This window comes from Cryptomeria japonica, chromosome 1 (assembly GCF_030272615.1).
Source record: "Cryptomeria japonica chromosome 1, Sugi_1.0, whole genome shotgun sequence".
In the NCBI taxonomy this organism is placed as follows: Eukaryota; Viridiplantae; Streptophyta; class Pinopsida; order Cupressales; family Cupressaceae; genus Cryptomeria; species Cryptomeria japonica.
Window position 1 is genome coordinate 449,446,002 of NC_081405.1, and position 72,089 is coordinate 449,518,090.

Sequence of the window (72,089 nt, forward strand, 5' to 3'; positions counted from 1 at the left end):
ATTGAATCTAGTGGAATTTCCTCTCCTCTTCCAATGTAGTTGGGTGAAAAGTGTTTGAAGGGAAGTCCGTAGTGAAACTCTCATCTCTCCTTGGAGGGAAAGGATAGTTTTCCTTGTGATCTCTCATTCACACATTTTTCACCTACCAATACACATTAACCACATTATAGTTCTTTTTAACTTGCAAATAAAGATTGATTGTGATTTTTACCTTTGCAAGAAAATGAAAAATTGTTGTTCTTTTTAGAGCCCAAAATTACAAATCAATTGTTGTTTTTAGCCCAAGATAGTAAAATGTGCAATTGTTCATTTTAGACCGCTATTTCTAGATGTGAATGTTCTTTTTAGATCATGTGCTTGCACAAAGAAACAATTTCGTATCCTACGATTGATCAATTTGCCCAATTAAAAACATGTTAATGAAAGTTTGCAAATTTTGACACTTTGAGCCACCTACAAACAATTTTGTTAGAAAACCCTCTTTGAGATCCTACAGCTGCACTTTGTTAGACAAATTTGTTAGCACATACCAAAAAAATGACTTTTCAAAATGATTGCAAGAGATAAAGTGTTGTTCTCAAATTCTGATTCCTCTCTTATCCCTTATAAGAAAAAAAATAATTGTCTGCAAATAAAGAAATCAAAGAAAAAGAACCTCAGAGCAAAATATGACAAGGTTTCAAGAACCTTCTGTTAGGTCCCGGAGACAACTGAGAGGGGGGGTGAATCAGTTGTCAACTAAATTCAAACCAAAAACAACTTAACCAACTTAATGCTTAATACTGGTAAACCAGTTAAGTATGCTGGTAGACAGTGTTAATAGTTAATTGCTATACCGGTAAAGATTAATGCATGAAACATAAACACAAAGTCATCCACAACACATAACACCAATATTTGTATGTGGAAGCCCTGTAAGGGGAAAAACCATGATGGGAAACCTTACCCACAATCAGATGATACTACTACAGATAGTAAGTGTACATAAATGGGGCCTGTACATGCAGAAAGGCCAACAGCCTAGACCTCACTGCTCAATCACAAAATGGGAGTCACACTAACTACAGTTCGATGGTTAAATCCAATAAGAATGTGCTGCACAAAATAGCATCTTCATATGTTGGATTTAGTACCAGTGTAATGCTGATATGCTTCCACAAAAACCTAGCTTCACCTTCAAATGATGTCTTCGTGTATAGCTCTACTTAATCTTGCATATACCTTCACACAATTCTTTTTCGCATTCCACATTCGATCTTACAAATAAGATCTTACATTTATACCATAACCTAAGACCAATTTAAGTAGGTCGGCTCTACAAGATATTACAATAAAAACATTTTACAAACAATATAATATCCGATGCAATAACCGATTGAACATGTCAGCTTAATGCATTTACAACAATAATTAATCATCTCCATAGCATGCCATGCTGATTTGGAAAAGATAAACCTACCGGTGTAACCCTAGGTAACCCTAGACCTATTTGCCAGTAAAAGAAAATATGCAAATATGAATATACAAATGATTAATTCTTCAAAACAAAGTGTCCACATGATGTCTTCGACATTACCAAGTGTCTTCCATATCATTCCAAGTGTCGGTGATCATTATATCCTGTCGGTGAACTATATACCAGTAACTGTGCAATAGTTACTTGCTTGCCGATGAATGTTGCTGGATCTCCAAAGTGCAAGTGTTTTAGTAGGTGTTGACATCAATGATAAAACCATACCAAAATACCAACACCTTCTACACTTTGAATGTATCCAAAGTTTAGGTGGGTATACCTTTTATGAATAATTTCACACTTTTAGAATAGATCCACAGTAAACCAGTCCAGAACCACTAAATCTTATTGCCTCAAACACAAACTGAAATAATGAAAGAAAGCTTATGCTGATGTTCAGTATTGACCTACAAGAAATCTAGCAAGAGAACTATAATTGATACCAGTGCCTAATCCAGGCCACAAAATCATCTAAATTAAACAAGGATTTCACAATTAAATATCTCCATACATATCATCACTTTGGCTTTTATCAACCCCATACATGCTTGACATATATAAGAGTCTTTCCTTATTAGACTAGACAGTGTTCATCAAATTCAAAGTCTCCAACAAAATAACATACTAACAGAGATATTCCTCACGTATTTAATTCCTCTCCTAAAGAAGAAAGCTAAGAAACATATCTATAAAGACTACATTACAATTCATGTTTAGTTGAATAACCCTAGATTACCCAAATGAAACCAGTAAATATGTGAAAGCACACCAGAAGACAACACAAATTCTAGGCTCAAAAGTTTATGGTCTGTATATTGATATTCATTATGAAAAAAACTTACAAAACTCAGAAATATTCTCTGTGATCTTAAACAAAATCTAGATAAATTTCTACAAAGTTTCTTTACAAATTCTTACGATCCCTTTTTTACTAGTCCTGGTATCCATTTATAATATTATGGATGCATACAAGCTTCGGACAATTTCAAAAGGTTTGTTACAACAAACTTCTTGTTTGAACAAGAAGTAGCAAATCTTTTCCACTTTCTAACAACCCCTTTCTCGTGGTTGTCATTTGGCAACTTCTTCTTGAACCTCTGCATCTAGCACAGTATACTTTATTGTCCACTCCTGGTACATGTCATCTGTAGGCCATGAGAAATAAAAAACTTTCCCTTTTGTCTTGGCTAATCTCTTCCAAAAGTTCCTCATTTTATTGACCTCTGAATTTAGGACACCATAGTGCGATTTAATTTTCTCTATCTCCTCAATCATTCTGACAAATAGGGAAGTATCATCTGTATTAATGATTCCCTTTATCCTTAATGATAGGTTGGCTCCTAATTCATTAAGCCATATTTGTTTGTCCTTCAATTGAGTTGGACTGGCAAAACCCCTTGCGAATAATTCAAATACTTGCTCAGTGTACTCTTTCTTATACAAGTTGATCTTCCTCTCTACATTATCTACTCCATCTGCTAACTTTTCCAGATCCTTTGTCATGTCACAAGTGGATTTGATAATGGGGTCAACCCCTACCTCATCATAAGATACACATATAAGTTCTAGGTCCTCCTCCCTAGGCTTCCACTTGTCCAAAATAGGCATTAGAACAACCTTGTCTCCATTGATCTCATTCCACATATCCAAAACTTTACTCATATTATTATACACCAATGATGATCCTATAGTGTCAGCAAAACTCAAAATTGTGGCCCTCACTCTCTCTTCATATTTATTTGCAAACAGGGTTTGAGCCTATTTTAGCTTCTCCAAATCCTGAGGAATGATCTCAACTGATTGGGAACTAGAAGGTGTAGGAGAAGGTGGGAATTCAATGATAGGGCTAGTAGAGGGAGGTTGTGCAGGAGAATAAGAAATCATCAATGTTGAGGACTCACCTTGATGGTATTGACCTGCCAATTGGCTTTTCAAATTAGAAATAATAGTGTCTCGGCTCATTACCTCTCCTTTGGCATCACTATAGGCTTTTAAAACTGTCTCCAACTTAGCTTGGAGGTCTACCCTTTCCTTTTCTTCCTTTTCTGCTATTGCAACACTGAACTTTACAGTTTCCAAGACTATGCTAGCAGCCTCCACCACTCTAGTATTTTGCACTCTCTTCACTATCATACCTCCAAGGTAGCTTGACTCTGGGGTATCCTTTTTCTTTTTATTTTCATCTCTTTTCAGAGACCACATGACCAAAGCAGCATTATCCTTGCTGAAGGTGACTCCTTCCATAGGCTTGGTTTCTTTCCTGATTGCCTCTAGAACCAAGGCATCTGCTATATCCAATTTAGGGAGGATGAGTACACCAACCTTTTCTACCATCTCCCTTCCTTGCTCAGGAGTGATGGTCTTAAATTCAGTGACCATTTCTTGCTTTATTTCTTCCTCCACCATAGTTGCATCCTTGTGGGGCTGCTCACTCTTCCTCTTTTCACATTTGGCATTAAACTTATCAATATTCTGCTTCCACACAAATTGCATGAAAGCTCCTGAGGTAACAAAGTTGCTATCAGCTAAGAATTCCTCACTGGCCTGTTTAATGGCAGGATCCAGTTCCTGGCCTTTGAACTCATTGGTGGTTATGTTCATCTCGACATCTTCTATTTCATCATAGGTATAGGCTATCTCCCCAGGACTCCCTAACTACAACATTTGCTCAGTTGTTGCCTGCTCATCGAGGCATTCCATCTTCTATTTCATCATAGGTATAGGCTATCTCCCCAAGACTCCCTAACTACAACATTTGCTTAGTTGTTGCCTGCTCATCTCCTATATGAATAGGGGATTGAGATGGGGAATACAAGGGCTCATTAGATTGCACTTCCTTTCCCACCCTTTACTTCTTTGGGGATTCCTGAATGTCAATGACATCTTATATTTTACTCTTTCCTTTTGAAGTAGAAGGTTCCCCTATTGTTGGCACCAACACACTGTACTTGGATTTTCTATATAGCACATAGTCACCAGGAGGGGTTGCCTTAGCAGATGTAGACCTAGCTAGAACTAGTCTTGCCTTCTCAGGGTTTTTTTTAATCACTACTTCCCTCTTCTCCTTCAATATTTGCATTACATCTTCAAAGCAAAGAATTAGGAATTTTTCTTTTTCCTCAAAGGGGTGAAAACTAGACAGAGGGTCATAGCTAGTGTCAAACTGGTGCACAAAATCTAGAGCCTTCTTGTATGCCACCCATTTTTCTTTCCTTAGCTCCTTCTCATCCAAATAAAACTCATTTCTGATGAGGTCTTCAGCGAATTGGAATTGGTGAGGTCTGCCTTTGCATACTACCCTCTTCCTAAACATACTGTTAAAGAAGTCTTCAAGGTTAGAAAACCTTGACACTGTAGTGGATAGCTGACATGGTTGAAAGAACTCTTCAAAACACTTCTACCCACCTTTAGTAATCACAAACTGATGTGCTATTGTTACTATAGGGAAAATGGTCCCTTTTCCTCTGTTAGATAGCTCTGCCTCTTGCACACTCCTAATCTGCCTGAGGACTTCTGCAATTCCTACTTTCAGTGGAACCTGATATGGCAACAAAAATGGAGTGCCTCTAAAACCATACACTTTGAAAACTATGGAAATAGGGTATAAGTACATGTCACCCCAATTGTGGACAATTTTGATTCCTTTAGCATACTCCTTTGGCCTAAGAAACTCCAAAAGAGCTTTAGGGACCCTTGGATTCTCTGAGCATAAAAGAATTTTGATCTTGGATGCAAAGCACTTATCAAACTTTAGGTAGCTAGCATCTTCCCCGTCCCATGACAACACTGTGCTCCATAATTGAACTGGCATTTTCTCCCCATCCTTTTCTTTCACTAGATCCATTTCATTGGCAAAGTAGTCACCACCCTAGAATAGAAACAGATGCATGAGAAGGGAGTACCATCCAAAATTCCTATCCACCTTACCATTCTTTATCCCTATCAAGCCTTCATGGATTGCATCAGTAATATAGGGGGCATAATCAAAAGTGACTGCCAGAGAAGGATTTAAAATTTGAGCTATCATTAACATGTAATGAGTTGGCATGTTCACTTTAGCATCCTCTCCAAAAATTTGGCAGATTGACCAGTATAATCCTTTGGCTCTAAGAGTGAACAAATTTAAGGAGAAAGGTTCCATGGTATTAGGTCCTACAACAGTCAATCCACCTATTTTAACAAATAATTCTTTCAGAGGCCCATTTCTAAGATGATTCCTCTGTGCATTGTAGACCTGAGCCAATGATTTAAAAGTAATGGGCTCCAAATTATTGGACACCTCACTGAGCCCAAATACATTTCTAAACTCATCATCATTTATTTCAATGAGGGTTTTTCCATTTATATCCCTAACACTTTTGGTAATAGGGTCATAGTTGTGTGCAATCTGAGTTAGGAGATCCACATCCATGAACACTCCAAGGACCACCAATTTACCTACATCCAACTCCCAAATACTGTTCATTGGGGCTGGGGAGTGTCTCATACTAAATCTAACCTTGAATAAACCCAAACCAGACAACCCTATCTATGGGTTTCTCATCCAATTACCCTTGTCATACAATCCTTCTCCTATTATCAAGCGAGGAGCCTTGGGCACTAATTCTTTAACCTTAGTTGCTACGTTTGTGGACATAGACAATTGTTCTAGGAAATCATCACAAATTTCTCTCTCCTGGTAATTGACTTTCCCTATGAAGTCCCTTCTAGGTGCCATCTCAATGATATGCAAGTAATTCAATTACTAATCACATCAATTCTTTAACAGAACAAAACCACAATTCAATCAAACTTTCAAGTAACTGGTAAGCAAGATACAAGAAAACCTGTTCTCGGCCTGAAGAACTCTACTCTACACCAACTTTTTCACAACAGCTCTTCGAAATGATGCCTACATTCAATTGATGTGAGTGTATATACGGCAATTGGGTTCTTAACTGCGACATTAACACCACATGCTTCGGCCATCACCTCAGAGTTGAATTCATGAATGAATTCAAAAATTTTGCCCCAATGGATCACAAAATGTCTGTGTTTCTATCACTTTCTTGTTTCGCTATTTTGCGAAGCCTAAAATCTATGCTTCTTCATTAAGCGAAATCATGCCAATCGTTAGATCCAATGAAACTTGCATGGCTTTTACTTTATTAACTATTCTTCATCCGGAGATGGGCTTAGATCTCTTTCACCATTTTGCAAAAGCTAAACATCGTGCACATTCACCCAGCAAAACCACGTGGGCCTTCCGATCAAAAGGAACTTGATCGGTCTTTATTCTATCATGTGACTAGCGGCTAACCCCACTAACTACACACCAAGCGCTTAAGGCTAGCAGTTTTCACTGTTTCGCAAATGGTAATTACCTTGCATCTTCGGGTTGCAAAAAAGCACCCACCATAGGATCCTTCTTGAGATACCCGCCCCTTAACAAGCTTAACTGGTAGAAGTGGGCCCTCTGACTCAGCATCATCCAGCCTGGCAACCGACTGGCAAAAGAAACCAACGTGTCAATATTTTATTCGTCGAACAACTTCACGGGATCCACTTCAGGTCCACCATGTGTATCTGAAAACTTGCCTTTTCATCAATGGTCTAATCCATCTATTCCACCATGACACTGACCAAGTGGCTGCCATGTCACTTCGCTATTTCACAAAGGTTAAATTTTGGTCACCTTAGGGCTGCGAAATGGCACTGACCGTCTGATCAAAAGGAACTTGATCGATCTTTACTTTCAATCCTTACCACCTCATGGAGAAACTTTCCCTTTTGACATTTTGTGAAGCATAAAACCTGTGCATCTTTGGCTTGCGAAATAGCATGAGTCATCTGATCAAAAGGAACTTGACCAATATTTACCATAGTCTTTGCTGGATGCCGGAGCCAATTTCCTTTTCTCCATTTTGCGAAGGTTAAACCTCAGTCACCTTTATCTTGTGAAACATCACGGGCCATCCAATCAAATAGAACTTGATTGGTCTTTATCTTTAGTGAAAACCTAGATGTCAGACCCACTTCCACCTTTTGCCACTTCGCAAATGGTAACTCACGGGCATCTTAGGGCTGCGAAATCACACGCGCCTTTAGATTTTCAGGAACTTGCTCACTGGTTAGGAGCCTAATTAAAAAATAAAACCTTAGGAAAAAATTAGAAAAATAATGCGTTGCTAGACCCACCTAGGAAGAAATAAGAAAGGGGGGGACACTTCTCATGGCAAACAAACCCTTCTTTAAGTGAATAAAGTAACATAGAAATAGAAGGAGAGGGTTTTTCTCAGACACTGGAGCGATTAAGAATTAAACCCTAAACCCTCTTTGGACCTAAAGCAATTAGAGGTAACAAGGCCATACCAGACTCAAAAATTTTATAGACTTAGCCAATTATGGGACAAGAATACCCATTTTTTAAACAGTGATAACATAAAGAAAACTTACAAAGGCACATGTGATCCACTCTTGCACCAACTTCCTTTCTTTTTCCACTTTTCACTTCCCTCATCCCATTCGAATGTGAGCAATCCAAAATGAAAGATGAGCTCAAAAAAAAATGTTCAAGGTATCACAATGCCAAGTCTCTTTTGAGTAGATTATGGTCTTTTATCCCCCTTTGTGATTTGGCACTTTATATTGAAGTGCATGTACAATTTTGAATGAAGAAGAGGCACTTTATAGTTCAATGCTATATCATTTCAAAATGATTAATCAATAATGCAATCGCTTGTTATTTTATCATCCCATAAGAAAACCCTTGCTCTCATCATCTCTAAAAATATACTTTATCATTCTAAAGGTTATCATTTTGTAACATGTTGTATTCAACATGAGATTTAACAATCTTTGGCTTGGTCAACAAAAATCTTATCTCAATGAAATAGAGAGGGCGCGATATGCATAAAATCATCTTGGTGAATAGGTATTAGAAACTTTCAAGAAAAGTGCAAGTTCATAGGTGTATTGGGAAACTCGACCACCTCTCCATGCTTGTGTTGAAATGATTTCACTTTGGACTAGTTATCAAAACATCAATGACAATGAATCATTTTATCAAATGTTGTACTTGCACCTTCACTGGTCTATATCGCTACAAAATGTGAAAGAATAGACAAGAGCATGATTTTGATAGAATGCCATTAAAGAGATGTTATTTCATACATTGGATATACATAAAATGGATTTGTCGATAAGACTTGAGAAAATTTTTAAACAATCACAAATTTGCAGGAGACTCTCGAAATGTATTTGTTGAGAGGCCTTAGAAACTTTCAAGAAAATGCCACTGGTAGGTGTAAAGGCAAAGTCGACGACCTCTATGTGACAGAATACCCCAGGGAAATGGTACCACATGAGTAGAAGAGATCGTGGGATGTATGTAATGGAGAAAAATAATAATTATAGGTCTACATAATGTAAGGTTATAGATAGTTTACTAGACCCTTGCTAACATCACCAAACCCACAAATGCCATGTGGAGGTGCATTGGGTAGCAAGAGAAATCAACATAGGAGGCAGTAATTTTAGTAGCAAGCTAGAATGAAGCACAATCCTAGCTCAAATAAATAAATCCAAAATTCTGCGAGCATTAATTGCATGAACTCATGGAATCTCATAGAGGCAATATCTCATGGAAAGCAATGATTGGCAGATATGCACCAAATGGATTGAGTGCAAGAGGCATTAAAAATGTTCAAGTAACGATATGCATGATATCATAATCATTCACAACCTTAAGCTTGGATCGATATCATAATCTAATGATATAGATGATAAGTAGTGATATACATGATGATTCGGAGATAATATGCATGATTGGAAGGTGTAAGATGAAATTCATGATCTTTAAGCTTGCATCTCCTCTGTCTATGTTGAGATGGGATCTTTTGTGAGAGTTTCCACTGCAACAACTCTCCTAGACATGTATGCAAAATGTGAAAGTAGAGCCCAATTATGTGGGTTACACAATAAAATGTCCATTAATCAAAATCCATGATGGATGGGATTAGACAAGGACTCCAAAAGACAGGGTCACTAGTATCATAGTTCACAACTAACTTGTTCAATAAAGATAATGTGCACCACGAATTGATTGATCGCAGGATTAAAACAAAATGTGACTGGATTTTGCTAGCATACGACCTGCCTGTGGCATATTGGGAGCTTTGGAAGTAGTAAGTGCATGATGCACTAAATGGATTCATCAAAAAGACTATGGAAACTCTCAAGAAAATGCAATATGCAAGCATAAAACAAAAGTCAACTTTTTTTTTGCTTTTGGCAAAATGCCTCAAAGAGACGTCATTTTACATGTTGTAGTAATTTGTAGGATATGCCCCATGGTGGGCACCAAAAATGTGTGCTAAGAAGTGTAGAATCTATAAAAGATAATCAAACAACATCAAACACACACATGAAACATTATGTTAGAGTTGGAAATCAAAAAAGAAACTAAACTAAGTTAGCTTCAAAATCAAGAACTTCAAGCATGTCTCAGGTTCCTCTATCTCCAAGGATCTTGAAGATTCAAGGTGGCTCTCACTTGGAAGAGCACTTGATGTTTTATATGTCAACCTAAAGAACAAGATTGAAGGATATGCCTAGATCAAAATGAATGCAATTAATATCCTAGCTAGATGATCAAATGATATGAAAGATGAAATGCAAGATATGAGACTGAGATTGATTCCAAATTGAAAGCTTAGGTGTGCTAGTTAAACTATCATGGAGATTGCTTTGAAATTAATATACAATGGCTATGAATTAAGATAGCATGAAAATGAGATTAGCATGATACTATCAACATGATGAAAGCTTATCTAGCATGCAACTAAGATGATCTAAGTGCTTGAAGATGACAAATTGAGATCCTTGATAACCTGCAAAATTACTACAAGTTTGATGCACAAGATGATGGATCTTGAAATAAAAAAGGCAATATAAGGATATGATCAAAGGTGATGTGGACATGTGAAGTGATTTGTGAGTCACATGTGGAGTCACATATGGGTTTGGGTAGATGTGTAGTATTTTTAATTTGAATAAATACTAACATTATTTAGGCTTTGGATTAATTAGGATAATGAGGGGTTCTAGAAGAATATTAGCATGCTAATGGAAAATGTAGGAGAATGCAAGTGGAGGGAAATAGGCATTTTTAGATAAAATAAAAGATTTATTTTAGCCAAAAGGGGTGCAACTTGCATTTGTAGGATTTTGCAAGTGGGGGGACTATTCACAAATAAATAATGATTTATTTAAATGCAAAGGGATTTAATCAAACATAAATTCAATTAAAAGGGAAAAAGGGGGTTTTAATTAAATAAATAAGATTTATTCAATTAAATGGCTAAAGGGTACTTAATCAAACCTTAGTTTAATTAATAGGTTAGGCTAGAACAAAAGGATTTTAATTGAATAAATTCATTTAATCAGTTGCACAAGTTTTAGGTGTCTACACAAATAATAAAATTAAAATTTCAGAAGATAGATTGAAGGACAATATGAAAATACAGTGAAGTATATAAAAGAAAACATTTGGGGCCAAATAATGCAGAGGAGTGGCAAGTTGTGTGAATGGTTGGAATTGAATGAAAGTCTAAGAGTATTTTTTTGGAAGCTCAAAGAGCACATTGAGAAGAACATAAATGTTAATTCAAAAGAGAATATTGCAAAATAGATTTTGCAAGAAGTCTACAGTAACAGTGATAGCTATTTGGCATCTAAGGGAATTAAGAGCCGCATTGATGCCTCAATTAAGGCATCATCTATCATTCAAAAATGTCATAAACTAAGGGAAGCATGAGAAATTTTGGATAAAGGTGGAAAAAATTTATTGAAGCTACAACAAAAGACAACCAATTTGTTAAATATTGGTTTGCCGAAGAGTGCTGACACATCAAATAAATTTATTGGAAAAGAAGATTTCAAAAAAAGGATGGAGGACAAAATGAAGTATGATTTAGACTTTCTTCCTAAGGACACAACTCTTCACAAATTTCTGGATTTCATCAAACCATTGACAACTTTGAATGTGGTAGTGGGTAAAACATTTGAGTCAAGTCACTCTTCCAATTATGGATTGCTGATGAAGTTTCAGTTGACTTACTATACTTTAAAAGAAATTGGACTTCCATCAGACAAAGATTGGAGCACCCTACAAAAAATGGCACAAAGATCTCATGAATCGTAGTATGTATTACATTGTTTTCTTCTTTTACTCTTAATTTCAAGGTTTTCTTCTTTTGACATCGCTTCAAATAAATTTTTTTTATGAATAGAAAAAATGCAGCACTCACTATTACTAATCCAGCCTATGATGCACACCTTTAGCCTTGTAAATTTGTATTCTCAATTTCTCTCAGGTTTTAACTTTTCTACATTTCTCTATTTCTGATTTCTAGGTTTTGTGCACCATTATTTTGTATATTTAATTTGTCATGTCTTGAATTAAGTTTTAAGTTTGAACTCTATTTTTTGAAAATGACTCAAGAGACATGTAGCAGTTGCTAAATTGCTAATCCGGCCTATGATGGTCATAGATACCTTCAGCCTTGTAAAGTTGTATTGAGTTTTTGATACTGATGGGACAATAGATTTAGTGCCTTGGTAATTGATTTTGATGTTGAGTCTTCACATGTTGCAAACTGACCTGAAGCTGTTGTTGCTCCCTTGTTTCTATAAAAGGGAATTCAAGGTCATTTGCAAAGGCTTCTGAAATTTGGTATTGACTTTAGCATAGAGAATCACACAGAGTTGTGTATTGAATAAATTATATCTTATGGCTATAGTTTGAAAGAATTAATGAAAATCTCAACATGTCTAAATAAACATCTCTCTATCAATAAATACATTACGCTCTTTTATTCAACTATTTTTTATCTAAAAATAGAAAGTTGAAAAATGCAATTGCAATTCAATATTAAATTTTAATTGAAAAAAGTTGACAGACACATAGAATATCATCGAGTTATCAACCACAATAATATGTTTTTTTAATATGAATGATGAGATACAGTCATAAGATTACTAAATACTTACGAACTGGTAGTCCTAAATCTCTTACAGTTTCCATTTCTCATTAAAATTAGAGCTTCCTTGATTCTTGTCTATGTTTTCTTCACTCCGAGTCTATATACCTCCACTAAACTACATCTCAATGCTACCAATAGGTCCAGTACATGAGCTAATTGTCCCACTGGCACTTTGGTTTAAAGTGTTTCCCAAACCTCTTCTTTCACATTTCGACCTCTAGATTTGTAGTGCCCTATCATAAGGAAAAGTGTGGACATCATACCTAGATGTATAGAGCCTCAAGCAATTTTCCAAATTCTTGTCTAGTTTGTTTCTTAGCTTTGATTTTAGGAAACCGAAAGCACTAGAAACTCTCTCATCCTCCAGTGAATCCAATATCATGGTAAGACATAAATCAACAAGCTTGAAATATTTTGATATTGAATCATACAACACTCTGTTCTTACCTAGATCTATCCAAAGCCTTATTATTGATCCCTCTTTGGGGGGTTCTCCATTCTATCATATTGTTCCCTCATAGTGTATGAAAAATGGGATGATTTCTCTCTAAGAAGAGTTTCGTTTAAAATTCCATTTATAGTTACTCCAATGAATTCTATGGATTTGCAAAATTGATTTATCAAAGTCAGTAGGTTAGCTTGAAAATCAACTACACTATTGAAGGTCCAATATTGAGGAAACACAATAGACATGGCTTCAAGTATTTTCTCAGGAGGGAATTTGGTTCTAATCTGTGAGGAAAGATCATAGGAAATTTTCTTCACAAAAGTAGTTACAGACTCAACAATCTTGCTAAAATCTTCCCTTGTAACTCTTGCTAGTTTCTTCTTGGCGTGCTTTATTGGTTCCTTGGGCTCGATCATGGAAAAGAAGTGTATTGGTATCTCAATTCCGCATACACTAGCACATATATTCCCATTTGCACCGATCTGTAAAATGTTATCATGATTGTTTAAATCTATGAGTGTCTGCCACTTAGCAAATTTTTCATCAGATAATGTTGGTTGAAATTGATAGAGATTATCAAGGGTGAGGCATGTCATCTTATGCAACTTAGCATATTTTGCAATATACATAGCTCTTTGCTAGGATTTTTTCATAATATTATTCATTTCCTCTAGCATGGGGAGAAGAGATTCTAAAGTTAAGAGTGTCTCTATATTACTTAACCTCTGAAGTAGGTTAGGAAATTTTGGTTGCTTTGATTTGTCATGATTTGTGTGAAATAGCCCAATCAAGGATAGATATTCTAAAAAAAATTGATGCGTTGGACCATCCAAAGAGATCCATCTGGTATCATTATCCTTAAGAAGCTTGTTCCCATCGGTTATTTCATCAGCAAAGTGTTGAAATTCCATAAATCGTTTGGGACTTCGAAAAAAGTGTGAGTAGAGTTCTCTAACTAAATGTTCAATTCTTTTTACTAGAGCATACTTGCTCACAATTCCAAAAGCTAGATTCATATTTTGAGCCATGCAGTGAATGCCAGTAATGTAGGGTGCACAAGAAGTTTCCATATTTTTTGCAAAGACCATTCCTGTAACCTTGCATTACTGAAGCTCCATCTGCTCCAACACACACCAACTTTTTGGAAATCGTCATGTCATCCATATCTCCATATTCAATTAAACAACTCTTTACTAGTTGAAATAAATTTTCTATTGTTGCACTATCCTTCATTTTAGCAATAGATAATAGATGAGGTTGGCAGGCATGATTTTGTACAGTATAAACATGCATGCATACCCACAAAGTATTATCTACTGTCGTAACTTCATCTAAAGACAATGTAGTAAAGTTTGACTCTCTTATTTTTTCCTTTACATCTTCTTTTTCAACCTCAACAAGACAAATTTCCCATTCCCATCCACTATTTACTGACCAGTGACTATCAGGATAGTCAAGAACTTTCAAAAAGTGTAATAAACCACTCATTGATGGGTAGTCTATCTTAGCACACCCTCTGCTCAAAATATAAAAAACAACACTTAACTGAACAATTTTTCCCAAGTGTTCTATTTGCATTGCTTTTCCAAGAATAGCTTCAATAGAACCTTTAAATTCAGTAGGCTTCATCTGTATTTTCTCATGAAAATAAAATTCTTCGACATTCCTCACATGCTTACATTCCTCCTTTGTTTTCCATCTTATCACTGATTTTTCAACTCCATCTATCATTTTTTTTCATAAACTTTACCAATATTCTTTTCTATGGTGTCAATTTTTTGCTGCAACCTCTTTTCCTTCTTTTGTTTCCAAGTGCAAATATTACACCTGCATTCTATTGGAGGCTCACCTTCAATTGGATTTTCCACTAGTTCAATGAATGGATACTTTGACACCCAATTAATTTGAAAATTCCTCACTGACATATCCCACTCCCGATCCTTTTTTTATTTTGGTTGATCCTTTTTTTATTTGGGTTGATCCTCTTTTGATATGTCTTTTCTTTTCCCCTTCCATGCATTATCATCTATGGCATTATCACCCAAGTCAATTATATCATTTCAGCTAACTTGGGTATCTACCAGAAAATCTTCTTCAAGTTCATCATGATCTAAGATATCAGGTTCTCCACCTTCTTCAATATGTGGTGAAGGTTGTGAATCTTGTACTTGTACTTGTGATGATGTACCTTCCTTATTTTCACCATGATCTTTGCCAATGCTAAAGTATGAAGACAACATTTTGTGTTATGTTGGCCTTTCTTGGCCTTCCCCACATTGAGGACTCCTACCCTTCTTCCTATTTGACATCTCTAATGAAATAAAGGCTGCAAAGAAATATCAAGTTGTTGAAGAAGTAATAATAGTAAATAGACTAGACTATATGATTCATCAGTCCTACAACCTACAATATAGATGTCTAAGGTCTCCCAAGTGACCACTAGTACTGATGGGTCCCCAATGCATAAGAATGAACTCAACAGTGCAAACTATTGGCAAATGCACACTCCAATGAGAAATTGCAGGTGATTGAAGGTATTGTCATTGATGGCAACCTTACAATCATGTGATACTGGCAGGCTGACACAGGCACCGACAGACTCTACACCGGCATATAGATCACCGACACCAAAAAGAAGATTACCGACACCATGGCCAATAAGAATTTTGTATAAATATATTTTTTAATTAATTGTAAAATCTTTTGTAAGCCAACATGGCAGATTGTAATATGACTCATATATGTATGAGATCATTGTAGAATATTTAGAATATATAGAAAAAAGAAAGCAAAGTATGAAAGGAATATAGCAGACCTAATGTGCAAATTATTAGGATAAGGGTTTATGTATATTGTAGAGCTTAAACCAATACTGAATCTGGCATAGAAGATGTTGATCTGAAGTAGTGCAAGACATTGGATTTGTATAATGCATTTTTGTAAGTCAGTGTGACTTCTTTTGTAACTAAACAGTGAGCTCTAGGCACTTGGCCTTCCTACATGTGCAAGCCCCTATTGTAAACAGTAATATTGACTTATTGGCCAGTAAGTGAATATTATGGGTCACAAATCCCACCAAGGTTTTTCCCACACCGGTTTTCCTGGTTAAAATATTGTGTTATGGTGTGCTTTTCATGTTGTGGTTGTTGTTCTTATTTGCTGCATTAATTCTGGTTTACCGATACATAGTTTTAATATCCAACCGGTCAGATACTGATTCACTCCCCCCTCTGAGTATCTTTAGGAATCCTAACAATTGGTATCAGAGCTTGGTCCTCTATTTTCAAAAGCCTAACAGATTGAGGAAGATCTTGACACCGATAGAGATGGAAAACTTGAGAAAGCAATTGGAACAGCTCTTTCAGACTATGATGCAGAAAAAGTAAAGGATATCAAACTTGAGGATGATCTGAAGGCTGCATAGGATATTATTCGAGGACTTCAAGAAAATTTTACTATAGCAAGGAAAAAAAGAAGAGAACTTTGTGAAAAGATGCAGAATGAGGAAGATGAAAAGGAAACTCTTAATGATCTGGTGAACCAACTGAGACAAGATAACTGTATAATGAAGAATGAGATGCAAGATATGACTATGCGATTTTGTATAGAAATTGAAGATAGAAAGAAGAATGAAGATGATTTGGCTAGAAGACTAAATGATGCTGGAAATGAAAACACAAGACTCAGTCATGAAAATGATATGTTGAAGACAGATTTGATGCATACACAAAATGACAGAATTGAACTCATGAGACAAAAAGGAATCTTGGAGAATGAACTGACTGCTGCAAATCACCACAAGGAGAAATTCAAGAAAAGTTCAAAGGAACTTATTGACATGCTAAAGAATCAGAAACCTAATGGTGATACAAATGACCTTGGCTTTGAAGTTGGTGAAAGCTCTGATACTGCAAACAATCATGATCATGATAAACTGGTAAGACAACCTAATTCTTACAAATTCAATGGGAAATACTTTAACTGTAACAAGTATGGTCATAGAGAAAATAAGTGTAGATCTAGAAATTATCAGAACACTAATACACCTAGCGGTCAATGTTCTAAATGCAACAAAGTTGGTCATAATTCAGAAAATTGCAAATTGAATGCAAGATGTTATGTCTGTGGAAGATTTGGACACCTATCTAATCAATGCAGAAAACATACTAGAATAGGATATGGGAAAACTATTCAAAAAAACAATGTGACTTGTTATGCTTGTAACAAGATTAGACATATTGCAAAATTTTGTAGAAGTAAAGCATCACTGACAAATAAAAAAGGTCCTAGTTTGAAAGGTAAAGAAATAATTCTCAAAACAATAGATCAGAAAGTCAAATCAAAATGTTGATGGGAATACTCCTCCATCGGTAGAATAGAGTAACAGTCCACCGCTAGGAGACTCTTCATCTAACTGAAGGAAAATCCCTTGAGGGTTTGGCAACTAATTGAAAAATATGCTATTATACCCTCGATTGATGGTGAGAAGTTGAAATACTCCTTTACCAGTAGATGAGTTTAGTTGTGACTTAATCGACAAGCATTAAATGCACTAGTTGGAGAAAATAAAATTATAAAGCAAGTGTTTTGGCTCCTTTTTATTCACCGACCATTCAAATCTTTGAGAGCGCAGAAATTCCTGAGTGAAGGCATCCTTAGCGAAAAAGAGAAGCAGTTCATCCAAGCACTCATCCCTAAGGTAGATTGAGGTATTTATAAACATGGCATCCTCCTCTATTCCTGAATTTATTGCAAACCCTATTGTGATTGAAGTAATCAAGTGCCCTAGACCCATATTCAAGCTTGTTCCCGAAATAGCTAAGAAAGATGATAACATAGGTGCATTCTCTCATATTCCTAAAGGAGTAGTATATGCTGAAGATCCTAGAATATACATACACTATCATATAGAGGAATTAGGATATGATGAAATCAAGAAAATGTATCAAACTGTGATTTGTGATGAAAATGGCAATATCAAACCGGAACACAAGGTAGTAGAAACCCTAGGTTTTGTGGATATTCTTGGCATTCCTAATTTTCCTGAAGATGTGATAAGAATAGTCCTAAGAAGAGTCCATGGTGAATTCTTTTGGTTGAGTTAAATTCATAAGATCACCAAAGAATCCGTTAAAGCGGTAATAGGGTTACCTTCCACCAGTAGCAGACCTGACAGAACTAAATGGGTCTCAAATGACACAGTGATGGATCTAACCAACACAACATTTGACAAAAAGGTCTCTAAGGGTAAATGATGTGAAGGACATCAATGTCAGATTTATCAGTATGATTTTAGGCTACAAAGCTACACATGCAAATAGGTTGAACTTAGTATCTAGCCTATGTATTAAAAGTGCATATGACATGGTTAATGATAATGCTAGAATAGATGTGTGTGAATGGCTCAAAGATGAATTGATAGACAATCTGAAAAAGATCAAAGGAGATTAAAAAAAGGAACCTTTATATTTGGAAATTTGCTTGTATGTTTAATGTTGTACATTACTAAGCAAGTACCCGGTATTGGTAGAAAAGATTTTGTCTTTGATATACCGGTAGGAAAGCAACTATTGGATCTATTAAACAACATGGGAGAAAACAAAGAGAAAAATATAAACAAACACTTTCAAGCACTGAAGGCTCGAATGAAGACAAGAATAAGACTATCATGAGCAATTGTAGATAAATATCAGAAGGAAATATGCTTTGTAATTAAAAAGGATGAAATCTAGATGGAGGCAGTTGTCCCTAGGACTATCTGGGTAACTGAAATGGGATATGAAACAGATGATAACATTATTGAAACTTATGCAAAATCCCTCCTTGAAGCACCAAAAGAACCCTCTAAGAAAGTCTTTGGTAGTGCTAAAACAATAGAAAGTGGTATTCAGTCTAGGAAAAGAGTTAAGAAAGTTGAACAAATAGTAAAGAAAGGCACTAGAAAAGAAAAAGCACTTAAGGAAGATGTATTGCAGCAAACTGGTATCAAAGAAAGTGAGTTGGAAGGACTTCAACCATAAACTCATCTTTCACTGGTTGCAACTTCCTCTGAGAGTGATATACTGGCAGTATTCAAAAGTGTAGAAAGGAAAAGAAAACCCTCACTGGTACCTTCACCCACTCCTAGAAAAACAAGACAAAAGCAACAGGAAGTGAGGCTTCCAGTTAAGAAGTTAACTCCTAAGAAGAAGAAGAAGGTAAAACAAGATATTGCTCCACTGGATAAACTCCTTAGTGAAATAACAGAAGATGGAAAGTTGTAAAACATTAGCAAACTATACAACACACTTTCCACTGATGATAAAGAAAGCATAGAAAATAGTGTAATTTTACACTTGGATATATACAAGAAATTTTTGATGGAAATTGTTGATGAAATACCCAATGATTTGTATAGAAGACTAGAAGCTAGAAAGGTAGCCATTGCTGAGCTGGACAAGAAGATAAAAATTGAAAAATTACTTGTAGTGCATCCAGTAAACTCACCTGATGAGATAGACAAATTAGTTAGTGAGGCCAACCGGACAATATTTTCAACTACTCACCGGCATGTAGCACTGATGGCAGGGAGAGTGAATGAGATAACAGAAGAAATTGCAGACCAATGTGACATATTCTTTGTTGAAAAAGAAAAACAAGAAGAGATACTAAGACCTAAGACCATCAGGGTATACCAAAAGGACAAGGATAAGGGGAAAGGTAAGGTAGGTGGACCTCCAAGCCTAAAGATAACTGATAACTTACCCCCACCTCCTTTTGATACTCCACCAATAGAAACTATAGACAATCAACCGGTTATAGTGAGTATGGAGACTCCTCAAGAGGATACAAATCTTGAGTCTGAAATTTTGTACACTATGAATATAGACACACAAGAAGTAAATGTTGTGGTTGACAGAGAAACCACTGAGGATAAAAGGAAAGATGTGGCTACTGAGCCATCGGCTGTAGATGTTGAGGTTGAGGTCAATGATATTGTAAACATAAACACAAAAAAACCTACTCAGATAGAGCAACCGACATAAGACACCACTGGTAAAACATTAGAAGAACCGGTAGATAAAACTGAAAAACAATTAGGAGAACCGACAATGGATAGTGTAGAGGTACAAACTGAGAAACCAGAAGTGCATACAGAGACTACATCTGAGAAACTGGCTATTGAGAGCTCAAAGAAACCTTCTGATTCATAGATGGAGAAACCAGAACATAAATAGGTTGAGACACACGTTCAGATCGAGACAGTGCCATCGGCTAAAATTGAAAAGCCTAAACCTTTTCTAATAGAAATGTAAACATAGACTGACCTACCAGAGGTTGAAACAAGCAAGGTTATCACTACAACTAGCAGCATGGATATTGTGAAAACAGTTGGGCAGACATCTGGTACTTCAATAGTAGAATTCCGGCCTACAAATGTGATAGAGGTCTTACAAGACTCTATAAAGAAAATCACAAAGTGTAATGCACAAGCCTATAAGGCTATTGATGACACAATTCCTATTCTCAAATTGGTAGCACCCAAGTGCATTGTGGATAATAAATATTCTTTAGGTCAACTAGACACATTGTCTAAATTCATCACGGGCAACATTTTGACAGTTGATCAAATAAATGAAGACACATTCAAAGAGAGGATGAATAAGGAGAAAGAGAAATTCTTTGAGGAAATAGTGAAGAAGAATAAGGAACAAACAGAAACCTTATTACTAGCACTAGGAGAAACAATTTTGGATTTCAAGAAACTATAAAGGGATACTTGCAAAATCAACATCTTGATACAAGACATAGATTCACAGATCAACAAAACACAAACTGAGATTAATCATATTGCTGACAATCTAATAGGAACATCAAATTTATTTTTGGAAATAGAAAAGAAAATTGCAGATCTTGAAGAGAAAATTGAGAAGTTAGAAAAGGATAAAGAGAGAATGAAGGATAAGGCAAAGAGCTTAAAATGTAAACTTGGTCCTAAACTAGATTACCTCATTTCTTTGAGAAAATAAATTTATGAGGCTCTTGTTCCCAGACTCAAAACACCGGAAGAGAAAATGCACATACTCACCGGTATAGTTTAGAGAACACAAGAGGAATTACAGGATAGCAAAAGATTCAGCGCCAGTTTAAATTTGGTTTTGGCAAATATTTTCTAGATTGTAACCCACCAGTTACAAAAATCTAGGCATGAACCACACTCCACTAACAGCGAATGACAACCTTTGTCATTGATGTCAAAGGGGGAGTAGTGCAATGAGAAAAGTGATCAGAATAGGACATCATCAGCTCAGGGGGAGCATACATTTTTTTGGGCACATAGTTTTGGTAAGACAATTTTGGCAGATTCTTTTTGGACATCATTTTGGACACTTTTGATTTTTCTCATGAGTGTTGCCATCAATGCCAAAGGGGGAGATTGTTGGAAGATGCACACTCCAATGAGAAATTGCAGGTGATTGAAGGTATTGTCATTGATGGCAACCTTACAATCATGTGATGCCGGCAGGCTGACACAGGCACCGGCACCAGAAGACTCTACACTGACATACAGATCACCGACACCAGAAAGAAGATTACCGGCACCATGGCCGACAGGAATTTTGTATAAATATATTTTGTAATTAATTGTAAAATCTTTTGTAAGCTGACATGGCAGATTGTAATATGAATCATATATGCATGAGATCATTGTAGAATATTTAGAATATTTAGAAAAAAGAAAGTGAAGTATGAAAGGAATATAGAAGACCTAATGTGCGAATTATTAGGATAAGGGTTTATGTATATTGCAGAGCTTAAACCGGTACTGAATCTGGCATAGAAGATGTTGATCTGAGGCAGTACAAGACATTGGATTTGTATAATCCAATTTTGTAAGTCAGTGTGACTTCTTTTATAACTGAATAATGAGCTCTAGGCACTTGGCCTTCTTGCATGTGCAGGCCCCTATTGTAAACAGTAATATTCCCTTATTGGCCAGTAAGCAAATATTGTGGGACAAATCCCACCAAGGTTTTTCCCACACCGGGTTTCCTCATTAAAATATTGTGTTATGGTGTGTTTTTCATGTTGTGGTTGTTGTTCTCATTTGCTGCATTATTTCGGGTTTACCGGTACACAGTTTTAATATGCTTTTCATGTTATAAGTTAAGAAAATTATCCAACCGGTCAGATACTGATTCACCTCCCCCTCTCAATATCTTTGTGAATCCTAACTTAGACATATAGAGATGAATTCAAAATAATATTATAACACTTCAAAAATATGATCACTCACCTAATAGGTCACTAGCAGTCGCCAATACAGTTAGCAACAATGGTTGTTCCTGGTTTGAAACTTCGCTATTGATCCAAATTAAGAGCCCAGAACTGACCAAATTATGTAGAGATAGATCTGATCTTTGAATGTATTTATACCAATCTTTATTTGGTAAATTTGGTAGGAATTTTATATGATATATAAATATTTGGTGAATTTTGCTTTACTATAACATGTCTTAGGCAATTTCCAAGGCGATTATGGGTTGACCAGTTAATTGGAAAATATAATAGAGTTGACAAAAATTGGGGTGAATGGAGACACACGTCCACAAAATGTCAGGTGAATTGGGTCCTCCTGGTGAATAAAACTTTATATGGCTATTGGCAAATTATGGCCATCTATTAAAGAAACCTCAGAGAGTGTAAGCGAAAAAATTAAATTTATCGTGTGGAAAACGTGGATTCTATTGGTGAAATATTCACATAGATACAATTAATTACATTAAACAATGGGTGATTAGGTCATGCATTTGATGAATGTTTATAAATTCTTGGCAACATGGCCACCCCCATCGATACAATATATTTGCCATTTTCCAAGTCGCCGATGTGAAATATTCGCCATTGGTGAATATTCGCCACTAAAGTAAACTCTAGAGAGGATACTTTTGAGTTATCACCTTTAGGGTTCTAATCTAAACACAATGTGCCAAGAGGTGCAAGACACTTCAAGCAAAGTCAATTAACCTTCAAGAAACAAAGAAAAAGACCAATAAAAATGTGTGAGCCTAATTAAGCTAGGAATTGAAATGCGAGGACACACGCTAAAATTACGCTTGCAAAAAATGTAGTATTTTTTGATAAATTACCTCCAACTACAAGCACACTCATTAGGTTAATTTTAGAAAATCCAAATCCAAATGTGAAAAAGGGGACCTTTGACAATACGTGTTTCTTTTTACCTCATGAACAAGATATTGATTTCTTTTTGCAATAATTTTTACCCCAAAAATTCAAATTCAAAGAACAAACCCCTACTAAAATTCTGAGAGCTTTTTGAAAATGTAATTTTTGTAGGAAAATACCTTGATTTGGGCTCTAGAAAGCAAATTTATTGAAAAACCCTAATTTCCAAAGATCTAATTTTTCATGAATTGTTTTGCATATAAATTAAAATCATAAAAAATAGAAGCCCTGTAGAATTTTGAGACCTTTCCAAAAATGTAAGAAAATTTGCAAATTTGCTAATTTACTCCCAAAATTAATTTTTTTATGAAAAATCATAAATAATTCAAACTTGATCCCAAAAATCTAAATTTTGGACTCAACACTCCTAATACAATTCCCAACTTGCAAAAAAAAATCTATGCAAAAATTCCCACCCGTTTGTGAGATATGATCAAATCATTATAAAACCCTAATTTCCAAAGATTTGATTTTTTGCAAATTATTTTTCTTCAAAATTAGAATCATAAAGAATATACCCCTTGTACAATCATGAGATATTTCCAGAAATGTAAAAAAATCCAAAACATTTGCTAATTTACTTTCAAAATTGAACTTTTATGAAAATCATAAATAATTCAAATTTGATCCAAAAAATTTGAATTTCGGATTGAACACTCCTGATACCATTCCCAACACGCAAAAAAAATTGGTGTAGAAATTCTCAACCATTTGTGAGATTTGATCAAATACTTCCAAATCCCTATTCTTGTGTCCAAAACGTTAGCTTCACAAGGTTAGTCTCCAAATTATTTTACAAAACAATATAGGGTTAGAAAAAGCTGCCAAAAAAAATAAAATGAAAATAAAAATAGATCTAATAGAAATCCATGTCCCACCGGGCGTGCCAAAATGTGTAAGGTGAAAAATGATGATGACTTTCTATTGCAAAATGACAAAGATCCAACCACAAACAATCGTAGTTCTACCAAAAAAAATTCACCATACACCAATGAAGAAACCTAAGAACATTCAAATTAATAAATTGAAATAATAATACCATTCACATGCCAAGTAGGGTTTGATCTCCATTGATCTTGTTTGATATATTTGCTCTTAGATTTTATATTATGCACAAGAGCTCAACAAAGAATGGATTGTGGTTGTACAGTCACTTGATTGAAAGAAAGCTTGATAAATGCATTAGCTAGGTGATTGATTAGATGCATTAAAATTAGAAGGATAAAAGAATCATCTTATTTCGAAGACACTTTAGAAAATGGAGGGATAAAATTAAGAGGTGAAAAGATAAATGGGACTGGCTAGGATTAAAGGGTAGGTAGAGAAAATGATAAAATGATAAAACGATAAGAGGGTAGTTAGGAAAAATGATAAAATAATGAAGGGGGTAGGTAGAGGAAAATTAAAAGATAAATGACATGCGTTGTAGAAGGGAAAAAGTTAATGAATTAATTAAATAATTAAAAATATATTTAATTAATAGAGGAAGTGGGACCAATTAAATAAATAAAATATTTATTTAATCTAGGAAAATGATAATTTAAATAAATAAAAATGTTTATTTAAATAAGGAAAGGCTAGAGGAGGATTAAGTGAATTTATTAAATAAATAAAAATTTATTTAATTAATAGAATACTTAGGATAAAATAATTAAATAAATAAAATATTTATTTAATTAAGCTAGGCTAATTTTAGGGGTCTACACCTTCTATCATGGTGATGCTATATCTGTTAAATATCTCCTCTTGGAGATAGATTTCTTTATGCAAATATCTCTTCCTCTTCTGTCAATCATGCATTCCTCAAAAGGATCCTTTTACACTTGTTGCAAGATATCTCTAGCTTTCACAGTGGTCTCTAATTCCTTGCCTCAAAGGAGCTATGCCCCCTTGGCTTGCATTGCATGAACATTGTTGCCTAAAGGATATCTCCTTGGTGTTGAAGGTGTTTATCCTTGATTTTTTTTACCTTAAGATATCAACACAATACTTTCAACATCTTAAGGGGGGGCATATATGTGGCCTCCTAATTTCATTTACAGTTATCTTTATCAACTACTATGTACAAGATTGTTGCATCCTCAAGTTTCATCCCTATTTTATCTATCATTTGTGAGATTTTTTCAATCCTGGTGTCTAATCCCCATTTTATCTTATTTTGACATAGGTTGTTGCATCTCATGTTCTATTCTCAAAACTTGACACCTCTATGGATCACCTAACAAAACACAATTTGTTATCTTGTGGAATCCATGTTCCTATGCTACTCAAGGATGTCCACAAGTGACTAGAGGAGCCATGATGGGCATTATCTTTTTCTTTGTTTGCTCCTTGCCTGCTATGTATTTGTTTCTTCAATGAGATATCTTTACATCCTGGTTCCTTATACCCTGATTTGCTAAGCTCCATTGTTCAATAATAAGGCTCAGTGATGAATATATTGTGCAATAAAATAAATAATGACACAGGTTCGTGATTCATTCAATTTCAATCTCATCTCATTTTCTTATTGCTAGTTTGCTGATTATTTTCTCATCATCTCTTTCTAAATCATTTTCTATCATCTAACATTATTCTAATTCATTCTAAGGTTAATTCTCTCATATTCTATCTCAATATCATCTTCACATCACCTATCTCTATCTCTAACCATTCTTCTATTCTTCTATCTCGCATTCTTTTTTTTTTGAGAGATCATTCATGTCTTTAATGCACAAACAATCTCTCAAGGGGGCATTAAACCCTAAGTATCACTGGGGCATACTGGGGCAGACTTTTTTTGTTTTCTTTGAAACAACATCATCCCGACATTGTCTCAAAGAGGGGCAAATGTGACACCTAAAAATGTCTCATTGATCATGTACTAATTATTCCTCTATTTGGTTAAATAATTCTTTAATTCTTTAATTCTTTAATTAAGTGAATTAATCTTATTCTTCTAATTTCATATTTCCTCATAATCTTACTAATCATTCTATTTTCTATTCGATCATCATTTTAATCATTTTTTAATATTAATTAAATATTTATTATTTAATTAATTCCGATTACTTTCATAATTTAAATAATCTTTATTATTTAAATAAATTACTAATTATTCAATTTATGTCTTTAATCATCTAATCATTTAACCATTTTCTAAATATTAATTATTTAATTAATTGTGATTTAATTCCTTTAAATTAAATAATCTTTATTATTTAATTAAAGTCCATTTCGAGCATAATTAAATAGTTTCTTTAAATTATTTAATTAAGTAATTAATTCTTCCATTTCCAAATCCCCAAATTTTAATTTCATTTAATTTCATATTCTTCTAATTTCTTCCAAATTCAATTACATGTGCATGATTTCAAAAACCAAATTGAAAATCAAAGTCAAGTTCTAAATATATTCAAATACTAAATTGAATTTAAATAAATTTCATGCAAAAATTAAATTTAAAATTTAAGTTAAAGTGCAAGCACATGCTAAATTAATTAATTAATTCATTTATCTTTCTAGTCTCTATTTCCATCTTCTAGTTCTCTTTGTCATCCTCTATATTTCTTCCAATCATTCTTTTTCTTCTTTAAGTTAGCTTTTTCTCAATCAGTTGACTCAATAATCTATTCAATCTATTCAGTTTCACCTCCAAGTCAGTAGTTCAACTATGAATTTTCATGTGAGCTCACTTGAGTTCCACCTCTTGATCATTCTGTTCCATCTTTCAATCAATCTCATCCAAAAATCTATAAATTGAGCATTCAATCCTCACAATTCCTCTAGATCACGAACTTTGAATCTTTGTGTAAATTGCAAGTTGCCACTGCAATATCTGAGAGCCATCATACCATAGAGAGAAGAAGAACAATGGAAGCCATGATGCATAATAGGGAGTTTCATATTGTTTAATTTAATTCCATTTTGCATCTATTTCATTGGTTTTATGTTTGAATTTCTTAGATAGTTAAAGAATTCATGATCATCCTTATTTCCTATTTAGCAATGGTGTATTTGAGCATGCTACAACTTGCATGGATTGATAGGAGCCTATTCTTGGGGGCTTGTTCACTCCTCTGTTGGCATTTCTGTAGAAAGAAAGATTGTTAGCATTTCATTAAGGATATTGAGAAGGTTGTTGAAGATTATTTGAAATAACTGATAAAGGATGATAACTATCTTTATAACATTATTCTGTCATTGATGTCAAGAAATTGATTTTTTGATTCAATATGATGTTGCCATATCTTGAGAAGATTGATTTGAAGAGAATTTAGATGTCGGTAAAAGACACAGAAAGAATGTGACAAGAAAGGGGAGAAATAAGTTATTCAATGGGCAACTATTACTGAGTTAGACAATGATGAGATCATGATGTTTAGATTGTTTTGATATCCTACATATGTTGTTGATTGTAAGGTTAATACTATACTATGTCACCGAGCAAAGAACCTAGTCGGTAAACCCTAAGGTTATCGAGATCGGTTAATGAAGGCGGAATGTCTACCGAGTAAAGTTTAGTATTTACCGAGTTGCAACCGAGTTATGATAGAGCGCATTGGATGGATAAAAGCATTATTTAATGAAGGACAATGATTAGCTTGAGATGTATAAATGATTGGTATGTCATGCATGAAGTTTGTTAAGGATCTATGGCAATGGAAAATCAAGAGGAAGATCTACAGCTCAGATTGAACCGCAATAACCTTGTGCAAGTTCCAAGAAAGGAATTCAAGTCCCAAGGCAAGGTAAAACATTTTCAGATTGAAGGATACATTGAACCTAGTCAAGATTGAAGATCTGATGGCTAAGATTGATCATGGGAAATGTGATCAAGGAGATTAAGCAGTTAGCAATTGTTTATAAATAATGAATTGTTGATAAACAATGTATGTGGGCAAGTGTAAGCACATGGATGCTACATAGTGATTACCGAGCATAGAAGCTTGAAGACCTATTTGAATAACAAAGTAAGGAGCCTAGGAGAGGGACAAGATAAGTCCTATGACAAGATTGTTTTGAGCAAATAAGAATCTACTTTAGCATTTTAGATGTGAAGTTGCAGATATATTTTTATTACTATTATTTCGTAAGTGACAGAAAATCTCTTAACCGAGTGGACTTAATAGTCTTATTTGTAAACCCTCTAGCAAGGTAACATTCTAAATGAGTGTTTGAAATCCTTTGACAAGGTCACTTCTAACAAAGTGAAGATCCTAATAGATTTGAGGGAAATCCCTTAACCGGGTCACATCTAGCAATGTAGTTGTAATCTTTAATAGGATTTGCTTTTAACCGAGCATACTCTAGAAGAGTATATTTCTTAGTGGGTCCAAAATCCCATAGTGGTTTTTCCCTATTTGGGTTTCCATGTTAAATCTGGTGTTATATGCATTATGATGATTATGTGTTTATGAGTTTGCATGTTTAGTAGTTTTTGGTTATATTGCTGAAGTTTAAGTTATCGAGGTTGAATCTGTTGATTTTATGGAAGATTAAGTTTGTATGATTCATCCCCCCCCTCTCATCTTGTTAGCTATTAGTATGAGTACTTTACATTTAGTATCAGAACTTACAATTGGTATCAGATCTTTGGACTCTGGAACAAAATTTTGAAGGTACTTGACGCAAAGATCTGAAGATGTATAAAAGAGATGCAACAAAGCTGAACAAGTCAAGTTTCTCCACATGGCAGAAAAGGATGAAGCTGCATTTATCAGGAATTGGAGAATATGCAACATACTATTTGGAGAATGATTACATACCACCAACCACAAACCCGATGACCTTGGAAGAGATAAAGGCAAAGCAAGAACATATTCAAGCTATGATTGAAATAACATCAGCATTGACCGACTCAGAGTTTAATGATCTAGAAGGCTATAATGATGCAAAAGCAATGTGGACTAAGCTCATATCTATGTATGGCAGTGATGAACATGTTCAAAGAGAAAAATTTGATAATCTAAGAGGACAACTTGAATCAATGAGAATGAATGAAGGTGAGAACATAACCCAATATAGTACAAGGTTAAAGGAGACTGTCAATTAAATTAAAGGAGCAGGAGGAACTATTGAAGAAAAGGATGTAACAAGTAAGTTGTTGAGAACCCTTCTACCTGCTTATGCTATTTGAGTCTCTGTAATCAATGAATTGAGGTTTGTGCCTAACATGCCAGTTTCTTTGGATGCTACTATTGGTAAGCTACATGCATTTGAGTTAAGTAATTTTGATAACAGTGGGTCTTCAGTAAATAAAGTAGAATCTGCATTTAGTTCTTTTCATATTGGTGAATCTGATGATTACAATGATAGAATGAGTAAGTACTCTGAAGGGAATCACAGTGGAGCAGGTGAAAGATTTCGCAAGAACATGGAAGAAGTACACAAACTATATGAGGAAATCAAGAAGCAAGAAGAGTTTGAAGCATTATTAGCCATAAGGTTACCAAGAGGCAAAGGTAAGTATAAAGGAAAGCTACCTTTAAAATGTTTCAATTGTGATAAAATAGGACATATGGCTTCTAACTGTCCTGACAAAGAATCTAGTGAAAAGAGAGAATACCGAGATAACAGGCAAAAAGACAACCGATACAGAGGACACCGAGACTTCAGAAGGAGAGACAAAAAGACAAGTCTAGTAGCTAATGAGGAATCCAACGATGATAAATCTGATGAAATTGATACCGAGGAAGTTGTTTATGTGGCTATTAAATATGGATCTGATGAAGAAAGGTATGAAGAAAAAGTCCTAATATCTCACATAAATAATAATGATTCTTGGATCATAGACAGTGGATGCTCACATCACATGACAGGTGATAAACACAAGTTTGTTAAATTAGAAGACTATGATGGAGGCTATGTAAGATTTGGTAATGATGCACCATGTCCGGTGAAAGGTAAAGGATCTATAACACTTCTTGACAATGCTAAATGTGATGATGTATACTGGGTTGAAGGTTTGAAATACAATTTGTTGAGTGTAGCATAGCTAAACAATACAAGATACCAAATAGAATTTCAGAAAGGAATTGTCAAAGTTCATGACAAGCATGGAAAGTTAGCTGCTACCAGGACACAAACAAGAGGTAATACATTTCATCTTGGCTCAACTCAGAACAAGTGTCTTTATGCTAAGATAGATGATACTTGGTTATGGCATAAAAGGTTTTGTCATATAAATTTTGATAATCTGATCAAAATAAGTAAGAAGCACCAAGTAAGAGGTCTACCGAGTCTTGAAAAACCTAAGAATACTATGTGTCGAGGATGCCAGATAGATAAGATGACAAGATCAAGCTTTACAAGTAAGTCCTACACTTCTAAAGGAATTTTAGATCTAGTACACACTGATCTTTGTGGTCCCATGAAAGTTCAAAGTTATTATGGTGATAAATATTTCATATTATTTGTGGATGATTACTCAAGGATGATGTCAGTTATGTTTTTAAAAGAAAAATTAGAAGCTTTTCAAATGTTTAAATGGTACAAGGCAAGAGTTGAAAATGAAACATGAAGACAACTGAAATGTCTTAGATCTGATAGAGGAGGAGAGTTCACTTCTGATTAATTTAACTTATTCTACAATGATCATGGTATACAAAGGCAAGTATGTGCACCAAGAACACCTCAGCAAAATGGGATAGCCGAGAGAAGAAACAGATTAATTGTAGATTGTGTCAGAACCCTGATGATAGAAAAGAGGGAACCTCAAACATTTTGGAGAGAAGCAATCAGCACTACAGTTTACACCCTGAACCGAGTTCAACTGAAGAAAGGAACTATGAAGACACCATATGAAATCTGGTATGACAAGAAACCTAATGTAAGTTATTTTAAAATCTTTGGAAGTAAAAACTATGTTCACAAAGATGACAGAAATGGAAAGTTTGATCAGAAAAGTGAGGAAGGAACATTTCTTGGTTATTCTTCTAGAAGTAAAGCATTTAAATGTCTGATCAAATCATCCAACAAAATAGTGGAAAGTGCAAATGTGAAAATTGATGAATTTGTAGAAAGAAATGATGAAGGAAATTCCAAAGAACCAGAAGATTATGAAGAATTCGTTTATGTTCAACCGAGAAGTCCTACTGAGAAATTTGCTGAAGAAAATGAAGATAATGTCCAGTTACCAAGTGATGAAGAAGATCATACAGAACCTACCGAGCCTATATTAGCCAAATATGTCAGAAGACATCATGCATCAAGTCAAATTATAGGAGATAAGGATGATCCAGTGATGACAAGGAACAAATTGAGACAGAACACATGTTTGATATCTAAATTTCAACCAGAAATAGTAAAAGAGGCATTTAGCAATGAAGATTGGGTAAATGCTATGACAGAAGAGATTGATCAAATCAAGAAGAATGACACATGGACACGGATCCCAAGACCAAAGGACAAAAATATAATCGGTACAAAGAGGATTTTCAGAAATAGGTTAAATGAAAAAGGTGAGGTCATTCAAAACAAAGCAAGACTAGTTCGCAAAGGTTATGCTCAAGAAGAAGGAATAGATTATGGTGAGACTTTTGCACCTATGGCTAGACTTGAGGGAGTAAGAACATTGTTGGCATATGCTACTTTCAAAAATTTCAGTATATCAAATGGATGTTAATCTATATTTTTGAATGGTATACTAGAAGAATAAGTTTACATTGAGCAACCTGAAGGATTTGTTGAAGACAAGAGTAAAGATCAGGTATGTAAACTAAACAAAGGTTTATATGGTCTGAAACAAGCACCTAGAGCATGGTATAAGAGACTGCACTCTTATTTGATCAAGATTGGTTTTATAAGGACAAGTGAAAACAACATGTACATGAAGAATGATGAGGACAATGGAATACTGATCTTAGCCATATTTGTTGATGATATTATTTTTTGTGGTAATGACTCCTTATGCAATAACTTTGGTAATGAAATGTGCAAAGAAATTGAGATGTCATTAATCGGTGAGATAAAGTATTTTATAGGTTTACAAATACTGCAAATGAAAGATGAGATTTTCATTACTCAATCCAAGTACATAAAGGAAATCTTGAAGAAATTTTGAATGGAGGACTCTAAACCAATAAGTACTCCTATGACTACTAACTGTAAACTATCAAAGAATGATGAATTTGCATCTGTTGATGAGATACTTTACCGATCTATGATTGGGAAGTTGCAATATGTTGTGCATAGTAGATCGGATATAGCACATGTAGTAGGTATTGTTGCAAGATTTTCTTTAGATCCCAAGGAAGCCCATATGACAGCAATTAAGAGAATTTTCAGACACCTGAGAGGCACTGAAGATTATGGCTTAGTATATGAAAAGAGAAATGATTTTGATTTAAAAGTTTATACTGATGTTGATTGGGCAGGCAACATAGATGATAGGAAAGCACAAGTGGTGGAGATTTCTTTTTAGGAGAAAGACTAGTGAGTTGGCCTAGTAAGAAACAAGGATGTATTTCACAGTCAACAGCAGAAGCTGGATATGTTGGTGCAGCATTGAATTGTACAAATATAGCATGGATCAAACAACTATTGGAAGGAATAAATGAGAAAGTTACCAAGCCAGTAACTATATTTTGTGATAATACTAGTGCCATTAACATTTCAAAGAATCTGGTATTGCACTCTAAGAAAAAGCATATATCTATAAAGTATCATTATCTCAGTGAAGAAGTTCAAGAGAAGAAAGTTGTGTTGGAATATATCAGTTCAAAGGAGAAATTAGTAGACATCTTCACAAAGCCACTGCCAAGGGACACTTTTAAGTATCTCAGAAGCAAGTTAGGGGTCCTACCCCTATCTTCTACTCACTGATAGAGTTCGATGAAAGCATCAATTTGATGAATCTATAAAATATTATGTGTGGATTGATGCTGATTTATGCTTTTTAGAAGGTTGTCTAAAGGTGTGAAGGAAATAGTGAATAGAGACAAGTTTCTCTGACTGAGACAGAGATGATACACAGCAAGGCAAATCACTTCACAGGGGAAGTAATCATGATTTAGTTCTTTTACTTTTTGGCATTATTGTCAAAGGGGGAGAAGACTAAATGGTTGACTGAATGAGACTAAATGGTTGAATGAATGGTAAAGCTCTAAATGAAGAAGATAACAGAAGACTAATGACAGGGGGAGAAGATTACTGAAAAAGGGAGCAGACTATATGCAAGACAACAACTCAGAAGCCTAATGAAAAAGGGAGAAGACTTCAGAAGCTTTTAACAGCTCAAGGATAATAGTAGAAGTCTAACAACAATCTGAATATGAATCAATTTGAATATCTTGTTGGTATTACCATTTAATTGTTGGTTTTGCCATCAATGCCAAAGGGGGAGATTATTGGCATTTTTGTAGAAAGAAAGATTGTTAGCATTTCATTAAGGATATTGAGAAGGTTGTTGAAGATTATTTGATATAAATGAAAAAGGATGATAACTATCTTTATAACATTATTTTGTCATTGATGTCAAGAAATTGATTTTTTGATTCAGTATGATGTTGCCATATCTTGAGAAGATTCATTTGAAGAGAATTTAGATGTCGGTAAAAGACACAGAAAGAATGTGATAAGAAAGGGGAGAAATAAGTTATTCAATGGGAAACTATTACCAAGTTAGACAATGATGAGATCATGATGTTTAGATTGTTTTGATATCCTACATATGTTGTTGATTGTAAGGTTAATACTATACTATGTCACCGAGCAAAGAACCTAGTGGGTAAACCCTAAGGAACCTAGTCGGTAAACCCTAAGGTTATCGAGATCAATTAATGAAGGCGGAATGTCTACTAAGTAAAGTTTAGTATTTATCGAGTTGCAACCAAGTTATGACAGAGCGCATTGGATGGATAAAAGCATTATTTAATGAAGGACAATGATTAGTTGGAGATGTATAAATGATTGGTATGCCATGCACGAAGTTTGTTAAGGATCTATGGCAATGGAAAATAAAGAGGAAGATCTACAGCTTAGATTGAACCACAATAACCTTGTGCAAGTTCCAAGAAAGGAATGCAAGTCCCAAGGCAAGGTAAAACATTTTCAGATCAAAGGATACATTGAACCTAGTCAAGATTGAAGATCTGATGGCTAAGATTGATCATGGGAAATGTGATCAAGGAGATTAAGCAGTTAGCAATTGTTTATAAATAAGGAATTGTTGATAAACAATGTATGCGGGCAAGTGTGAGCACAGGGATGCTACTTAGTGATTACTGAGTACAGAAGCTTGAAGACCTATTTGAATAACAGAGTAAGGAGCCCAGCTGAGGGACAAGATAAGTCCTATGACAAGATTGTTTTGAGCAAATAAGAATCTGCTTTAGCATTTTAGATGTGAAGTTGCAGGTATATTTTTATTACTATTATTTTGTAAGTGACAGAAAATCTCTTAACCGAGTGGACTTAACAGTCTTATTTGTAAACCCTCTAGCAAGGTAACATTCTAAATGAGTGTTTGAAATCCTTTGACAAGGTCACTTCTAACAAAGTGAAGATCCTAATAGATCTGAGGGAAATCCCTTAACCGGGTCACATCTAGAAATGTGTCTGTAATCTTTAACAAGATTTACTTTTAATCGGGCATACTCTAGAAAAGTATATTTCTGAGTGGGTCCGAAATCCCATAGTGGTTTTTCCCTATTTGGGTTTCCATATTAAATCTGGTGTTATATGTGTTATGATGATTATGTGTTTATGAGTTTGCATGTTTAGCAGTTTTTGGTTATATTGCTAAAGTTTAAGTTACTGAGGTTGAATCTGTTGATTTTATGGAAGATTAAGTTTGTATGATTCACCCTCCCCCCTCATCTTGTTAGCTATTGGCATCAGTACTTTACATTTAGTATCAGAACTTACACCGTCAAATTTAGTGTTCTCCTATCCTTAAATTTTCTTGTTCTCAGGTCCTCTATCTCTTCATTTTTATTTTACCAAGAGCATGACTGTAAGATCATACTCCATTATAGTGGGGGCTAAATGTAGTGTCATAAATTGTACACCTTTTATTATGGTGCCCAATTTCACACTCCTAGAACTCATTTTAGTATTTCCCATTCCTCTATGTATTGTAGGACCTTTATTGATTTATATTAATATTTAATTCAATATTATGAGTCCCATTTCACTTTAGTACATCATCATACTCTCATTCAGACCCTTACTTCTAGGTGTTCCCTAAATCTTTTATTATCCTAATTTATTATAAATATTTCCCTGTTTCAAATCTCAAGGCATGTTTCCCCCATATAGACATTATATATTTTCATATATATCTAAAATTGGCAATAGAACCCTATTATCTTGCATCCCTAAAAAGTTTAGCTAAAATTGTCAAGATCAAGATGCCTCAGGTATCCTGGTCCAATGCTTTTTTCCCTAAATTGCAGAAGGATAATAAGGAAGTCCTATCTTATTTGAATCTATCTCAATGGGAAAAATAATAATTATAATTCTACCTAAAGGTGATTTTATTATGAAATCCCTATGTAAGGCATCCCTCTCAATTCATTTCATCATCTCATTATTGCATCTCACAATTATGCTATCATTCCAATTCAAAAGAGACATTTCGATAGTATCTAATTTGAGGAATAGAAAGCTACATCAAGGCATCTTCATTTATGTTTCAATTATGACTTCATGATACATTTTATATGATTTATCATGTTATTGCATCAACACATGGAGGACTTATCCTAAGTACATTGCCTCAACAATTGAAGGTATAATAAATTCAGTCAATTATTTAAATTCATCAAACATTTCCAATTTAATTTTAATTCAATTCATGGATTATTTACAAACATATGGTTTGACCTAGGTGAACCCTTATAAACCACCCAAACAATTATTTTTTTGACTCTTGTGTGCAGTTATAGGTTTTTGGTAAAGACAAGAAGATGTGTAGATGTTCAAGGCACAAAGACATGTCATCACAAAAAATATGTACAAGAAACCCCTAGACTAGGGTGCTATGGGAAACCCTATTTGGACCCGAATGCCTTGGGTGCTCCCATCCTAAAAAAATTGCAACAAATTTGATAGGATTAGAATTCGGTGTCTCAGGAAGCTACATCTAAATCAGTATGTAGAAGTCATAAGATCAAGGCGCTCTAGGTGACATGCCTTATATTTTAGTAATAGGTGCACCTCTATATTTTTTTCTCACTTCTATAGCTATTGTGAAGTTTTTCTTTTTGCATCAATTATTTATAGTATTTTAATCTTTTATTTATGTCATGCTTAGATCTTAGTTTAATATAATTTCAAATCTATACACTTTCCAAAGTAGAAAAAGAATAAAAATCCTAAAGGTATCATTTGACTCTCTTTGATAAGAGTTAGTCAAATACTATCCCCCCTTTTTATGGTTTTTTATTCCAATGTTTGTGAGAAAGTGGTTCTTGGCTCTAATCTTACATTGCTCCATTTTCATCCAGAACACCATTATCCTAATTGTCACCTCTCCCTCACACCCTCTTTCTTTGTACCCTCTCTAGGTTTCTCCCTCCCTCCCTCCCTCTCCACCTCTCTACTTCTCCATCCATGTCTCATTACACACTTTTTGTCCCTCTTTATCTATCTCACTCCTGTCTCTCCCCATCTAGTTCTCTAACCTCTCTCCCCCTTTAGATATCTCACCCATCCCCCTTACCCTCTCCCTTTTAGAACTCTCTCCTCTTCTCACTCCCTCCCTTCTTTAGGTTATTACCTCTCCCTATACTTTATATGGTATATCACTAATTATATATTAACTATTTATGGTTTATGTTTTAGGGAATAGGGTGGAGGGAGTGAGAGACCTAGCGAAGGATGAGATTGAGAGAGATAAGGGGTAAGTGATGTGGGTAATGGGATAGGGATATAAAGGTACAATGGTAAAGAGGGGGAGGGGAGGAGGGAGGGAGAGACCTAGAGAGGTGGGAGAGAAAGGGTGGGAGGTAGAGGTAGTTATCAAGAGAAAGGAGAGAGAGGGGAGAGAATTAGTAAGAGAGGTAGGGATGTAGGGATAGAGATGGGAGAAAGGAGGAAACATAGGGTAGAGAGGGAGAGAGGGTGGGAGAGACCTAGAAAGAGAATAAAGAGAGGTGAAAGAGAGAATAGAGGGAGAGAGAAATGATACTATTAAAAGAAAGGGAAACAGGTAAGGAGGGATTGAAAGGTAAAACCTCAACTATCCATCATCAATTATAAACCCTAAAATCTAACCCTTAATCAAAGTGGGAGAGAGATAAATAGATATAGAATTGGTCCAATGTAGACAGTAACATGCTATCATTATTTGTGTTAGGAAAAATGGTGTCTCAACCTTGATTTACATGAGGTTACTATTTATCATAAGTTTTCATTTGGGTATGAAATGGTGTTAAATTCTTCCTGAATCTTCTGGTTGGCTAGATAATAATTCTGGTAAACTTACATCACAAGATCACAATTAGTTTTGAAGATATTAAATTTTTCGTTTTGGAGGGGTGCAATGAAAGGTTTAAATTTAATTTTCAGGACTTTAGAGGCCCCAAAATGTCTTTAAAAGTAAGAATAAGCAATGTAGTGGGAGCACTTTGTGATATTTCCAGTGCTTCAAATGGTTCATCAATAGGACACACAGTTCTCAAGTTATGGCCTCAAAAAGTTTGTACTGTTGAAATAGGAAATATAAAATACATTAGACACATAAATGAGCTATAAAAGGGAGGGAAATGTGTTGATGTGTCTTTTAACATATCATAGGGCATCTAGAAGGGAGATAAGGTCAGCTACACCTTATTGGGTTATTTAGCCCATGGTTTTGTAATACCATTTGATGATTTCTTGTATTGTATCTCCTATATATGAGGTGCGTGAGATAGAGGTTGTGTGTAAGAGTCTTATGGTCATTGAGCTACCTCTAAGTCTCTGATTAGTGGTACTCCTAGGGAGAGATTTCTCTGCAATTATATTGTAATATGTTATTGATTGTTGAATAAAATATTGGCCTTCTTTTGGAGTGTGGGGTATTTCTCTTGAATGGTTTTCCCCATGTATATAATTATGTTGATGTGTTGTCGTATGCATGATATTTTGATTATTTCTATTAAGTTTATGTACCTGCTGTAATGATCTATAAAAAAATTTGCATTATCCTCCTCTCAAGGTTAGTGTAGGAAGTTGTTCTGCTACTTAACTTCCTTACAAGTGGTATCAAAGCCTAATCACCTTTGGGTTCAGTTGTGGGTTGTTGGGGTTTTTGAAATAATCTAGATTTGAGTGGGAGCTTGTGTAGAAGACACTTTTTGATCTTGTTGTAGGAATTTTCAGATGGCAAGTTCGTCAGGGAGAATAGAGGTGGAGAGATTTAATGGTAGTAATTTTGAGATGTGGAAGATGAAGATGGAAGATCTTCTAATAGATCGAGATCTATGGGATGTTGTTGATGTGATTGTCTCAAGACCTAAAGATCCTACTATTGCTGCTTAGTATGATGTCATGGACCAAAAAGACAAGGGTCTAATCAGATTGTGCCTAGAAGAATCTATTCTAATCAATGTCCACAAAGAAAATACTGCAAAGAAGTTATGGACTAAGTTTGGTGAGATGTATCAAGCCAAATCTTTATTAAATCAAATTTTCTTGAGGAAGAAATTTTATTCCTTGAAGATGAAATAGGTTGGGTGAATTGCAGATCACCTAGAATCATTTAATATGTTGGTGGCTCAATTGGTATCTATTGGTGTTAAGATAGATGAAGAGGAGAAATATCAGATATTTCTTTGTTCTTTTCCTGATTCATGGGATTCTCTTGTTATGGCTATCGGTAGTACTTATGTTGTTTTGAAGTCTAAAGATGTGGCAGGTGACCTACTTGGTGAAGAGATGCGAAGGAAGGTATCCATTAGTTCAAAGGAAACCCTAACCATTTGTGGAATAACTAAGGAAAAAGGCAAGAAGAATGAGAAGTGCAATAAGTCCAAATCCAAAGGGATATCCAAATCTCTTGGAAAGTCTAGAGTCATATGCTGGAATTGTCGTAAACCAAGTCACATCCGTAAGGAATGCAAAGAAGAAAAGAAGAAGAAACTTAAGAAGTTTGATTTTGATTTTGAGTTTGAGAAGGAAGATGGTGATGCATTCATTGCAGCTTTGGCTACTCATGTAGGTAATGATGCATGGTTAATTGAATCAGGTGCATCTTTTCATATGACTTCCAATAAAGATTATTTTTTTGAATATGGAATTTAATGGAGGAAAGATGTACTTGGGTGACGATTCACATTTAGATATTGTTGGTCGAGGTAAAGTTAGGATCAGGTTTCCTGATGGTAGAATAAAAAAGATTAGTGGTGTGCTGCATATCCTTGGCTTAAAACTCAATTTATTATCTGTAAGAAAATTGCTAGATGCGGGTGTGTAGGTAGTCTTTTATGATGTAGGATGTAAGATTATTAAGGGTGCTATGGTGATTTCTAGAGGTGTCAATTTTGACACTTTGTATAAGCTAGAAGCATACACTATTTAGTGTACTAGCACTTCTATAAAAAGTAAATTTGTGGATACTTTGTTGGAAGATTTGAGGGTTTCACCTTTAGCAGATAGACATGTATTTTGGGTACCTAAGGATTCTCTTTCTTCTGAAGCAAAATTATCTATAGAGAAGACTATATTATGTCACCAAAGACTTGGCCACATTGGAGAAAAGGGTCTAAGGACCTTGAAAAATAAAAAACCTTGTTGAAGGTTTGAATGATTGTAATATTGACTTTGATTTCTATGAGCATTGGATTTATGGAAAACAAAACTGTGTTCAATTTTACTTGAGTTCTCATAAATCTTGTGGTGTTTTGGATCTTATTCATTATGATGTGTTTGGTCCTATAGATGTTCCTTCGATTGGAAAATACACATATTATGTTTCATTTATTGATGATTTTAGTAAAGGGCATGGGTATACTTTCTAAAGAGTAAATCTGAAGTTTTTAATCATTTTAAAGAGTTTAAAGCAATGGTTGAGTTGTAGAATGGAAAGAAAATTAAATATTTGAGGACTAATAATGGAAGAGAATTTTTCTCTAATGATTTTGATAGATTCTAAAAAGACTGTGGTATTAATATACAAAAGACAATTTTGTATTCTCCATAATAGAATGGAGTTACAGAAAGAATTAATAGGACACTAATGGAGAAGGCTAGGAGTATGTTGAGTGGTGCTAGTTTAGAACAAAATTTTTGGGATGAAGTTGATGCCACTGCTTGCTACCTGATTAACATGTCTCCTACATCAACTCTTGTTGCTAAAACCCCTATGGAAGCATGGTCAAGTCACAAGCCTTCATTGAGACATCTTAGAGTTTTTGGTTGCGATACATATGCATATGTGCCAAAGGTGAAGCAAACAAAGTTGGAGAACAAGGCTATGAAATGTATCTTCATCGGTTACAATTATGGTGTGAAAAGATGCAAGCTTTGGGATCCTATTTCACAAAAGGTAATTCATAGTAAAAGTGTTATTTTTAGAGAAATTAAGTCTCCTTTTGTTACATTGTAGCCAAAACAGACTAAACAAAAACATGTGATTAAATTCCCTTCTATGTAGGTGAAAGAGTTGAATTGAGACCACTTGATAGGCAAGAAGTTGAGGAGAGCTCATCTAGATCTGAATCTTTAGAAGAGGAGGAAGAACCTCCAACTCAACTTGTTTGAAGGTCTACAAGACATAGACAACCACCTGAAAGGTATTCACTTGATGATTGGAGACACATTTTTTCTTTGAATACTAATATGGATGAACCTAGATCTGTAGAAGAGGCATTAGGTGTGAATGATGTAGAATCCTAGTAGATTACTATGGAAGAAGCAATGGTAGCTTTGAAAAATAATAATACATGGGATCTTGTACCATTGCCTGAAGGATGAAAGCATCTTGGTTGTAAATGGGTGTTCAAGAGAAATATTAGTTTAGATGGAAGCATTGAGAAGTATAAAGCAAGGTTGGTTTCAAAAGGCTACTCTCAGGTTGAGGGTGTTGATTATGGTGAGATATTTTCTCTTGTTGCAAAAATGACATCCATTATATTTTTGCTTAGTTCTATTGTTGTTGCTTATGATCTAGAGGTTGGGAAAATGGATTTGAAAATTGTTCTCCTTCATGGTGATTTGGAGGAGGATATTTGTATGAAACAACTAGAGCACTATGTGGTGAAAGGTAAAAGTAATTTGGTCTATAAATTCAAGAAATCTTTATATGGCCTCAAACAATTTCCTAGGATGTGAAATGAAAACATATGCATTGAGTTTGGGATTTGAGAATTCTAAATTAGATGATAGTGTTTATTATAAATCCGATGGTGATTATTTCATGTACATTGCATTCTATGTTGATGATACGTTCCTCATTGGTAAAGGGAAAGGTATGATTTCAGAATGAAAGTCTCGGCTCTGTTGGGTCTCAAATCAACAGATTGGATAGGTTCTAAGGAAATGCCAACCCCTATGATCAAACCCTCTAGTTTACTTGGCCAACTTATAGAGTGAACCTATTTGGTTACTAACTCTCTCACTTTAGGCTCTGCAGAACCTAGGCGGGTATACCTATTCACTAGTTGTTTTCAGTGACTAGTGCCTTTTATAGCAGATTAAGTATCTTGATCTGGTTTCCTCCTATCTCAGAATGGCATAAGTTCCTAGGATGGAGATATAGCAGATGAGTTCAAGATTGTTGTTGTAGAAGCTATTCGATCTTTGAATACACTACTGCCAACTTAATCTATGTTTCCTACTCAATTACTCCTATTGCTTTAAAATAACAAATGATGAATATGGTGATAAGTGTAATTTATAAATGGCCAATGCCTTCTTTGTTGTCTGGGCTATAGAGTCTTTATATTTTCTTAGGACTTATTGTGTGAACTTGTGAGACAGTTTTTAAACCCACCCCTTTATGGATCTGTCAGTTACTATTTCTTATGAGATCAATTGAATGCCTATATCATAAGTTGCTTGAATGAATTTAACCCTACCTTTAAGGGACCATCCAGGTAAGCACTGCAAAGAACAATTACAATTCGCAAGCAGAACTTTTATTTCAACCTTATGACATACAACATAAATTTCGCTCAAAGAATATGAATAACCTTATCTCCTTTAGATAATATCACTAGTGACTGCCAATAACAAAATGAAATAATCCATAACACATATGCAAAGAAAAGACAACTGATTATATTATGTATTCCATCAAAATTTGTATAACAGGAAACTTACAAGTTGTCATACATTACTGTCTTGTTCCTCCCGTATCTCTTTTCGAAATGTTACAAGAAACCTCTCTTATATATATGAGAGCAAAAGCTATCTATGAAAAGACGTGTCTTTTTGAAATACTAATTGTCAATTTGAACACTCCTAACAAACTGAAGTAAAAAGAGATTAAGCATCCTAAATGATCAATGTAATTATCTTCTTTAAAAGTTTTGATCTTGATGCTCTATTTTAATTCTTCTCCCTATGAAAGGTATTTGAATATCATCTGGTTGACAGTAGGGGCCATGTCTTTGCTTCGATCCAATCTTGACAGAGCCCGATCCTTGATGCTTATAAGTTCACTCCGCCATTCCTTCATTGGAGCTTTTAATTCCTTCGCGGGAAGCACTGTTCAACTGAAGTAATCGTGAATCGAGCTTTCGATGAAACCCTTGTCTTCAGCTGAATGCTTTGATCTTTCATCAAAAGTTCACTTTCCTCGATATCACCTTATTGGAGAATGGCCCTCGTCGAAAAACCATCTTCTAGTCTCCCCGAAGTCATGCTTTCTTTGATGAAATCTTTATCGATGAGTTACTCGTGAGTTTCATCGAAATCATATTTCGATGAGTTCTATTCTTCGGTGAAAGTTCATGCGAGCCCTCTAAAACCTTTTTCCTTCGATGTCTTTCTTTTTTTGGTGAAACCCCTCTATTTTTATCGATATACTGTTATCGATAAGATTCATTTTTTGATGAATTTTTTTTAAATCTCCTCGGCAATTGTATTTCCTTGACTTCACCTTTTGTTAGCCTTTCTCTTTTCGATGAAACTGAAATATTGATGAGTGGTCTTATTCATTTACTGAAAGAGATATTTTGCCGAAGTCATCTTTACTTATTGTTTCACTTTATGATTTATTTCAATGAAACTATTCTTTCGGTGAAACTCTTTCTGAGGTGCTCGACATGATATTTTGGCTGATGATCTTTTAGCTCTCACGCCTTTGGGAAGATTTTTTGATTTCAAATATATTGTTCAACAGTGGCTCTGACTAAGGATGGAGGCATATTGTGTATGTCTTCAAGAATTCAGAATCTCTGGTTAGCGAGGATACATTTTGACAAGTTATGGTATTTACAATGGAAGTGGATCCTAATCTACTGTACATATAACAGAATATATCAAGAAAAGAAGCTTTTCAAGAATTGTCCATGTACTGGCAATTCTTGGATCTCCCCTGTTGTATTTTGGAGAAGGTAGGAATCTTCTCCTTTTTTATCCATAATCACATATGGTCTGATCCATAAAGCCTCAAATTTGCCATGCTTGTCTTTATCTTGACTCTTGGCATTCCACATTAAAACCCAATCATCCACACAAAATTTCCTATCTGCTGTCCTCTTGTCATACAACCTCTTCATCTGATTTTGAATTTTGATATTCTGCTTCTGAGCCTCTGCTCTGACTTCATCAAGCTCCACTAACTGCATCATCCTTTCTTGTGAGGGATCTTCAACATCCATCCCTTCTTGAGTCATGAATCTATGTACAGGCAGGAGGTTGTCCAGAGGCAATCTGGCTCTTTTGCCATAAACCAACTCAAATGGAGACTTTCCCATAGATTTCTTCACTGTTATTCTATCTGCCCATAATGCAAAACTCAACTTTGAATCCCATGCCTTCTTGTTGTGTCCTAGCATCTTTTTAATGATCTTTAGGATGTTCTTGTTGCTTGATTCAGCTTGCCCATTTCCTTGAGGGTGGTAAGGAGATGAATGAGATATTTTGATGCCATATTCTTCACAAAAAGTGTTGAATTCCTCAGACCTAAAGGACATACCATTGTTTGAGATGATCTTTGCAGGAACACCAAATCTAGTGATAATGTTCTCCATTATGAATTTTATTACCACTTTACTAGTAGCCTGTCTACTGGGTATTGCCTCTACCCACTTGGTAAAATAGTCTGTAGCGACCAATATCCATCTGTGTCCTCTGCTAGATTTTTCTGATATCTCTCCTATGAAATCTATTCCCCATTGATGAAATGGTTCTTCAGCTAGCATTGGTCTTAATGGGAGTGACCCTTGATATTTCATTTTGCTTGAAATTTTTTGACAAGCTTCACACTTTCTGACATATCTATAAGAGTCATTGAAAACACATGGCCAAAAGTATCCAGCTCTCAATATCTTATGTGCAGTAGTCCAGGCCAAAAAATGACCACCACAAACCCCATCATGCATTTCTTGAAGAACTTTCTTTGCTTGGCAGTCATCTAGACATAATAATAATATCCCATCTCTGTTTTTCCAATACAAGTCCCCATTGACAATCACATATCTTGTAGATTTCAACTTTAAAGTTTTTCTCTGATTATCAGTCATACCATCCGGGCATTTCAAGTGCTTAAGGTAATATATGATATCAGTGTACCATGCTGTATTCTCAATGCTGAAGTTGGCTTCTTCCAACCCTACTTGATTTACACAAGACTCCTCAATCTCAGTTCTTGTCATGAGTTTGGCTAGTCCTTGACCTTTGATAACTCATGAAATTTTGAGTTCAATGTTGAACTCTTGTATTTGGTTGATCCATTTACATCTTTTGCCTGTGACCTCAGTTTGTCTGAAGATATCTTTCACTGTTGCATTGGGAATATATGCTATAACTTCAGCCCCTACTAAGTATGGTCTAAATTGTTTTACTGATTTGACCAAGGCATAAGCTTGCTTTTCATTCAACACATATTTTATTTCTGAGGGGCTCAAAGACTTGCTAAAATATGCAATGGGCTGCTCATACCCTTCTTGATTCTTCTGGAGCAATACTGCCGCTACTGTGTGACAGGAGGTGAATGAGAATATTATAAAAGGCTTGCTAAAATCTGGAGAGATTAGTACTGGTGCTTCAGAAATTGCTCTTTTGATCACTACAAAGGATTTGATTGCTTCCTCAGTCCAATCTATTTGGGCTCCTTTCTTTAACATCCTTACTATAGGTTTTATTATGTCTGCAAAATTTAAAATAAACCTTCTTACAAAATTTATTTGTCCCAAGAATGATTGGATGGCCTTGATAGTTCGGGGAATGGGAACCTCATTGATAGCTACCACCCTTTTAGGGTCAATTCTTACCCCTTCCTTGGATACTATATGTCCAAGTAACTTTTCTTCTTCGACACCAAAGTGGCATTTTTTAGGATTCAAGGAAATCCCATACTCTAAGGCTTTCTTGAATATCTTTTCAAGGTGTTCACAATGATCATCATCTTTCTTTGAGTATGCAGTTAAGTCATCTTGGTATACTACCATGATTACATCAATCAGCTCTGCAAAAGCCACATCCATTGCCCTCTGAAATGTAGCACCAGCATTAGTCAATCCGAATGGCATTCGTGCATAGACATAAGTGCCCCATGGAGTTGTAAAGGTTGTCTTATATTTTTCAGTTTCTTTAACTTTCACCTGATTATAACTTGAAAACTTATCCATCATAGACAATAACTCACACCTTGTCACCTTCTGCAGCATGTTATCCATATTTGGCAATGGATAATTGTCCTTTAGAGATGATATGTTTAGGTTTCTAAAGTCTACACACAATCTAATATCCCCATTCTTCTTTCTGACCGGCACCAAGTTAGAGACCCATGTGGAATATCTGCAAGGTTCAATAATTCCCGCGTCTTTCATTTTTTATGATCTCTTCCCTCATTTTTGGTAACAGTGTTGGATTAATAGGTCTCTGCTTTTGTCTGAATGGTTTAGCTTCTAGCTTAAGTGGTATCTCATGCTGAAAAAGATCTTCCCTATAAGCTTTGAGATCCTCATAAGACCATGCAAACACATGTTTATATCTCCTTAGCAATGTTATCAGTTGTTGCCTCATGGCAGGAGTTAGCCTTTTCCCAATGAAAACATTTCTAGGAGTATCTTCACTTCCTAAATTGACTTGTTCCACATCACTTTCTTTTATAGTTGATCCTTTAGTCTCGATCACATCCTAAGTATTGAAAGCCCTTTCCAATGCTACTAGGCCTTTTGGTAATTTGTTTGACTTCAGTTGTATGATTTCATGTCCAAATAAAGTTTCTTTACCTTCAGTCTTTTCCACAAAGTCATTGAAATTTATCGCCTGAGTCTGATAGTGATCCACACAGTGTAAGAATTTCAGCAGGTCTGCATCATCTTGAAACACTTGCCAATTATATAAGTTGTCAGGAATAGATGGTCTTACTTTCATCTCTACTTTAGATATCCCAGTTAGTGTTATATCATTATCCTTCAATGCAATACTGGCCAAAAAGTCTGCCATAATGTTCTTTGATCTGTCTATCCAGTTTATTTGAAAAGCATCAAAAAGTTCTATAGTATCCCAGACAACATTTCTATACTGTTTCAATCTTAAGTACTTTGAAGAATACTTCTCCTTTACTTGTGAGACTATTAACTCTGAGTCACCAAACACGTTGAGTAATCTAATTCCATGTTTAACTGCTATATTAAGACCAGTGAGCAAGGCTTCATACTCTGCAATGTTATTTGTGCACTCAAATAACAATTTGAAAGAATATTTGTAGCTTTCCCCTGTGGGTGAAATAAATAGGATTCCAGCCCCACTCCCTTCCTTGCTACAAGATCCATCAAAGAACATTTTCCACACTTGATCATCCTTTCTAGCTAGACCTGATTCAATGGGGATCCATCGTCAACCTTAGGTTTTGTCAACTGCACTCAGAAATTGTCCATATCAGTTTGCAAAAAGCATATTTGATTTGCTGATTCTTCCATGTCTTCTATGATATATGTGGACCAGGGTTCCCTATCAATTTTTACCTCCTGTCCATTGATTGGAATCATAGCATATGATAAGTCTAACTGCACATACCCACCAATCATGTTCGACCATTGCCTAGATAGCAACATCCCATAGTTTGGAGGGACATCCACTACTGTAATATCTGTTTTGTACGATGCTTCTGGACAAGCTGCCAATTTGAATTCTACATCCTTCATGATACCAACCACTGGGACCGACCTGTTGTCCATGGCATAACACTTCCCAAAGGTAGTATCAACTTCCAATCCAAGCTCTTTCATCACTCGAACAGGCATAACATTTATGGCTGCTCCTGAGTCGATCATACAATTCTTCACTTTCTTATTGTTTACCACCAAAGTGAGATAAAATGGGTCTACCTGTGTTGGGTTTTGGGTTATGGTGGACCCTAAATATATAACTGGGGCCATTTGTTCATTATCATCACCTTTTGGAACCTCTTGTTTCTGTTCATTCACCTTTTCCTTTTGGACACCTGAAATCATCTCAAGAGCCTTTTCTCTGTATTCAGGAAACTTCATTATTTCCATCAATGGAACAAAAACTTTTAATTGTGTTAATGCATTTGAAATATCGAATGAAGTGGAGTGTTGTGCTAAAGGAAATTTTGCTATTTCTTCCTTTTGAACATCAGGACCCCTTGTATTATTCTTTGGTACAACTTCCTTAGTCTTAGTTGCTTTATTTGTTTGCTTGAGTGTTTCATCAGTTTCTTTTATAAAAAGACTAGCAAGTTTACCTTGCTCTGGATTCACCATTCTATTTCTCAAATCGTAAGTCCTTTTTGCTTGTGCAACGACATAAGCTATAATTCTTCTTTTTTCTTCTTCAGTGGGGATTCTGAGCTTAACACCTTCACCTATGTTGGTGATTATAGGCAACATAGAGCACTGATCAATGGAATTTGATCCTCCTTCCTCTATAAAGGATATCATATTAACAGTCGGGTTGCCTATTTTCTCTTCATAGCCATTCTCTTCCTCCTGCAATCCTTTTGCTACAGTGCACAAAGAAGGAGCATGTGGCATATTGCAAGCATAACACCACATGTCATCATCTTGAGCATAGTTCACTGTTCTTTTCAAGGGATCTGGAATTTGCTGGTTATCTTTGTGGTTCCTGTCTACTGGTTTTCCATCCTTCCATGTAGTGTTATAGGGCATGTCATGCAACCTGGGCCTTTCAAGACGATAGTATTGTTGCTTTTCTATTTTGTTTACCCTCACAGATAAATCTTTTAGAGCATTCAAAACTTTGTCAAGCTTATCCTCATCCTTATTAGTTTTGGGTGCTTTAGGATTGTACAACCTTGCATCTTCTCTTTTTCCCACTTTACCAGCGGCCTTCCTATTATTTTCTATAACAATGGCAACTTTCATAACATCCCGGAGGTCTCTAGGATTTCTGGTTCTCAGCTCATAGTTTGTTTTACTATCATAAGCATTGATGTAGTATAGAATGCTTACCTTAGGTACTGGCTTCATCCTATTGGGAATTTTGTTTAGAACCCTGTTAAACCTTTTGTTAAAATCTACCACTGATTCATTTTGCTCCTTCTTGATGCTGATGATCTCATGCAAAGCAAATTCAGGGCTGTTATGGTCTCCATACTGTTCAAGGAATAAGCTTTTGAATTCTGCAAGACTTCTAATGGATGCATCAAGCAATGCCCTAAACCAATCTCTTGCATCTTCTGTTAATGACTGCATAAATAACCTGATCTTAACATCTTCATGTGGTAAACCAAAATCCTCTATTACTGCATCAAAGGCCTTAAAATGAGCTTCCCCTGTAATTGCATTACTTCCAGTGAATCTTGGTACTACAGTCTTGATTTCATTCGAGATAGGATATGGGTATACCATCATTCTTGAGAAATCAAACTGCCCAATTTGTTCCATATTCATTAGCCCATGCCCCCCATGAGGATTCCTAAAGTTTTGGTTCATGTTATCATATAAGGGCACTTGATTTTGATAAGGAAAAGGGTATTGATTCTGGTATTGATATTGAAATTGATCAGGGGGTGGACATTGGTTATAAAATTGACCTTGAGGCAGAAACTGGTTATGAGCAGCAAAGTTATTATGTAAATTCGGCTAGATTGGTGGTGCACTCGATTGCACATGATCATTCCTTTTATCACCAAACAAAGGGTTCTCAAAAACCTTAAAATCATTACTCTTTGTTTTACTCACTCCTTGATCTGTCCGAGCATGTTTTTCTCTGTAATTGTTTACATCTTGATTAAAGTCGTCCTCACCAACATTTATGCCTAATTTAGCACATAGCTCCAAACATTCCTAAGTCCTTCCAGAATCTCTCATTTCAGCAGCTGCCTCCATCATTTGTTTAGTTAAATCTATAAATTTATCTATAGGATCTGCCATACCTGATCCCGATGAAGGCGATGTGTTTTGTCTGGATCATGCTTCATGATATTCAAAACCAGGGGGAATTTGATATCGACCCTTTTGGGCTTTATATGCTGCAACCAAATCCTCATTTACTGGGCTTGAAGTAGTTGCTTTATCCTGTTCTCTTAAAGGTGAATGTTGGTCATTTTCATACTTATACTGATTGTACCTTTCTCTCATGAATTCATTCATGGATTCTTCTTTGTTTTTGTTCTTTCATTGAGAGAAATCTAACTGGGATAAAGGTTGTCCTTTTGTGACTGATCTCCTTTCGTGCATAGATATTCCTCTCCCTTTTTTTTAATTTAGAGTCGCCACCTCTCTTCTTAAGAGGAAATTTTTTTCTTTCTTCTGAGTTCTCTCCCACAACAGAGTCTTAATAATTCATCCCCAGCAGAGTCACCAATCTGTTGGGTCTCAAATCAAAAAATTGGATAGGTTCTAAGGAAATGCCAACCCCTATGATCAAACCCTCCAATTGACTTGGCCAACTTATAGAGTGAACCTATTTGGTTACTAACTCTCTCACTTTAGGCTCTACAGAACCTAGGTGGGTATACCTATTCACTAGTTGTTTTCAGTGACTAGTGCCTTTTATAGCAGATTAAGTATCTTGATCTAGTTTCCTCCTATCTCAGAATGGCATAAGTTCCTAGGATGGAGATATAGCAGATGAGTTCAAGATTGTTGTTGTAGAAGCTATTTGATCTTTGAATACACTACTGCCAACTTACTCTATGTTTCCTACTCAATTACTCCTATTGCTTTAAAATAACAAATGATGAATATGGTGATAAGTGTAATTTATAAATGGCCAGTGCCTTCTTTGCTATCTGGGCTACAGAGTCTTTATATTTTCTTAGGACTTACTGTGTGAACTTGTGAGATAGTTTTTAAACCCACCCCGTTATGGATCTGTTAGTTACTATTTCTTATGAGATCAATTGAATGCCTATATCATAAGTTGCTTGAATGAATTTAACCCTACCGTTAAGGGACCATCCAGGTAAGCACTGCAAAGAACAATTACAATTCACAAGTAGAACTTTTATTTCAACCTTATGACATACAACATAAATTTTGCTCAAAGAATATGAATAACCTTATCTCCTTTAGATAATATCACAAGCGACTGCCAATCACAAAATGAAATAATCCACAACACATATGCAAAGAAAAGACAACTGATTATATTATGTATTCCATCAAAATTTGTATAACAGGAAACTTACAAGCTGTCATACATTACTGTCTTGTTCCTCCCGTATCTCTTTTCGAAATGTTACAAGAAACCTCTCTTATATATATGAGAGCAAAAGCTATCTATGAAAAGACATTTCTTTTCGAAATACTAATTGTCAATTTGAACACTCCTAACAAACTGAAGTAAAAAGAGATTAAGCATCCTAAATGATCAATGTAATTATCTTCTTTAAAAGTTTTGATCTTGATGCTCTATTTTAATTCTTCTCCCTATGAAAGGTATTCGAATATCATCTAGTTGATGATAGGGGCCATGTCTTTGCTTCGATCCAATCTTGACAGAGCCTGATCCTTGACTCTTATAAGTTCACTCTGCCATTCCTTCATTGGAGCTTTTAATTCCTTCGCGGGAAGCACTGTTCAACTGAAGTAATCGTGAATCAAGCTATCGATGAAACCCTTGTCTTCGGCTGAATGCTTTGATCTTTCATCAAAAGTTCACTTTCCTCGATATCACCTTATCGGTTAATGGCCCTCGTCGGAAAACCATCTTCTAGTCTCCCCGAAGTCATCCTTTCTTCGATGAAATCTTTATCGATGAGTTACTCATGAGTTTCATCGAAATCGTATTTCGATGAGTTCTATTCTTTGGTGAAAGTTCATGCGAGCCCTCCGAAACCTTTTTCCTTCGATGTCTTTCTTTTGTTGGTGAAACCCCTCTGTTTTTATCGATATACTATTATCGATAAGATTTGTTTTTCGATGAATGTTTTTTAAAACTCCTCGACTTCACCTTTTGTTGGCCTTTCTCTTTTCGATGAAACTGAAATATCGATGAGTGGTCTTATTCATTTACCGAAAGAGATATTTTGCCGAAGTCATCTTTACTTATTGTTTCACTTTATGATTTATTTCGATGAAACTATTCTTTCGGTGAAACTCTTTCTGAGGTGCTCGACATGATATTTTGGTCGATGATCTTTTAGCTCTCATGCCTTTCGGAAGATTTTTTGATTTCAAATATATTGTTCAACAGGCTCATTGCTAAATATGTAATGAAATATATTGGTGCAGAAAAACACATTCTTGGGATGGAAATTAGAAGAGATAGAGTGAACAAAAAGCTATGGCTAGGCAAGAGTAAGTATGTGAATTCAATTTTGCGGAGGTTCAACATGCAGGATTGTAGACCATTATGTGTTCCTTTTGCAATTGGAATTAAATTATCTACTTTGGATTGTCCTACATCCCCATACAAGATGGAAGACATGAGAAAAGTTCTTTACCAAAGTGTAGTTAGAATTTTTATGTATGTTATGGTTTGTACCAGACCAAACATTTCCCAAGAAGTGAGAGTTCTTTCTAGATATATGTCTAATCTTGGTAGAGTTCATTGGGATGCAGTTAAAAGAGTCTTCAGATATTTGAAGGGTACCTTAGAGTATTATTTGTGTTATCATGGTAATTCTATTAGAGACATGAATTCACTTGATATTCATGGTTGTGTCAATTTAGACTGGGCAGGTGATATTGATAGTAGAAGATCCACCAGTGCTTATGTATTTACTTTATTTGGTGGTGCAATTAGTTGGATGAGTAAGTGATAGGCTATGATTTCTTTGTTCACTACTAAAGCATAGTAAATGGAACCTACTCATGCTTGTAAAGAAGCCATTTGGCTTAATAGACTATGTTTATATATTGGAATAAAACAAGGTACAATTAGCCTGGCTTGTTAGTTCTCAGAGACAACTGAGAGGGGGGGGGAGTGAATCAGTTGTCAGATAAATTCAAACCAAAAATAACTTAACCAACCTTAATGCTTAATACCGGTAAACAAAACTTTATGCCGGTAGACAATTCATCAGTTAATTATAGTACCAGTAAAGATTAATGCATGAAACAAAAAGATAATAACATCCACAACACATAACACCAATATTTGTACATGGAAACCCTGTAAGGGGAAAACCACGGTGGGAAACCTTAACCACAATCAGATGATACTACTACAGATAGTATGTGTATACAAATGGGGTCTGCACATGCAGAAAGACCAAGCACCTAGAGCTCATTGATCAAACACAAATAGGAGTCACACTAACTAAAATTGGATGGTTAAATCCAATAAGAATGTACTACTCAAAATAGCATCTTCATATGCTAGATTCAGTACCGGTGTAGTTCTGATTGTCTTTATAAATAACTTGCTTTACCTTAAAATGATGTTTGCATGTATAGCTCTTCTTATTCTTGCATATACCTTCTTACAATTCCTTATCCCAATCTCATATCAATCTTACAAATAAGATCTTACATATATACCATACCCTAAGACCAATTTTAGTAGGTTGGCTCTAAAAGATATTACAATAAAACAATTACAAGTAAATCAATAGCCGATGCAATATCCGATACAACATGTTGGCTTAATGCATTTACAATAACAACAAAATCATCTCCAAAGCGTGTCGTGCTGATCTAGAATAGATAAGCCTACCAGTGTATAACCTGGACCTATTTTCTAATAACAACAAATATGCAAATACGAATATGCCAATGAACAAATCTCCAAGACAAAGTGTCCAAATGATGTCTTCGACATAACTAGGTGTTTTGCATATCATTCCAAGTGTCGGTGAACATTATATCCTACTGGTGTACCAGATACCCATGACTATGCATAAGTCACTTGCTTGACGATGAACATTGTTGATCCTCCAAAGTGCCAAAGTTGATAAGTGTTGATGGGTGTTGACATCAATGACAAAACCATACCAAAATACCAACAATCTCCCACTTTGGAATTGATGGCAACACAAGATGGAAAAACCATCAAAATGCCTAAATAGAAATACCAAATACCAAAAACCAATAATATCTCAAAATCAAAATTCAGATACATAGAGTAATCAATCTCAAAGTAACAATCTCTCCCCTAATGAATAATCTCTCCCCAAAAGATAATGTGTTTTTCCATAGATATCTCTCCCCCTTTGACATCAAATTCCAAAGCCAATACAAAACCAGATGTAAATACAAAATACCAACCAATTCAGTATGCCACCTACTCCCCCTGAGAAGTAGCTCTCCTCATCAAAGTCAGAGTAAAAGATTTCTCTGTTAGTTCTGTCAGTTGATGACAAACATCAACTGTCTAAGTCTCTACCTATGGGGGTATGACCCCAAGCTGATCTCTAAGATATTCAAAGGTCTTTTTAGGTAGAGGTTTAGTGAAAATATCTTCAATCTGCTCTTTAGTATTCACATAAACCAGTTTTACTTCTTTTGCTTCAACATTCTCTTTCAGAAAATTCTATTTGATAGAAACATGTTTGGTTTTAGAATGTAATATCGGATTCTTAGATATATCAATTGTTGCAGTGTTATCATAGTAGATAGTTATAGGTTCCTTGCATTTTACCTTTATGTCCTTCAACATTTTCTTAAGCCATAATACCTGTGTACAATTAGTTGCTACTGCAACATATTTTTATTCTACTGTTGATAAAGATGTACAACTTTGTTTCTTACTCAACCAAGAAATTAATCTGCTTCCAAGAAAAAATGCTCTGCCGATGGTGCTTTTTCTATAATCCACATCTCCTACCCAATTTGCATCTTTGTATGCACATAATTCAAAGTTTTCATCTCTAGGATACCATAAGCCAAGATTTGTAGTTCCTTGTAAGTACCGGAAAATCCTTTTTACTACTGATTCATGATTTTCTCTAGGATTAATCTGAAATCTTGAAACAATACATACTCCATCCATAATATTAGGTCTTGTTTGTGTCAAATATAGTAGGCCTCCTGTCATACACTTGTACCTAGTCGGATTAACAGGTGTAGATTCATCCCTTAGTGGTAATTTGTCATTTGTAGTCATAGGTGTGCTTACCGGTTTAGATTTCTCCATCCCAAATTTATTTAGTAACTCTTTCAAGTGTTTGGATTGACTCAGGAATATACCTTTTTCAGTCTATGAAATCTGCAATCCTAAAAAGAATTTTATCTCTCCAATCATAGACATTTCAAATTCTTGTTGCATTTCAATAGAAAAGTCTTTACATAATACATCTTCTCCTCCAAAGATTATATCATCAACAAAAACTTCTATAACCAAGATGTCATCATTAGTCACTTTGTAGTATAAGTTGCTGTTAGCATTACCTTTAGAAAATCCAATCTTCAAAAGATACTTATCCAATCTAGCATACCAAGCTCTTGGAGCTTGCTTCAACCCATACAAAGCTTTGCTTAACCTGCAAACCATATCAGTGTTATCAGATACAAAAAATCCATCAGGTTGCTCAATGTAAACTTCTTCTTCAAGATCTCCATTAAAAAATGCACATTTAATATCCATTTGATATACTTTGTAGTTCTTGTGTGCTGCAAAAGCCAAGAATAATCTGACTACCTCAATTCTGGCTACCGGTGCAAAGGTTTCATTATAATCAATTCCTTCTTTCTGAGAATATCCCTTACACACTAGTCTTGCTTTATTTCTGATTACCTTACCATCTTCATTAAGTTTGTTTCTGAATACCCATTTTATTCCAATCACATTTTTGTCTTTAGGTCGGGGAACTAATGTCCATGTGTCATTTTTCTCAATTTGTTCTAGTTCTTCTTCCATAGCTTTAATCCAGTGTTTATCTTCACATGCCTCATGTTATCACTATTTTAAAAATGGATGTTCTCGGTCCATAATTGGATAATTTTGTTGAAATTTTGAGTCTAGTATTGGCCTTGTTACCTCTGTTTTGTTGTAAGCCAATGGGAAGGTTTAAGGGTTTTAAGTTCTAACCTTCAAGGTATCTGAGTAAAAACCTGGTTCTAATTCTGCGTTACTTTTTACCACTTAAGTGATGGGTTTGTTTGTCATGAGAAGTGTCCCCCCCATTTTTATTTACCTAGGCGGTCCCTTAAATATTTTAAATTTTATACGCTTATTACTTTGTCTTTTTCCTAATGTTTATCGGGCCCTATAAGTGTCATGCAACTCTTTGTTGATCCAACGGCCCGCGTTATTTCATGGGATGAAGATGATCGAGTTTTACCCTCCGTAAAATAGTGAAAACATGTGGCGGGTCCCAGAGACAAGTAGTCTTCCTTGGTTAAAGGGTGATCAGGTTGGAAAAGGATCAACGGCTCGCATTGATTCACAGCTGGGAGATGCACGCATTCTACCTTTCGTGAAGCAGTGAAAAGGTGGTAGTAAAGGTGGTAGGTCTAGCTGGTGATGACAAAGCAGTGACGGGGTGCTTAGTTGGCGGTCTGCAGTGGCCCCGGGTGAGGTGGTCATAGAAAGAATAAACAACGAACAAGTTTTTGAGATCTGACGACCTGCGTGGATTCACGAAGATAAGATGCTAGTAAGATAGTCATCACGAAGTGGCGAAAAGGGTCGGTATGCTAAAAGGACAGGTAGGGCATGAAGTTAAAAGCTGATCAAGTCTATTTTGATCCAACGATCCTCGTGGTTTCATAGCCGCAAGCTAAACAAAGATTAGTTTTCATGAAGTAGCGAAATGAGGTGGAAATCACATGAAAGCATGATGTGGCATGATAGTTGGTGCATTTCGTAGAGTTTAATAGTAATGTCTTGAATGCCACATGGCTCTGAAAGGTAGTTGAGGGTCGGCCTAGGTGTAATCGACAGTTATGTGGAGAATAGTGAAGCAAAACACATGGTGAATTCAGAATGGAAGCCGGAGGAGCTTTCTGAGCTAATGGATGATTGCCACATGGCATTTGTTAATCGGTGACTAGGTAAAGTAAGTGATCTCCAAAAATAAAGGGCCCACTTGAAAGGTTTAATGTTTGTTAAAAGGTATTCACCATGTGCTTGATCCAACGGTTCTCGTTGTTTCATGGCCCGAAGATGCTTGCAGCTTAGTCTTTGTGAAATGGCGAAAACCGTTAGCCGTCAAGATGAGGCACGGTTAGTTAGTAAGATTGACGGTCCTGGTTAGAGTTAAAGACCAGTTGATTAGAGCTTGATCTAATGGTTAGTGTGGCTTTGTGAAGGAAAAGTACATGAGTGTTAAAGCCTGCGAAATAGTGAAAAGAAGGTGGGGCCTGACATTAACAAAGAGAGATCAGATAGAGGTAAAGGCAGTGTAAGTTCTTGTAATCCAATGGCCAGCATTTTTTTGCGAAAGAAAGTTGCAAAGGTTTTATGCACTGCGAAATAGAGAAAGGCCGAAACAGAGGAAAGACTCAGAGAAGTTATGACCTGTTGGAGCCAGTTTTGAATTTGATTTGGCGAATTCAATTTTGAAAAGATAGCCTAAGCATGCGGAGTTAATTTCTAAAAATTCAATGCCAACTTGTCCTTTAGAGTCCGCATCAACTTGATTGTTAGTATTGTTTCATCGAAGTCTGTTGTAGAGCAATTGGTGTGGAGCGATTCTTTTGAGGCAAATAATCAGGTTTTTTGTGCTTTTCTTGATAATTCTGGTCTATTTCCAATCATTGTTGTGTGAATTATTTCATTAGAGGTCTGTGCTAGTTTCAAGTGGTATAGTTGCTTATTCAGAATGGCACCAAGAAGAGAGTTGACAAGAAAAGTGAATTATCAGGATAGGAACATCTGTGATGATTTTTTAGAATAGTTAACCATGTCCACCAATGTCGGGGCTAAGGCCAAAGAGTTAGTACGAAAGAACCCTCGTCTAAAAATTGGGGATGGCCTGCATGATAAAGGTAATTGGTTAAGGGACCCTGAGATAGGGATATCAGGTTTAGGACTGTTCAAAGTTAGTTTTGGGCAGAGACATTCCCCAGCTCCTTTAAATAGCATATGGGAACTGGATGTAGGAAAACTTGTGGTCCCTGGTGTATTCATGGATGTAGATTTGTTGACCCTAATTGCACAAAATTATGACCCTGTAGCAAGATGCATCAAGAATGTAAAGGGGTCAGCCCTGATTGAAATACAAGATGTTGAATTTAGGAATGTGTTTAAACTCAATGAGGCCTCCAATTTGTTAGAGCCTATTGACTTTGAGTCATTAGCCCAGATTTACAATGCACAGAGGGATCATCTTAGGAGTGGTCCATTGAAAGAGTTTTTTGTTAAGATAAGGGTTTTAATAATTGTAGGCCCCAGCACAATGGAACCATTCTCCCTCAATTTATTTACTCTGAGAGCTAAGGGTATGTATTGGGCACTATGCCAGATCTTTGGAGAGGATGCTAAAAAGAACATGCCAATCCATTACATGTTAATGATTGCACAAATTATAAAACCCTCCCTGGCAATAACATTTGATTATGCCCCATACCTTACTGATGCAATTCATAAAGGGCTAATAGGGATTAAAAAATGGTAAGGTGGATAGGCCGTTTGGATGGTATTCCATGTTAATGCACATGTTCTTGTTCAAAGGTACTGATTACTTTGCAAAGGAAATGGACTTGATCAAGCTAAAGGATAAGGAAGAGATGCATGTTCAACTTTGGAGCACTCTCTTATCCTGGGATAGAGAAGATGCTAGTTTTCTGAAGTTTGATAGATGCTTTGCATCTAAGATTAGAACTCTTTTATGCAAAGAAAACCCTAGAATTCCTAAGGCTCTTTTGGAATTCCTTAGGCCTAAAGAGTTTGCAAAAGATATCAAGATTGTTCACAACTGGGGAGACATGTATTTGTACTCTATTTCTACTATTTTCAGAGTGTATGGTTTTAGAGGTACCCCCTATTTACTACCCTATCGAGTCCCCTTAAAGATAGGGAATGCAAAAGTGTTGAGATAGATAGGAGGAGTACAAGAGGCCGAGCTGATCAACAGGGGTAAAGGGACCATTTTTCCAACTATTACCATGGCCCACCATTTTGTAATCGCTAAAGGTGGATGGAGATATTTTGAAGAATTCTTTAAACCATATAGGCTATCAACTATAGTTTCAAGATGTGCAGACCTTGAGGATTTTTTCAATGGCATGTTCAGAAAGAGAGCAATGTGTAGAGGTAGGCCTCACCAATTTCAGTTCCTCAAAGATTTAATTAGGAATGAATTTAGCTTAGATGAGCAGGAACTAAGGAAGGAGAAGTGGGTTGCATATAAGAAGGCACTTGATTTTATCCATCAATTTGACAATAGCTATGACCCTCTTTCTAGCTTCAACCCTTTTGAGGAGAAAATCAAATTCTTGATTCTCTATTTTGAAGACCTCATGTAGACCTTAAAAGAAAAAAGGGAGGCTATAATGCAGAATGATCCTGATAGGGTTAAGCTGGTCTTGGCTAAGCCTGCCTTTGCTAAGGCAATCCCACCTGGTGACTATGTAATGCATAAGAAGTCAAAGTACACTGTGATGATGCTAGTGATAGGTGAGCCTTCCACTTCAAAAGGGAAAAGGAAAATTGAAGATGTCATTGACATTCAAGATTCCCCTAAAAGGAAAAGAGTGGGAAAGGAGGTTGAAATTGACGAACCTCAATATTGTCCATCTCAGTCCCCTATCCACATTGGAGATGAGCAAGCGGTGGCTGAATAATTATTATAGTTAGGGAGTCTTGGTGAGATTGCCTATACCTATGAGGAGACCCAAGAGGGGATGCCTGAAGAGCCATCTAGTGCTGAAATGGATTTGACTGATGGTGAGCTAAAGGGCCAAGAATTGGACCTTACTCTTAAACAAGACAGTGAAGAATTCTTGGTTGACAGCAATTTTGTCACAACAAGGGATTTCATGCAATTTGTATGGAAACAAAACATTGAACAATTCAAGGCTAGATGTGAAAAGAGAATGAGTGAGCAGCCTCACAAAGATACAAATTCAGTGGAAGAAGAGGTTAAACAAGAAATGATGGTTGAATTCAAAGCTATCACTCCTGAAGTTGGAAGAGAGATGGTGTCAAAGGTTGATGTTCTAATCCTCCTTGAATGGGATATAGCTAATGCTTTAGTTCTTGATGCAGTAAGGAAGGAAAAAAATCCAATGGAAGGAGTGACCTTCAGCAAGGATAATGCTACTCTTGTCATGTGGTCATTAAAAAAGGATGAGAACAAAAGGAGGAAAAATGCATCAGATTCTAGCCTCTTAGGAGACATGATTGTTAAGAGAGTCCAAGATACAGGGGTAGTGGAAGCTGCAAGCACATTTTTGGAAACTGCAAAGTTTAATGTGGCATTAGCAGAGAAAGAGGCACAAGAAAGAGCTAATCTCCAATTCAAGTTGGAGACTATCTTAAAGGCTTACAATGAGGCTAAAGAAGGAATAGCCAATAGGATAGCATCATTAGTAGACTCCAGAGTCAGTTGGTAGATCAGCACCATCCAGGTGAATCTTCTACACTCATGATAGCCTCCTCTCTAGCAAGACCCCCTCCTACTAGTCCCATTATAGAATACCCCCCTTCTCCTATGCCTTCTAGTTCCCAATCACCCGAAAATGTCCAACATGAGTTGGAAAGGTTGAAACAAGATCAAGCCTTGTTTGCAAACAAATATGAGGAGAAGGTGAAAGCCACAATCTTGAAGTTTGTTGACTCAGTCAAAACCTCCATTGTATACTTAAATATGAAAAGGATTCTGGAGGCTATGATCAAATTCAAAGAAGATGAAGCCACTTTGGAACCAGTCCTTAATAATTGGATTCCTAGAGGTAAGGAGTTGGAGCTCATGTGTTCATCTCATCCAGATGCAGAGGAGAATGACATTCTAAGGTCCACCAGTGAGTTTATAAAAGAGATGAATATTCTCTCAAAGGAAAGGGCAGGTGTGAAAAGAAAAGCCCAACTTTATAGAAAAGAATATTCAGATCATAAATTTGAATTTTTTCTAGAAGGTTTTATCGGTCCAATTCAGTTAAAAGAAGAGAAGACCTGGTTAGAAGAGGTGGACCACAATTTGTCCCTAAGGATCAATCAAATTATTAAAAATGATGACACGTCCTTATTTGTCCAAACAATTGAAGAAATGGAAAAGGTGAAATCTCATTACGGTTTCATAGAAATAGAAATTGGGCATTTAAGAGTCACTTGGAAAAGGTTAGAAGAGATGAAACATAAGGTTGTTAGCTTTGCTTGGCCAAGTGATGATTTTTTTCAAGAATGGAAGGATAGTTATGTGGGACAAAAGGAAGATGCTCTGGGACAGTTAGGAGATGTTGCAGAAGAGTTACCAACTGAAAAGGCCGCTGAGACAGCAAAAGACTTGTAACTGCTTCTTGAAAGAAGCTATGGTTGTAACTAATTTTCCTTAGGGATGTCTGAAGCTTGTATGCATCCATAATGTTATAAATGGATACTAGGACAGAGGAAAAAATGATCACAAGAATTTCTAAAGAAACTCTGCAGAAATTTATATGCGTTTTTCTAGTGTTTCACAGAAAATTATCTAAGTTTTGTAAGATTTTCCAGATTGATTATAAATATACAGACCATTAACTTTGAGCCTAAAATTTGTGTTGTCTTCTGGTATGCTTTCAAATATTTTACTGGTTTCATTTGGGTAATTTAGGGTTATTTCAATTGAACAGGGATTGTGATGCAATCTTTATAGATATGTTTCTTAGCTTTCTTCTTTAGGAGGGGAATTAAATATGCGAGAAATATCTTTATTAGTAGGTTATTTGTTGGGAACTTTGAATTTGATGAACACTATTTAGTATAACAAGGGAGGATTCTTATACATGTCAGGCATGTATGGAGTTGGTAGAAGCCAAAGTGTTTGAGATGCATGGATATGTTTAATTCTGGAGTTCTTGTTTAAAATAGATGACAATGCAGCCTAGATAAAGCACTCGTATCTATTAATGTTTTCTTTTCTAAATCTCTTGAGGATCAACACTGAAAATGAGCCTAACTTTTCCTATATTTTTTCAGTTTTTCATTTAAGGCGATAAGATCCACTGGTTTTTCGACAATGGTTATTGTGGATTTTGTTTAAAAGTGCGAAAGTATTCACATAAGGTATACCCGCTTGAACTTTGGATAAGTTTGAAGTGTAGAAGGTTATTAAAACCTTGTCATATGTTTCTCTAAGGTTCTTGTTCCTTGATTTCTCCATTCACATACAGAGTTATTCTTTCTCATCAAAGGGGATAAGAAGGGAATCAGAATTTGAGAACAACACCTCATTAATTGATGATGGTTCAATTTGAGAAATAAGACACACCTCTTCATTTTCCAGTCTTCCTATTGTCATAACTCCTTGATAATTGTTCCCAATTATCTGATTTTCAGAGTGATTCAGTCTTACATACCAAGGTGTCTTTTTTTGCTGTTGTTCCTCAGTTACAGTGGAATTTTCAAATGATACCAATGTAACTGGATCTTCATTCTGTACCACTGGATTCAATGTAGGTTCATTTGTCAGTATCTCTATTTCCAGTTCAGAGTCTATATACCTTGAAGTTCCTCTAAACTATTCATCAATCTTCACATTTGTACTCTCAACAATTTTCTGCAATCTCTTGTTAAAACATCTATATGCCTTGCTCTTAGATGAATAACCAAGAAATATTCCTTCATCACTTCTAGGATCAAATTTGCCAATATACTCATCTCTTCTAATATAGCATTTACTTCCAAATATTCTGAAATATTTAAGAGTAGGAGTAATACCAAACCATATTTCATGAGGGGTCTTACCGGTTTCACCTTTGATGTGAACTTTGTTGAATGTATAGACCGTTCTACTTACTACTTCTCTCCAATATACATGTGGTAGATATTTTTTTGATAACATACTTCTAGCTGCATCCAAGATAGTTCTATTTTCCTTTCTACAACTCCATTCTGCTGTGGTGTTTGGGGTGTTGATAACTGTCTTCTGATTCCATTCACTTCACAGAATGCATTAAATTCCTTAGATGTGAATTCACCTCCTTGATCTGATCTTAGACATTTCATTTTCTTACCAGTTTCATTTTCTACCATTGCCTTGAATAGTTTGAATTTCCCAAGTGCTTCTGATTTTTCTCTGAGAAAAGTAACCCAACACATTCTAGAATAGTCATCAATGATTAGCATGAAATATTTATCACCTTGTAAGCTTTTAGTTCTAGCTGGACCACATAAATCAGTGTGAATTAAGTCAAGAGCATTATTGGATTTTTTTGGAATACTTTTAAAAGATGCTCTAACTTGTTTTCCAAATTGACATTCCTTACATACCAGATTGTGAGGTTTGACAATCTTGGGTAAATCTCTAAATGCCTTAGTAGTATTGATTTTTACCATGCAATCAAAATTTACATGACAGAGTCTCTTATGCCATAGCCAACTTTCATCAATATGTGCAATCATGCATTACTTTTCACTGTTAGTCAAATGAAAGATATTACCTCTAGTTTGATTACCGGTTGCAATTTTCAAACCAATTCGGTTCATAATTTTGCATTTACCATTCTTGAATTGTAACTGAAATCCTTTTTCAACTAATTAACCAACACTCAAAAGATCATGCTTTAAACCTTCTACATAGTAAACATTGTCAGTATTATGCTTTCCATCAAGAGATATTGTACCTTTTCCTTTGATTAAACAAGCTTTGTCATCTCCAAATCTTATTAGACCTCCATTATATTCTTGAAAGTTCAAGAATTTACCTTTATCACCAGTCATGTGATGTGAACATCCTGAATCAATGATCCATTCATCCTTAACTTCAACTTTAGCTGTCAGGGTCTGCTCTACCAGTTGAACAGTAGGTGCCAGTTCATCTTCTGTTATAGCAACAAAAACCCATCCATTATTTGTCGGATCCTCATTAGAATCATTAATGACTCCTTCATCAGCGAGATAACAAGATTTATCTTTATTCTTCTTAAATTTGTATCTCTGGTATTCAGGGTTAGGCTTGTATGTTCTTCTAGCTTCCTCTCTTAGTCTAGCATGTCTATCAGGGCATCTTGAAGCCATATGACCAATCTAATTATAGTTAAAGCATTTAAAGGGTGCTTTTACCTTCATACTTACTTCCAACTATACCTTTAGGCATTTTCCTTGCAAATAGTGCTTCAAGTTCTTCAAGTTCTTCATTTTCTCTCCTGCTTTCCTCAAGTTCTCTTGCATAAAAGGCTTTCCAATCAAACTTGTCAAATGATGGTGCAGATGATGTTGATGCCTTAAAAGCTAAATCTGTCTTTATAGTAGCAATAGAACCAAATTCCTCAATTTCAAAAGCTAAAAGTTTTCCAATCAGTGTATCCCTAGTTACTGATGTATTAGGCATTATTCTCAACTCATTTATAGTAGTAATTTTCATTTTATATGCCGATGGCAATCCTCTTAAAACTTTTGAAACAATTTCATATTCACTTAAGGTTCCTCCACAACATTTAATACCCAAAACATTTCATTTACTCTTTCCATAAAAGCATAAATCCTTTCATCTTCTTCCATTTTCAGATTTTCATACCTGACCTAGAAGCTTTCAAGTTTTGCAATTTTGACTATGGAATCTCCTTCATTCAATGTTTCCAAATGATCCCAAATAACTTTAGCAGTAGACCTATCTGATAATCCCATGATTTGTTGATTTGTTAATGCGCTCAAAAGTGCTTCTCTTCCTTTGCAATCATTTTCCTCATCTTTAGCCAAGTTTCGTGGATTAGGCTGACTGGTTGTAGGAGTTGTATAGCCATTCTTTGTAACATACCAGATGTCCTTTCCAATGCAATTTAGATGTGTCTCCATTCTAATCTTCCATATTCCATAGTTGGTTCCATCAAGTTTAGGACTATCCTTCCTAAAATAGTTAGTAGACATTGGATCTCCTCAAGCTATTAAACTTCTTCAAAAGAGGACTGGGCTCTAATACCAATTGTTATGTCCCGGAGACAACTAAGAGGGGGGGGTGAATCAGTTGTCAAATAAATTCAAACCAAAAACAATTTAACCAACCTTAATGCTTAATACTAGTAAATAGAACTTTATGTCAGTAGACAGTTTATCAGTTAATTACAGTACCGGTAAAGATTAATGCATGAAACAGAAAGACAATAACATCCACAACACATAACACCAATATTTGTACATGGAAACCCTCTAATGGGAAAAACCATGGTGGGAAACCTTACCCACAATCAGATGATACTACTGTAGATAGTATGTGTATACAAATGGGGTCTGCACATGCAGAAAGGACAAGTGCCTAGAGCTCACTACTCAAACACAAATAGGAGTCACACTGACTACAATTGGATGGTTAAATCCAATAAGAATGTACTGCTCAAAATAGCATCTTCATATGTTGGATTCAGTACCGATGTAGTTCTGATTGTCTTTATAAATACCTTGCTTCACCTTCAAATGATGTGTGCGTGTATAGCTCTACTTATTCTCGCATATACCTTCTTACAATTCCTTATCCCAATTGCATATCGATTTTACAAATAAGATCTTACATATATACCATAACCTAAGACCAATTTTAGTAGGTCAGCTCTAAAAGATATTACAATAAAACAATTACAAGTAAATCAATAGCCAATGCAATATCCGATTCAAAATGTCAGCTTAATGCATTTACAATAACAATAAAATCATCTCCAAAGCATGTCGTGCTAATCTGGAATAGATAAGCCTGCCGGTGTATAAACTGGACCCAATTTGCCGGTAACAACAAATATGCAAATACGAATATGCCAATGAACAAATCTCTAAGACAAAGTGTCCAAATGATGTCTTCGACATAACCAGGTGTTTTCCATATCATTCCAAGTGTCAGTGAACAATATATCCTACCGGTGTACTAGATACCGGTGACTGTGCATAAGTCACTTGCTTGCCGGTGAATATTGCTGATCCTCCAAAGTGCCAGAGTTGATAAGTGTTTATAGGTGTTGACATCAATGACAAAACCATACCAAAATACCAACATGGCTAAGAACCCAACATTTGATGCCCAGACCAAACATATTGATGTTCAATATCATTTTGTCAAAGATATGGTCAAATATGGCATGGTGAAGCTAGTTAAGGTAGAAACTTTGATTAATGTTATAGACGCTTTAACTAAGGTTGTCAGCATAGAGAAGTTTAGATGGTGTTCGAAGTCTATGGGCCTCATGGCCCCTAGCAATTAATTTATTGTGTTGATACTCCCTTTCCTCTTGCAAGGTGTTCGACAAGTGGGAGAGTGTTAAGAAAATTGGTATCTCAACCTTGCATCTAAAAGAGGTTACTATTTATAGTAAGTTTTCATTCGGGCATGAAATGGTGTAAAATTCTTCCTGAAGCTTCTGGTTGGCTAGATAAGCATTCCGAAAAAAATTACGTCGCAAGAACACAATTAGTTTTAAAGATATTAAATTTTCCGTTTTGGAGGGGTGCAACAAAACATTTAAATTTAGTTTTGAGGAATTTAGAGGCCCCAAAATTCCTTGAAAAGTTGGCATAAGTGGAGTAGCATCTTACGAGGCAATATAGAACTTTGCGAGATTTGTGACACTTCAAACAGTTCTCAATAGGACACACAATTCTCAAGGTATGGCCTCCAGAAGTTTGTACTCCTGAAATAGGAAATATAAAATACACTAGACAAATAAATGAGCTGTAATAAGGAGTAAAATATGTTGATGTGTGTTTTAACATGTTATAGGGAATCTAGAATGGAGATAAGGTCGGCTACACCTTATTGGGTGGTTTAGCCCATGGTTTTATAATAATTTTTGATGGTTTCTTGTATTGTATCTCCTATATATGAGGTGTGTGAGATAGAGGTTGCATGTAAGAGTCTTATGGTGATTGAGTTACCTCTGAGTCTCTGATTAGTGGTACTCCTACGAAGAGCTTGCTCTATAAGTATATTTTAATCTATAATTGATTGTTGAATAATATATTGAGCTACTTTTGGAGTGTGGGGTTTTTCTCCCGAAAGGGTTTTTCCCACATAAATCACTGTGTTGTTGTGTTGTGGTATGCATGATATTTTGATTATTTAGGTAAAGTTTTTGTAACTACTTTAATGATTTGTAAAAGTTTTTGCATTACCCTACTCTCAAGGTTAGTGTAGGAAGTTGTTCCACTACTTAACTTCCTTACAAGTGGTATTAGAGCCTAATCACCTTTGGTTTCAGTTGTGGGTTGTTGGGTTTTTTGAACTAATCAAGATTTGAGTGGGTGCTTGTGTAGAAGACACTTTTTGATCTTGTTGGAGGAATTTTCAGATCAAAAGTTTGTCAAGGAGAATAGAGGTGGAGAATTTTAATGGTAGTAATTTTGAGATGTGGAAGCTGAAGATGGAAGATTTGATAATAGATCAATATCTATGGGATATTGTTGATGTGAATGTCTCAAGACTTGCAGATCCTACTGTGGCTACTCAGTATAATGTCATGGACCAAAAATCCAAGGTTCTAATTAGATTGTGCCTAGGAGACTCTATTCTAATTAATGTCCACAAAGAAAACACTACAAAGAAGTGATGGACTAAGCTTGGTGAGATTTTATAACTAGATGGGGAGAAAGAGGCGTGAGATAGATAGAGTGGGAAAGAGAGATGTGGAAAATGAGACATGGATGGAGAGGGAGAGGAAGAGAGGGAGGGAAAGGTGACAACCTATATAGTGGAGAGAGAAATAATAAGACTAAGTGGCGAAGAGAGAGAGAGAGATGGGTATAAGGAGGAGATAGGGAGGGAGAGGGGAAGAAAGAGAAGGACAGAATTAGAGATGGGAGGGAGGGAGAAGAGGAGATGAGTAAAAAAGGATGAAAAGAGAGGTAGAAATAGAGGCAATTAGAGACCTAGGGAAGGAGATTGATATGTGAGGGGAAAGAGAGAAGAGAGAATTAATAAAGGGATAGGGGTAAGGAAGGAGAGAGAGAGAGGTGAGAGAGAAGAGAGAATGAGAGAGGGGACATATAGATAGGTGAGATACCTAGATAGAGAGAGGGGTTCGATAGATAGATGGGGATAGAGAGAGATGGGTAATGAGACATGAATATAGAGGTAGAGAGGTTAAGAGGGAGGGAGGTAAAAACCTAGATAAATACTTAGATAGATAGATAGATAGATAGATAGATAGATAGATAGATAGAGATACACACACACACACACACATAGAGGTGACAACCTAGACAATGGAGAGGGAAAATAAGACAGGGATAGAGAATAAGAAAGAGTCAGGAAGGGATAGAGAAATGGGGGTAAGGAGGAAGGAGAGATAAAGAGGGAGAGAAGAATATAAGGAGGGTGGGACCTAGAGAGGTGAGCGAGTGAAGAGAGGGAGAGGGAGAGGGAGGGGAGAGGTTGAGAGAAGTATCAACATGGGAAACACCCTCAACCTTATGTACCCTAAACCCTATACCAATACCCTCAACCCTAAACTTTATAACCTAAACCTTATATCCTACAAAATATTTCCTAAAACCTATACCATATAAATAAGAGGGAGAGGTAATGAACTAGAGAGGGGAGGGAGGTAGAAAAGAAGATATGACATAAAATAAGAGAGAGAGAGAGAGAGAGAGAGAGAGAGAGAGAGAGAGAGAGAGAGAGGATGTAAGGAGAGGTAGTCGTGGAGGGAGTTAGAGACTTATGGAAGGAGGAGATAAAGGGGTGAGGTGAGATAGAGACAAATACAAATAGAGAGTTCATAGAGGGATAGGGGTATGGGTATGGAGAGATGTGGAAAGGAATAGAGAGAACTAGATATGGGACATATAGATTGGTGAGAGATATCAAGGGGGACAGAGAGGTGAGAGGCCTAGATGAGGAGAGTGTTGAGACTCATTAAAATTGAGTCAAAGTTTAGAGGCCCATTTAAAAATTTTGCTCTGTATGTCAGAAAGGCACCTAAATGAGCCAGTTTGAATGGCTTAGTTTGCAAGGGGGTAAAATGGAGCCAGTTGATTTTTAGAGGGTAAGGCTCGAGATTCATGTCCCACACCTTTCATTTGGCCTATTCAGTGATGTTAAACTTTTATAATTCAATTTGGATAAGTTTATGAGGTACCCAGTTTGAGGGGTGAGCTGTGTTGGATCTCAAATCAACAGATTGATAAGTTCTAAGGAAATGCCAACTCCTATGATCAAACCCTCCAATTGACTTGGCCAACTTATAGAGTGAACCTGTTTGGTTGTTAACTCTCTCACTTCAGGCTCTGCAGGACCTAGGCGGGTATACCTATTCACCAATTGTTTTTAATGACCGGTGCTTTTTATAGCAGATTAAGTGTCCTGATCTTGTTTCCTCCTATCTCAGAATGGCATAAGTTCCCAAGATGGAGATATAGCAGATGAGTTCAAGATTGTTGTTGTAGAAGCTATTCGATCTATGTTTCCTACTTAGTTACTCCTATTGCTTTAAAATAACATATGATGAATATGGTGATAAGTGTAAATAGCTAGTGCCTTCTTCGCTGTTTGGGCTACAGAGTCATTATATTTTCTTTAGGACTTATTGTGCGAACTTGTGAGACAGTTTTTTAACCCACCCCTTTATGGACCTGTCGGTTATTATTTCTTATGAGATCAATTGAATGCTTATAGCATAAGTTGCTTGAATGAGTTTAACCCTACCTTTAAGGGACCATTCAAGTAAGCACTGCGAAGAACAATTATAATTCGCAAGCAGAACTTTTATTTCAACCTTATAACATACAACATAAATTTCATTCAAAGAATATGAATAACCTTATCTCTTTTAGATAATATCACAAGCGATTGCCAAAAAACAAAATGAAATAATCCACAACACATACGCAAAGAAAAACGACTGATCATAGCATGTATTTCATCAAAATTTGTATAACAGAAAACTTACAGGCTGTCATACATTGCTATCTTGTTCCTAAAAAAATGATTCCCCCAATATTACAAAACCTTTCTCATATATATATGAGAGAAAAAGTCACTTATGAAAAGACGTGTCTTTTCAAAATACTAATTGTTAGTTTGAATATTCCTAACAAACTTAAGTAAAAAGAGATTAAGAATTCCTAAATGATGAATATAATCATCCTCTTTAAAAGTCTTGATCTTAACACTCTGTTTCTTCAATTCTTCTCCTTGTGAAAGGTATTCGAAGATCATCTGGTTGACGGTAGGGGCCATGTCTTTGTTTCGATCCAATCTTGACAGAGCCCGATCCTTGATGCTTACAAGTTCATTCCGCAAATCTTCCATAGACATTACTCCTCCTCCTTTATAAAACAAGGGCATTCCAATAGGGCTCCCATCATCCAATTCCTTAAGATCTCCTTTTAGCATATCTTTGAATTTAACATGATCTTCTATATATGAAGTCCCTTCAGCCTTCTCCTCTGGTGTCATCACATCAACACTATTTATCACCTCATGCAATCGTGTTTTTAACCTTTCATGTTCTCTTAATGCTTTTATGGTTCCAGTGTACACCTTCCAATAATGTTCGACATGTATAAGCATGGTGTTGAATCAGTGTTCAATGATGTCATTAACCAATTTATTCATCTTTTGCTAGATATTATTTACCTATTTGGTAGCCTTATCTGCTTGATATTTCCAATACAGAAAATCAGAAACATCATCCAAGCTCTGTCCTGTGGGATATGAGGCATATTCATTCAATGGAGTCCCTGTCTCAAGTTGTAATATTTTCGTTTGTAGCTTCTGATTCTCCTCTTTAGATCTTTCATACAAGCCCTTATAGGTAATATTTTCCCTGACCAAAAACTCCGTTTGATCCAAATTTAATTTGGCTACATCCAGGTTCAATTTTGCAGTGACCCTAGGGTCAGTCTTTCCAACCTGATGAATCATGAGGTGTCCAAAGGCTTCTTCGATATCCACAATAATTGGTCTTTTTCCTTTTGGATATAATGCCCATTGTAGGAGAGCCTTTTGATCAGGATCATATCCGGAGCCTAGGAATAATTTATCAATCTCTTGAGGCAACACTTGTTGATTCAAGTCCTGCTTCTTCAAGAATCCATCAAACAGAAGTGCTGAATTTATGTCCCAACCAGAAAAGATGATAACACCAGCCTCTTTTAATATTTTCCTCCCTTTCTAGGGGTCATATATTTCATGAGGGTATCGATTTCATCCTGTAGTCTTTTCATCTGTTCTTCTTCTGGTTTTCTAGCCATACTTTGTTTCACATGGGCCCCTTTATACTGGTACAAGAATGAAAGGAATTCCCTTGAAGAAGTGAATCCGCCATCAGCAACAAAATCTTCATGCTCTGTCATCCTTATATCAACTACATCTCTAATGTTAAATTCACCAGTGTCCACATCCACCTCTGCTTCAAAACTAGGGGGATAATCTTCTCTAGGAGAGTCAGCAGGGATGCTACTAGCAGCTGATTTTGGTGACATGTGAGCCAATGGTTGACTATCCTTTTCAGTGTTGATGAAATGAAGGAATTGTGGGGGCACTCTATGCATAATATCTACTTCATGTTGAAGTAGCCTTTTGGCTATCTCCAAAGGATATTGGAGGTTTCCAAGTAAGTCTCCATCCACCATCCCCCTTGCTCTTTTCCATTTGAAGGCTTCCCAAGTCATTTCGCTTCTCTCTCTCAAAACCCTGGCCTCTTCCCTTTCAAGGTTCTTGATTAAATCATCTGGCATTTTAGCCGTATGTATTCTGAATTTTAGTTTTTGTGATGCCCTGGCAGCTCTTATATATCCCTCAGGATCAAAGTTCTCTCTAGGATCACCCAGAGTCATGCCATAATAATCTAATTTATTTTGAAGCAAATTATAGCTTTTGGAACTTTTAACAATAAAATCAGAAAACGCCAATAACCCTGGAACAATGGATTGTTTACCGAAATCCGTAAGATGTTTGGCACTGACAACAGATAATTGTCTCACAATCTCTAGGCTAGCCACCCTGTTTGGTACTGTAATTGGAAGCATGTATGGCTTTCCTTCATACCCAAATATCCTGATTTCTGTATGATTAAGGTGGCAATACCAGTCACCCTAGTTGTGATCAATCTAAGACTCCGAAGAGAAGTCTTTTGGCCTGAGGAATCTCATAATTTCAGGGGACAGAGTATAGTCTCTATGTTGTCCAAAGGCCACACTAAGGGGTTTCACAAAATATTCCTGAAAGTGCCAGTATTGGTTGTTCATGAATCTTTGATCCCATGCAGAAACCCACAACTGAACTGGTTTCTTCAAACCGTTCTTATCATAAGCTCTGATGCTAAAATCATCTGACCAAAAATTGATTTCTTGTCCACAATAAAGAATGATGTGCATCAATAAAGAATACAATGAGAAATGGATATTCACAAGGTCTCCT